Consider the following 72,089-nt stretch of genomic DNA (forward strand, 5'->3'; position numbering starts at 1 on the left):
CTTGTTTGTTGACATCCATTTAATCTTTTTAATGTTTAAACACGTTTTGCAGTGAGTATATCATCATCAGTTTGAAAACATTCACGGTATATCGATAAAATGTCTATTAATTATAAAGGTAAAAAAACAATAACATAATAAAATTACAAAAGCTTTCAGAACCCGGAATAATCAAAATCATTATTTTTAAAGTATAAATAAATTTTTACGATACAATTAACTTTATATTTTTTATAATAATGATCATAATAATTATAAAAATCGCGTGACAAGGTTATTACGTGAAATGTAATAGAAAAGTTATAACTGAATATGCCAGCACACTTATTAGGTTTAGGAAAAAATGCGCCAGCAAGAGACAAACAGTTGTATTTGTGAATTTAATTTGTCGTTATTTTTGTCATATAGTTTACAAATTACATGGTATCCTTAACGGTCAGGCATTTTATCTGTTAATTTTCATATACGTTTTCTTCTGCTAACCGATGACGAAGAAACTTGTTTCGAAACGTTAATGTGCGAGTAAAACTATTTTGAATGTCTACATACAGGTTTCATAAGATAGCAAAACGATTTTTAATTAATTAAAGGAATTTTCGGTTATGCGATGCTTTAAAATGTTATTTTTGTATCTGCGAATGATAAAGTTAAGCGTAAATGTTTAGAATAACTAAACATATTTATACAAAACATAACATAGAAGAATAACTAAACATAGGGCTCGTAGAATAACTATAAAATTTTTTGTAACGTTAAGAAAGGGTTCGAAAGCATAATTTATAAATCATAATTACTGATAAGTGAATAAAATATACAAAAAATTTATACATTCCCAGTCAATTTAAGCAATATGTAAACTAATGTAGCTGTAACATTTAACAAAAGTTCAAAGCAGATTTATCTTCTTTGTTAAAAAAAAAAATTAAATATTAATTTTTAATGTTTTCTGTGCATCGTGAATAAGCTTCAATCGTCGATTAATCTTATCTATGACGGCTTGAGAATAAAACAGATTTAAATTTTGTGTAAAATTTATAAAAATATCGCTACGACTATGAAATTAATATCTTAATTTTTTCAGTAATCACTTATACCGTTTTCTCTGTACGCAGATAAATCAGAATTTAGCTAACTATTTTATATCAGATTTTCTAAAATTTTAGATGTTAAAATTAATTGTTAAACTTACGTAAAACGTTCAACTTCACCTATAACGAACGCAAACATTAACATTCTAATAAGTCTGATTTAATATAATAAGAACATTGTAATATTTTGATGAACTTCATAAGGGAAATAAAAAAAATAATTGCGGGAGTAAGAAAAAATAATGTGCGATTTCAAATACCTAAACTCCATATTATTGCACCCAATCGCGCAAATTTATACTTTACAATTTTAGAAATAATTTTTTAAAATTAATCTAACCGTATCTAAAAATGGTCATTTTATTTGCAAAAATGTACGTTCGATCAGTATAATATTTGCTGGAAATGTTTAAAAAAGTAAATAAGACTACAAATTTTGCAAGATTTAAAACAACTTTTTGTTACTTCTAAGTGTCTAATATATGTACGACTATAATCTATAACTAAAAATAATTAATAAACTAGTTACGTTTGTTAAAGCGTGTATGTAAACGCAACGTAATATTGAAAACAATTTTTGCTACTGCGATCGACAGTTAAACATATGATATAGCATAACTACACAATTAAAGATATAATTCCGTTAGGTAAATTTCGCTTTCTATTCGATATATATCGTTTTGTGCAATATCTTATATCGATAAGTTACTCGTAAAAGTTAAATTAAAAGCGATGCAAAAATACTAAAAGTATATATTACTTACATATGTAATTTCCGTGATATTTAAATCCGTAAGATAAATATATTAATAAATGAAAAATTGAAAACTGTAACTGTGGCGCCTAGTAAGAATTCATTTACAAAACTGAGCGAGGTAAAATATTTCGGATATCGAACGCGGGGGTTGAGAGAGAAAGAGTGAGAGAGATCTATAGAGGGAGAAGGGTTTGTCGGTTCCGTGCGCATTACCGAACCTTCAAAACATTTATAAAAAAAATAATAAATAAAAAAACACACGTCCAAAACAAAAGGCCAAAATTGTAACCCGTCGATGAAGTCCTTGGTTCCACCCTTAAACACAACAAATGCAGACGTATATAATAAAAACCGCCTCAATAGACCTCATCTATACCTCTACGCTACACAGTAAAAAATACAAGATCGACAATAACGTGTTTTATCTGTGTTACCGTAATGTAGCTTTATACCTTCTATTCATGTGCACTTGTGTGCGCGGTCGTGTGCGTAAACGAAGGGTATTTTTTCAAGGACGTAGGACTACAGAAAATTATTATTTTTACCTTTTAAATTAAGACTGTCCCTTCTTACCTACGATAGTTTTTAATTCCTTCTTTAATGAGAAAAGTAAAAATAGTAATTCAATCGTAGACTATTCCGTGGATATTAGCGAAAAAGAAATTAATTCCGGTTTAATAAAACTTCTATTGCCAGAAATTTATTATGTATTAACTTAAACGAGAAAAATCTATCGGATTAAAGATTTAGTGCTTAGAATATACCGGGTCGATAACGAATAAAAGTACGACCTAGTGATATTTGATTTGATCGCTAAACAGCTAACATTATTAGATCGCTAAACGTTATTAGGAGTATAATAAACTTCAGATCCGTGTGCTAAAAAATAGAAAAAATATCATCATAATTTTGGCGTCAAAAGTTTTGCGGAATGATGAAATCTTATTTAACAATAATAAAAGTTTACTAATGACAACGTATAAAAGTCGGTTAACATCCGACCAAAAATTGATAAGCCAAGTCATTTCATAAAATTCCGTACTTGTTCGTCCGTCATTGAAGGATTGATAAAGTAACCTGGCTAAGGAAAGTAAATAATACGTTACTGTTTTACGATATGTACGGATATAGAATGTTCATTCTATAAAATTTTCCAACATTTTTTTAACATCCGCAAGCAACTTTCTAAAAAAATATTTATAAATTATTACATTTTAATAAGCAGATTTATTTTTATGTACGTTAAATTTTGTTGCGTAATTTGGTTCATTGATATCAGTTATATCATATCAATAATTTAAATGTTATCGATAATATTCCAATTTTTCAAAATAAAAAATAAAAAATAAATACGTTTATTTATTTATATTTAAAAAAAAAATGATACATTTAAAACCATTAGATGTCTAAGAAACGAATTATCCGTTTTTAAAAAAAAAAATTTATGTTTTCTTTGGAATATTAATAATCACTTATAATTATTTATAATAAGCTACCAAGAATCCATTTTCATAAAATTATTGAAGCGAAATCGTAGAATAAACGACAAATCGGAATTACTTATACCGATGGTAATGTTTACTAAACTCTCTCTTTTTTTCCTGTTTAGCCTCCAGTAACTACCGTTTTAGATAATACTTCAGAGGATGAATGAGAATGATATGTATGAGTGTAAATGAGGTGTAGTCTTGTACATTCTCAGTTCGCCTATTCCTGAGATGTGTGGTTAATTGAAACCCAACCACCAAAAAACAACGGTATCCATGATCTAGTACTCAAATCCGTGTAAAAATAACTGGCTTTACTAGGACTTGAACGCTGGAACTCTTGGCTTCCATATCAGCTGATTTGGGAAGACGCGTTCACCACTAGACCAACACGGTGGGTCAATGTTTACTAAACTACTCATAAAAAACTTACGAAATAAAATTCACACACATAGAAACATTCGTACATAATTACAAAAATCTAACTTATTCTGAATTACAGTAGACTAGAAGTATAACCGAATTTGTAATATTTATAAATAACTTTATACCTGGATAAAGATTTACAAAATAGTGCACAAAAGTACAATGAATTCAGCACCTTCTGCATTAATTCTTGTTTTAGAAAGGCAGTACTCGTACCGATTAGATAATTCTGATCTCAAAAATGTACATCAATTCTAGAAAAAAGATATTCATGATAAAACTAAAGCACGATCTGCGACTTCAGTTTTTTTATTGAAGTTTACAATGTAACGGCTGTACAGAATAAAGTTAGGATAATGGAATATTACATAAACAGTGGTTTATGTTCGTTCTTTTTTTACTATATTAAAAAAAAATTTGGCGTAGAAATGTAAATAAAAATATTGCAAAATTTTAAGATTACATATTTAAAATCAAATGTATTTTGCGGGTTTCTTTACCGCATTACATGTTATATATATATTTTTTGATTAAAAATAAAATAATACGAAACAAATTTTTTTGCTTTTCCGGGATTTATAGCACAGCATAAGATATTTTATTATAGAGGAAAGTACGGTAAATAGTATTAAAAATTACCTTCTAAATTCATATATATATAGGGAGTACGAAAATACCATTCATTTAAAATGTAATTTCCTTATATATTTTCTTACTCTTCATACTTCACACTGTACGACCGGAAATAATACCATCCTTTCTTCGAAAAGTCGGTTAAAATTAGCAACTAAACAACGTAAAGAGGTAAACAAAATACTGAACGATGTAAGGAGATAAAAATGGAAAATGTAATCTATTTTAATACGAGTAGGATAAGTATACTCTTTCAGCAAAAAAATATATAAAAAGATTAAATGGTTTTGTTAAAACTATTAATATAGTGAAGCTGAAATGCTACCATTTACATTAATGTTCCCATACCGTTTGCTACTAATGTAAAATCAATCTTTATGGTAATGGAACACTGTAATTGTAAAATAAATTAACACAATTATATTTTAACTGAAATAACTTACCGGCAAGACGGTTTTAATAAAAAAAAAACAATTGATCAAGTAAGAAAAAAAATTAAAAAAAAAAAACGAATTGAGGACGTGAACGACCCTGGAGAGTTAAGATAACAAAGGCACAAGTCAGGTAAACGGGAAAAAGAACGAGAAATTCTACCCTTGAGTGTAATTTTTAGAGGAAGGGGTATAAAAAACACATTCTTTTTAAACTGGCCATTGCCCAAGAAAGGGTGTAAGGGGTAAAGAAAGACAGAAAGAAACCTTTCTGATTCTTCACGGTATCTTAATTGTGTTTGCCTTTTTCAGAAACAATGTTTTTATTTTTTTTCATTTTATACAGGCTTGTTACGTGCTTATACACATTTTGTATTTTATAAAATATGTATTCACTTACACATACTGTTTATAATGAGCTGTTATTTTAAATGAAAAATTGTAATTTTGATTTTACATTTTACGCGTAAAATAGATTTCGTATTTCACGTTATTTTAGGATTCTATGAAAAAAAATTCACCATATCAAATTATTAATTATTTCTGTTTATTTTCCTTCCGACTCATACTGCAAAAACTTTCAAATCCGTTTCATAGAGGTCTGAAGTAGAATGAATTTATTTAAAAGATGATTGTGACATATCGCGAACGTGAAATATTTTGAGGAAGCCCTCTCACGTTTACAAAAAGTATTCGTTTTTTATTTTAATATTATTTTCTCAGGATGTACTGTAAACAAAAGTGAGATTTTGTAAAAGTGTTCAAGGGTTAGGGGAAGATGTTTTTACAGCTTTAAAAAAAATGTGAAAATTTGAATGACATATCTAGGAAATAATTATTGAAATTTCAAATGAAAAAAACGAATTTGCTTAGGATGAATTTCAGCAAAAAGAGAGGTGATTAAAGAGAATAATATATTTTTTTCTTTTTCTTGTTAAAGGGCAAAAAACGAGATCGGTTATTGTACTCGAAAGCCATGAGCAAATGTGCCACACTATAAGTGAACTATAAAAAAAAAAGGAAAAATAGTTTTTCAAAAAGACTGCACACAAGTTAAATAAATAAATAAAGGAATAAATAAATAATAAAACACAACAAATTTTTGCAACGGCATTATAGAGTAAAATGAGAAAAAAACACTGAAGGACGTCACTGAAAAAAAAAAATGGAGATGAATTTAAAGAAGAATATTAGTAGCGGACGTTAAGTAATTCAGATAGGACTAAAAATGGTATCAACAACAAACAGCAGCTAAACCAGTATTAAGTCATACATATTTAATGAACTAACATTTCTCAAATTAAGCTACAAAATAAAAAAAATATCGCCTAAAGAGCTTGCCGTTTTAAATCTCCGACGCGGTGCCGGATAAAGTATAAACCAAAAATGTGAATTCACTTATGTGACGATTATTCAAAGAAAATATTAGAGCGTTATCACATGCGTCCCAAGTGGAAACGATAAAAGACAAGTTTTTTTTTTACCATAACTGCCTCGCTTTGACAACTTGTACGGCAATTCGTCTATCTTTAATGCGAATCAGCTTGTTGTTGACCATCACTTATTTTTCTAAACTGACTTGAACCGATGCTTCATTAAGCAAGCAAACGACCTGACATAGCGAGTGGTCTTCGAAAGTCGGCTGAATGCGAGCTTTTCAGCAGTAGATGGATTTTTTTTTTATTTCCTGAAATTCCTACACGAAGAAGGACTCGGAAGAAACGGAGACGTATATTGTATTTACTGAATATAGTAATTATATTAGTATCTTAAATTAACAATTTCGGAAGAAATCTAAAATTTTACAAAGTATTTTATTAAAATATTATTACGGTTGTTTTAGTTATCTTTAGTACCATTAGTTATTGTCCTTTACAGAGAAATTTAAGATAAAACAGTTTTGTACATTTCATCAGCCAGCATTACAACAAGACAATACATATTATATCATATAAATTAATATTTAACTTAATTAACTAACGTATCTAAAAACACGAATTATTTGATTTTTGGTAACATACAAGTATAATCGGTTGCATTTGTATTTCATGTAATTTTTAACCGAGAAAGAGTCATGATGCACGAAGAGACAGACTTATAGGCCACATATTAAGGCATCCTGGAATAGTCGCTTTAATATTAGAAGGACAGGTAGAAGGAAAAAATTGTGTAGGCAGGCCACGTTTGGAATATATAAAACAAATTGTTAGGGATCTAGGATGTCGGGGATATACCGAAATGAAGTGACTAGCACTAGATAGGGAATCTTGGAGAGCTGCATCAAACCAGTCAAATGACTGAAGACAAAAAAAATGTTCACAAAGGTCGAAAAAAGTTAGTTCGTTAAGTATTAATTTATGTATTTACAGAGAAGCTAAATATTTTAAATCGATGTTTTTTCGAAGGAATTTGGGGTTAAAAAAAGTTTATTTACCCGCTGTTTTTAAAAAATTATAATTTCAGGAATATTTATGACTTATTAATAATCGTTTTAATTTTGTAAATAAATGTAACAATAATATTAAATAAAATTACCGATCTATTATTTTAAAAATGAATTATTATTTGAAATTTACTTACTAATATTTAAATTAAGGAATAAATATATAACTGTGTATTCATTATATATTTACGTATCGTATATTTAGATTATAGCTACTAAATAAAGTTCTTATGAAAACAAAGATCGTTTATTAATTTTATATATACAAGTACGATGTAATTCGGTGGCAAGAAAGATATTTATGTTAGGTAAATATATTATTATAGTGTAAATTGTCGGTTAAATTAAACATAAAAGAAATTATAGTTTTAAATATAACATAACATTAGGGAGGAAATGCAAGCCTGCCAAAGCACCAGCCGGCCTCCTGCTACTGCTATACGTATACCACTTCTTCGTAAGAAGATTACTTATGCGGTAATGGCGTCGTTATATGACGTCACGAGTGCGGCATCTCGACGCCTCCCTCCATTCTGCAACTATCTATCTCGACCCTTTCTTCCTTCTTTTCTCTATTTTTCTTTCCTTCTCTTTCCTTTTTACCCATTCCTATTATATATTTTTTTAACTTCATTCTACCCTTAACTTCATCCACCTGCACAGCGTCAATTCCACTTGTTCTAGAAGAAAAAAATCTTGAAACCTTTTTTTCGGTTACCTGAACCGGAAATTCAGTCAATAATGTTGTAATATTTTATAAATTCCCTGACTTTTTTATTTTATACTTAGGATATTTAATATATTTTAAAACATATTGCATTTTCAAAAGTTAAATTTCTATAATTTTATAAATAAAAAAGAAGTGATACGCATATATATCTACATTAATTTTTCAAACATGGTACCGCTGATATGTTAAATAAATAAATTAACAATTAATATAATTCATCTTACTAGCATGTTGATATATTCTCTAGATCTTTCGGCTTACTTGGAAGCCATCATCAGGATTTAAAATTAATGCGTTAAAGTCAAAGTTTAAAAATCATAGTTAAAATTAAAAAAAACGTCACGACTGTCCCGGTTCTACTAGTAGACTTAAAGACCTAAGAAGATAGTAGTAGGACCGGAACAGTCGTGACTGTTTTTTTAAATATTAACTACGATTTTTAAACTTTGACTTTAATGCATTAATTTTAATTGGATTATAAGTAAGTCGAAAGATCTAGAAATCGTATCAACCTGCTGGTAAGATGGATTACATTAATTTATTTCTGTGTGTGTGTATATATATATATATATATAAATATATATATATATATATATATATATATATATATATATATATATATTATATATATATATTTTCAGTGATTTCAGTAATAATTTATGTACTCCTTATCTGAGCTACCAACTAGGTTGCTAATTCTTTATAGTTATTACGTAAAATTATAAAGTGAGATATATAGTGACAGTAGTAATGGTGTAACAGTTTTAATCTTTGTTATTGATACAATATTTTTATTTTTGCTATTATAATGATACGTACTTCATGAAAATGACGGAGACATCTGCGCGGTATTTTTTGCTTTTGTAAACTAGATTATTTTATTTTGTTTTTCTTTCTTTCTCTTTACTTTTATAATAAACAGCTGATGATATTTCTTATGAATTTTATGATATAATTGAGGACGATGTTATATTTAGCTTTAATTCGCAAAATTATTTTAATAAGGTTGGAGCATATGAACATATATAGCTCAGATATAAATTTTGATGAATTTGCCTACGCACTTCAAAATCGCAATATTGGTACGATGTAATAATTTTAACAGAAACTTGGGTAACTGATCATGACCGATTTAATTATAATCTAAACGGATACTTAGTGTACGATGAGCCTGGCATTTATAAATAACGTAATGGTGTTTGTGTGTTTTTCGGTGAAATTAATTTTGAATTACTCGAAGGAAATTCAATAATTTTGAGCAATCAGAATGCACAATATTTCCCCAAAGATAACTCTCATTGCTGTTTATAGATCACCATCTGCGGTTGTTGATGTGTTCCCTAACGGTTTGAATGAGTGTTTACATACGCTTAGGGACAGTCATAACACTGTCTTAATCGGGGGTATGAATATTCATTTAAACGGAAACGTAAACATATAAATATTTAGGTACACTATTATCAAATGGCTTCATGTCGCATATAAATAAACCCACAAGACTACAAGAAAATAACGAATCTTGTATCGACCGTATATTCCTAAGGAATACTAAATTTGCTTCTGAAAGTATTATCGAATCGATTCTTAAAACTAAGATTTCCAATCATTTTGCACTGCCTTCCACCTCGGAATGGAAAATAAGGTAAGTAACAGTGCTAAAGAGGAGTCATTTAATGAAGAAATTATGATATGTTGGTGCAAAATCTTAAAGTAGAAAGTGGGAGAATGTTGTCGGATAATGACAGATGTTGATGATATGCTAAATTATTTTTTGAATAAACTGGCGGATTGCATAAAAAATGTAACGATTTAAAAACAAATAACCCAAAAATATAAACCTTTAAAAACTGAATAACTGTCGTCTTAGTCACGTCTATAAGAAATCGTGAAAAATTATGCAAAAATCTCCTCAAACTACTTTTCAATGCCGATTTAGAACCTAAATATAAAAAAAAATACGGAAATCTTTTAGGCAAACTAATTTAAAAATGTAAACAAGATTATTAAAAAATACAATTTTACAAGCTAAAGGAAAACTGTAAAAAGACGCGGGAATATATAAACTAACTATTAAATATTAACAAACTTCCCCTCCGTCGCAATATTAAAAAAAAATTATAATAACCGTAACTTGATGAAATAATTAAAAATAACGAATAGAACCTACACACAAGCATCAAGTTTAAACTCGCTCAAACTAAATTGTGAGTCACTGAGCGAGTTTAAAATTAAAAATTTATATATATATATATATATATATATATATATACACATAATTCTTCAGAAAATTATTGCGTGTTTTACTAAATTTAATGTCACTGTCTAATCTGGTGGCGATCAGAAAAACTCGTCCTCACGCGAGCAGAATAGCATTTCGTAGATTTTTATATCCTGAACTAAGAAGTTTCATCAGTGTAAGCTACACACATAATATGCGTAGATTTGACTTTCAGTTTAGTAATAATATTTTCATAGCGGCTAGGTCGGCGAAGTCACAGATAGGAAGAACTTTTACTCCTTCTAGAATTAATTATCGTAGATGACATGAATCTTCGCCAGAACGTACTTAAAGACTTGAAGAGCAAAGTTTACGCTCGGATTATCATCCTAAAATTGATTACCGAATTTTAAAGATATTATAATAGATAATATCTAACAATTACGATGCTAAAGATAGTTAAAATATGTAACTATCGGGATACCAAAAATGGAATGATGAAACTTTGCTGCGCCGGGGAAAAGTATTTTTTGAACAATTTCAAAATGCTCCTGATTTCATTAAAAAAGTTGATTTTGTTAAAAATATCTTTTATCTAAACGTTTCTCAATTAATTCTAAATAGTACCCTACTTCATACAACATCGTTTGGAGCAAAAGTCATAAGAAAAGAGAAGTTGTGAATAACGATAACTCCGATAGCAGCAATAGCGAGATTCATAATTACTAAAAACTTATTTCCAATTTTTGAAGTTCTATGAGGATAACGCGGTTGAAGCCGCGACGGAGGATGCTGGTAATAATACATAACACAATATTAGCTGCTGGAAGCAGAAATAACAGAAGTTTTTTACTACCAAACACTGAAGCCCACTCGACAAACCTCTCTCTATTACAACCATAAAACACACACATTTATCATAATAATAATAATAATGGATTACATTATTAATATAAGAATTAATGTATTTTATAACAATATTTTATTAAAAAAAAACGAAACACCCTAATACTCAATACGATTTTAATCGTATTGAAATTTCCATATTATCATTACAGTTTATATTTTAATATTTAATTTATTGTTACTAATTAAAAGGATTTCGAACTGAAATAAGGGTGGAGAAGACAAAGCGGAAAGAAAAACTATTACAGCCCCGGAAAATACTTACGTTTTATCTGTGAGTAAATCATTAAAGTCGGATGAGATCCCGGGATTCAAGTCTGTTGTAATCCTTTTTAGATAGATTTCATAAGTACCTATTGTAACGGGTACCATGATTCAACTTCCGGAAAATTTCAACATATCTTCCCGTTTCACATTCCCCCCAAAACCACCGTCAGTTTAAAAGTTTATATACATATATAAATGTATATTTCACTTTCTTATAGACACGTTAACTGACGTAATTTTGCGCCGATCACTTTCAAATTGCTACGTAAAATATAATAACCTAAAATCTCGGTGAGTTAGTTAATGGGAAAAATTGGACTACGGGGATGGAAATGGGTGGGCTTTTTCGAAAAAATAAAATTTTCATAATAAAATTTACGTATTAAGCAAAATATCGAATTCGTTTAAAGTTCTTAATATTCTTTGGATAAGCGCCTAATGCTTATCTAAGTAAAGTTTTTTGATGTTACCAAACATCGGCCCAGGGGGTAGAAAAATGGGGTTTCGAAGACAAAAAAGTCATTCCTTCCTTAACAGACAGTATCGAATCGGTTTAGTGATCCTTAGTCCTCTAAAAATTACCTAAAACTTTTGTCTGTAACAATTTTTTATATGAACAACCCTTATGGTAAGGGATGACCGAAACATTGCTGAAATTGTATGAAGATGGAGCTTGTCGTATGCTAAACATGTGAAACTCTTTTTAACATGCAACCATTATCGTATTGAGTAAATTTAAAGTTTTTCTTAACTTTAAGGTGGAAATCGTTTTTATCCCCTATTTAGCACCGCTAAAATCTACCTTCGTCTTCCGGCGGGCTGAAAGGGATATTTTCATTTTATATCAAGAGTGTAACACACATACACGATACCGTTAATCTAATGATGTAGTATCTGATGCTGTGGTGCCGGATAAGCGGGAAATATTGAGGTGGAAGTAGTTGCTACGGAGATGTACTTCAAAGGTTACTTTATTGGTTGTTAGAAAACGTTTCTACGGGAACAAAACTCACCACCACCACGATCATATCTATGAAGGTTAATCTAGTAGACGACGATTACTTATATATTAGCACAGTATACAGACTTATTAACACACCTATTATCATTAATACTTATATTTAAAAATACTAAAATTCATTAAATATTTATAATAAAATAATAAATAACAAATTACGGTAATTAGAGATTCTAGAGGCGAGTTTATGCTACATAAATAAAATTATCTATATGTGGGTTGATTCATCACGTCATGTAACCGGCTAAAAGATAAACTAATCACAACGGAATAATTAATAAAACAGTGATACTGAAAAATGAAAAAAAATAATCAGAATTTCAGTTAAAATACTTTTCTTTTTTGTTTTTCAAAATTTTGGAACGGTCTTCGATTTTAGAATAGTGTTATGTAACTACAGAATTTATTTGAATATATATGTGACCGGAATTTATGAAATAATCTCATAGATTTTATTATCAATACCCTGAAAACAAAAAAAAAACAAAAAAAAAAACAAAAAAAAAAAAACGAAAAGAGCGAAGAAATTATAAATCTTTGTGGTTTCTTTACAAAGACAAAAAGAATCTAAAAAATCAGCATGAATCGAAGGAATTTTTTTTTGTACAGCATTCATTATAGATAACATTCATATTTCGTTTATATTTTTGATTCTTTTTTTTCGTTTTACAATATTATATTGTTTCACGGTCTTTGATTTCAAACCAATAATTTACAGCTTAGATATATATTTCATTCGGTACCGAATGTAACAAAAAGTATTATTTTTTTTGTTCTTCTAATTTTTATCTTAAAACATTTTTTATTGTTCTATTGTTAAGATTTCAATCTACTAATATAGTAAGTTTAATAATAAAATTAATCATATAACATTATCTTATTTTAAAATAAAGTAAGAGAAAAAGTATTCAAACAATAATAATAAATAAAAAAATAACAATACCTAGAAAAAAAAATTTGTGGAATATTTGGAAATGTATGAACCGTGTTAGTGGGGTGTATCAGAGTATAACCCACAATATACCATAAGAAAAAATTACCTGTAACCTCAAACTATTACTAAGAGCAAATACATCGCATCCCTGTAGGTTATATAAAGGCCCAAACCTTTAAAAATATATTAAAATGTATTACTCCTACAGGTTATAGAGCTTTCGTTTAATATGTGTAATATAGATATATTAAAAATTATATAAATCGTTTTTTTGCGGTTCATCAGCTTTTATTACGAATCACTCGAAAACTAGAAGATCGATTTCAACCTGCTGGATGTTTTAGTTTAACGATTCTTTTATAAAAAATTACTCGCTTCTTTTTAAATGAAACAGTATCTGAACCTCCGACCTAGATCCGAATTATCTATTAATATTTAAACGGATATTTTCACAAGGATTCAGGGGAAACCTTCTGGAACGGTTCTAAGTTTGTTTCGCAAATTTATTTTAAATATTAAATTTTAAGTATAAACTTTATATTTAAGCCGATCAACGCAGTAGATGAATATTTTATAAAAATTCTTCATTACGAACTTGTAGACAAGGACACTTTATTTGAAGAAAATTTCGAGGATAACTTTATGTGTTGTTCTACGTCACACTACAATTCCTCATTTCTATCATTCATCTTCATCCGCCTACAAGGTCTCCTTTTTTGATAGCTTTTATCGCGATTAAGATTCAGGATATCCGTATCAAAAACTCACTCGGTCTAAGGATTCGGGGATCTGAAGTCGGTTCATATATGCTGTTGTTCAGTAGGTATGTTCTGCTTGCGGTCAGAAATACGTCTTTGTGTGCGACGCGACATCTAGACGATAAACTCTAGGTGAAGATTCTAAAAATATCACTGGCGAACCGAATATAATCTGAATTTTAGCGGGTTTGGCATTTTGATATGCACCCATATATTTGGCTCACACATAAAAAACAAAATAGGAAACCGTTTAATTACTTATACCTTAGTAAGCTTTGCATGGAAAGCTCGTTATTCTTGATACGGCTAGGTAATTTTTAGAATTTTTTTCCGGTTCGTTTCAAGTTACATAAAACGGAGCTTGGCGCCGAACTTTACCTTAGGAAAATAATTAATAATTATACGATAGTAATAATTTAATTATTAAATAATTAATAATTGTAGCCGAGTAGTAACGTACCGAAGACAGCCTGTGTGTTTTAAATGTAAGAGTATATTTTATTTATTCTAAAATAAAGAGAAATAAAATAAATATATTAAATAATCAAAATAATCTACGAAAAACATTCATGGAATGCGACCTACAAAGAAAAAAATTAAATAATTACAATTTTAGCATCAGAATAGAAAATATTAGAAAAAAAAGAAATAAAAATGGAAGTGTTAAATGTCATCATATAAATAAACAAAACATATTAAAGTTTTTTATACTGAAATAAAAAGCTTCTTTAAGAAATAAAAATAAATACGTTATTAAACTGGAAGATAAATAATAATAATAATGAGAAAATTTAATAAATTCTCATAAAATTCTTAACTAATTACATTCCAACACCCGATCGTGCTCATGCGCCTGCGTGTATGTGCGCTAGCAGTCGCGCGCGCTCTCAGAAAGTGTCTATAAAAATCCTAAATAATTTTTTAAAATTAGAATTAATTAATGTTGATGAAATTAATTGATGTTGAGAAAGATAAAAAGAAAAAAAATCAGGATCTTTTGTTGGAGAATATTTATTACTGATTAAAAACGTTTATACGTGTATGCAATTAAGAATATTAATTAGGTTAAGTACGTTAAAATTATATGCAATATGATCCAAAACACTGATTAACTGTAAATTCATCCGTAAAATCGTAACACCATAAATTTTCACATATATAGATATATGTGTGTGTGTGTTCGAGCGCGCGTGTGCTAAATAATGTCTATCTAAAATATGAATTTAAACAAAATATCGTTCACTAATTCTTGTTATGAACAATTTAATTTAATGCAAAACATTATCGCAATTTTTTTTCTGTTTTATTTATTTTTCTTTAATTCAGACTTCCTTGTTCCGGTTTCCCGTTGTAATTACTAAAATGAAAAGTAATTTTCATATTTATTTTTATTTAAATCATTTTCTTTTCAATCCTTTGAAAGTAATAAATAATGTAAATTTAACATTAAATATGTTGGTTCACGTACTTTTTGTTACCGGTATATTTATACAGGCATAAAAGTTATAAAAAAAGAGAAAAATTTCATCTCAAAGTTATTTCTATAAAGAGTAATTTACATTCAAAAAAATCCAATTTTAAGAGATACGTGACACAATTTTTTAGGAGAATCATCAAAAGTTTAATTTTTGAAAAAAAATAAATGTAATACCGCTTATATACATATATAAAAAAGTTTAACGTATATATGAGACACGTTAAATCTACGCTTGTACATGCAAGTATATTTATAGTTAGTAAATGAGGTTATCTACTATAATCGTAGAGTAAAAGATTTAAACGCTTTTATAACATTTATAAACGAACGCCATGAACAAAAGAAAGAATAATGCTCTTGTTGACGATATTCTTCTAAACATTATTTGTAAATAGACACCGAATGCAAAGCTTTAAACTGAATCAATGTTTTCATCTTATGCTTTTTAAAGTAATTTTAGAAATTTACCAAAATCTGCTAAAAAATACATAAGAAAATGTTTTCTTTTTCCACGTAATAAGCCGTAACGAATTAACATCTTTTTCCAAATTATAAGAATTATCTTTAGGGAATTCAGTTTTGAATTTTCCATTACAATTTAAGAAAAATTAAATAATTTAATAAAAATTTATTCATAATGATAAACATAAAGGTTATTACAAAAAAACTTGGAAGAGTTTTTGGGAAATTCAGCTTTGAATTTTTACATAAAACGCAGCAGATGAATGGTTTTTACTGCCTCATGCGTAAACTGTAGCTCTTTGTATTATTACTTATGTAGTTTTAGGTACTGCAGCTTTTCATCAGCTTATTTATTCACATCATAATTCTTATACCTATTTTCTAAAAAAAAACAAAAAATCAATACCTTTTTTTCCGGTCTTGAATTACTTGAACCTATTGGATGTATTCAAAAAAAAAAAGCTTTTAATTCATAGAAGTGGACTAATTGTTTTTAAAAATTGCGGAAACAATAAAAAAAAGTTATCTTTGGTAGCTTAACGTGGAAAAAAAAATTAAACTTTAAAATAACGTATTAACTTATATTACACTGTAAGATAAGTTAAATAAGTTAATTTATAGGGAAAAACATTAATTTTAACATTTCCCTATAAGTATCGCTCTCTATCGATAAAATAAAAAAAAAAGTACTTTTATTGACAAACTAGCCGGTCCACGTCTAGCTAGAACGTGAAAGTTTGGGACTTAGATCGGCCCAGGCGAATCCCGGAGCCATCTCAGGGGCTCCTCGGGGCCAAGGGGCCTACCCCATGGCCGCAGAGCTTGCTTCTGTCGCCATTCCCATCTACTCAGAAGGCTACACAACCTGGACCCCCGCAATGTACGTTATCCTCGTGGTTGTGAGAATAATCCTGATAAATAATAATTATTTTATTCAGGCTTTATAGAAACCTGAAAAAGAAACGAAATTACAAAACCGTAATAACTACGGTAGTTGAAGTACACGTCTTTGATGACGAAAAATTCATACGTTATTGCTTTGTCGTGGTGGCTGAAATATAATAATGAAGTGAAAGGATTAATCTATTTTTTCTTTAATGAATATCTTTAATTCACAATTTCACCCTCCTTGGAGATGAAGTAATAAATATTTTTAACATCATAACCTTCAAGGGAGCTAGGGCCTCGGTCGATAGCTTAAAACCTTTCCTGGGATATCACGAATGTATCCTGAAAATTTGAAAGTAATCGTTCGGTTGGTTCTCACGTGATGCGATATCAAACAGACAAAATTTATATATATATATATGTATACATACACACACAGTTCCGAATAACCGTGATCTGCTTGATTAAGAGTGTATCTGATAACGGAAATGTCAGCCTTCAACCCACTAACAAATACCCGTATGAATTTGAAAATCGGATGATTGCTTGCAAAGATATAAGAGCACCGTATTGCACCTTCAAAACAGCGTCCCAGGGGCATCCCGTTTGTTACCAGTTGATGGTGATGACTGGTCTGCCTCAACAAGGTGCTCCCATATTTCACTATTCTAACCTCACACGCAGTCCCCACGGGAAGCCCATTATTGTTAAACAGACATTTTTTTAAATTTATTTAATATTATTTGAAGTAAATTTAATTGTATTATTTTCGTAATATTATCATCCGATTGATTCGAATCATTGACTTCAAACCCAGTTAACACAGTGATAGAGGCTCACAGTTCACGGTTCATTAATTCAATATATTAAAGTTTGTGTGTTAACCGGCAAATCTCCACTACTACAAAACCTTCTCAGTTATACCAAAAAGCACTGGTAAAAATTTGGTTACGATTGTTCGTGTAGTTTCTTTGTTTATTTTGTACAAATAAAAACCCTCTTCCTCTTTATATAACGGTATAGTGTAGATATAAATTAGAAAAGTATAATTTGGCAATCGTTAGTCAATTTTTATTATTTCATTTAACTGTTTTGAGATGTATTGTTTGAAAACAAAGATAAAAATTAAAACAGCGATATTAACAAATAAATCATGTAGAGTCGTATAGATAATTAATTAACCCTTTGTTAACACGTCCCTTACTTATTCTTTTTGTTTTAGAATACTCACTTCGGCAACAGGTTGCGTTACTATGAATTTCGTTACAGATTTAAGACTTTTTTGTTGATTATCCTAAAAGAGTGGCACTAAGACGATTGTTCATCATCTGTATAACTGTCAATAGCGTTCTAAAGTTAAAGCTACAAGCAAAGTATAGGATGGTTGATTGCTAAGAGAGGTGATTCGAGCATGCGTTCTTATTACTAAAAACGCATGCCCCTCAGGAAAATAAATTTCACTAAATTCTGTATAATATTAAAAATATATATGCGCTAACGCATGACTGTATAAAATGCCATTATAAATACGTATAGTACAACAAAAAGTTATCATGCTTCTATCTTGTGAGCATTATAATAGTGATGTCATTTGTTCGTGAATTCATAAGAACAGCGTGTTTTAATATAGACATTCTCATTTTAAACCTGGTAGCTACTTTATGATAATTAATTTATTTATTCTATATTTTGCAAAACTAGCTTTTTTTTATTAATGAGATGGTTATTTACATCTTAATACATGATAAAGGCCATAAAAATTTCCCAGGGATTAATAAACTGCTTATAAAAAATTACTAATGGTGAATTATACATTTGTTTTAAAATTTATAAAAAAATATCAATTTTTATAACTAACACAGTAAAATCAAATTATACTAATCTTAATAGAAATTACATGTATTTGTATATAGTTTTCGTCAAAAAAAAATGTGTCAATAAAAAATCATTAATAAATTAAAATATAAAATAAATTTTGTTTCTATTTAACAATATATATATATATAAAAATAACAATAATAATACAAAATTTTATCATTTCAAAACTGTACCAGTTTGATCATCATAGCAGTTTATTGTCCTTCATTCAGTAACTAATATATGTATTTTATAATATATTTTATTGTTTAATGAAAAAACAAAGAATTTATAATACATATATCATTATGTAGAAGGCTTCTTGCGATACGAATTGTCATATACTGATTCAATTATCAAATAACCATATCGTATAAAAACCATACGCGGTCTCCTTTAAATAAACTCATTGATTATTTAAAGAGGGTAAATATTTGCTTAAAATATTCAATTAGTTGACGAAAACTATTATAATAAATAATTTTTTGATAATTAACAAAATAAGGAAAAACAAATTAACTCAATATAATAGAATATCTTACATCATCGATTAAAATGTTAAAATGATGAATAATTAAACAGTTTTATTGAAGAGCGGTGGAAATTAAAATGAATTTAATTAACCGTTAATCGAGAAATATGAATATTTAAACCGTAAATCTATTTTAACGTGTAAAATTAAGTGTAAATATCAATGTTATCTAAAATATGCACGTAATTTACATAATTAAAAAACTAAGTTAAAAATTTGAAACGAAAATGATACTTTAATTTTATCTTTTAAAATTTATATTTCTATAATAAATTGATTATACTGAACTGATATGACTATAAGTTGTACTTAATACTGGATATAAATATAATTTAATTTACATTACATTCCAGTTATTCAAATCATATCTAGTGTATATATATGTAATAAATAATTACATAAATTTGAATTGTTATATTTAATATTAAATGTTATTAGTTTAATGTAACGATATATCATGCTATTTAATGAAGGAAAAAGAATTTGTTATGAATTTATTATATTAATGATAGTTATAGCACAATAAGAATAATTCATTAAGTTTACTTTAATTTGTTATGATATATTTATTTATATCATTAACGAGTTAAAGTAGATTTCCTTGGCCTGGATGGGTTTGACAATAGAATGCGTATTCTTTAATTTGAACTTTTTAATATCTTGCTTGAGCAGTACTGTATACATATGCTACTCGTATATTGTGATACAAATGCTTTCACTCCCACATCATTATATTATGAGTTATTTAATTCATTTTATAAAAAATGAAGGATATAAATGCTCTTATATAAAGCTTTATTAATTATTTTACAGTAATAAAGGTTAATACTAAAATAAAATTCTGACGTATCACATAAGTAAAAAAAAAAATTTTTTTTCACTCGATATATTTAATCTATTATATGTTAACCGATTATTTCTGTATTTATGTCAAAACATTATTAATACGTTGTGGAGTGTAAAAATAAATTGAGTAAACCAAAGTAATGAGAATAGGATACAATAATCCGATAAATATCCGCATAAAATAAAGAAGAATTAAATAAATAAAAGTATCGGTACTTAGAAAACAGGTGATTACAAAAGCGAAATTGAAGTAAAAACAAGAAAAACAATTAACAAGGAAATATTCAATAAAAAAAAGATATCTTATAAAATATTACGTTTGGATGGATGTAAATCTTGGATACTAAACAAAAAAGAATGAAAGAATTTGAAATAAGGCATGAAGAATTTAAGTAGACAGAGTGGATAAACAATGAAGGCGGTGAATCACAGCAGGAGACTAATCGAAGCAATTCAAAACAGAAAAGCCAACCGGCGCGGATATAGCATAAGAGAAGAGTGATTGATTAACAGAGCTGGAAGGATCAATAGAAATTGGAAAGGTAGGAAGAAATTATAGATGATCGAAAAGGAAACGGGAGTCGTAAGGAACAGAAATAATTAGGTGGCAACAGAAGAGAATTGATATGTGGTTCAAGTGACCGGTTCCAGGGTAGATGATGTACATCTACCCTGGAACCCATTTAAACATGTTTACAAGAAAACAAAAAACCTTTTCTCAGTTCTGCACAAGACGACCGGATGCGGAGCTGCCGTTCGTCTGTGCTTGCACGGATGGGCGGCAGTAATGAGGCACTGGGACTCTCTCATCCTTCGCGAAAAAGACCGAGACCCGGTGTGAGCGCCCTGCACAGGGTGCTCTCACTAGAGGCATTGGCGTCGAGACCGAATCCCGGCTTCTGGGATGGAGTCCAGGAACGACATAGTCGAGCTTGAATACCCGCCCTAGGGATTAGAGGCAGGCGATGAAAGATCTAACCGGCGGGCTGACCTGTCGGATTAGAGTTACAGTTATGACCGGCGGACGGGGAGGCCCGTTTGGTTAGACAACCCCCTGGGCTGTGCTTTCCTTTGTTGTAGATCCCGCCCGGGGGGTACGGTGGAAAAAAAACTTTCCGTTTCCGACGCCCACACTATTTAGCGCTCAAAAACGCAGTGATTTCCAGAGTACGACGGACTACATACGTTCGATTAACGACTAGACCCTAAACACAAGCGTAAAGATTAATCTCAATCCCACTACAAAATTCTATAAATAGGCATATACATAACCTAGGACTTTCATAACCTATTCTGCTCGTGAAAATAATGGAAAAAAATCATATAAACATGCATTCCAACGTGCTTTGATTGCTAGTTACGGCTAGTGAAAGATTTCGTTCGGATTTCAGCTAACCTGGTTAAATGTGGTCGTGCTGAAATTTTTAGGACGTTAATTAAGGAGCAGAATTAGTATGACTTGAAAAATTGAATAAAATAGGTCCCGTAACCGTATCTGCAGTAGTTTTTGATAAATCTTGGGTATAAACCAATAAATTGGGGTAAAAAACCATTTATTTATGTTTGTCTTATAATAACAAGTTTTTTATTAAACAGGTAAAAACAGAAAAAAATTATACAAACCTTGCAGAGAATTTAATTCTGAACAAAATTATATAAGATAAGTTGACTTAAACAAAGAAACATTCTATTTTGATTAAGAAACAGTACATTAGACCAAAGTGTATTATACGTACAATTTTATAATAAATAAAAAAAAAATGAGACCGCCATTTTCAACACATTTTTGTGCACGCTTCTGAACTGCTTTTGTTGCACTTTGAAGTTTTTCAGGGCTGTCCTAAAGTTGCTCAGTCGCATCCATAATACGGATAATTAGTTCCTCACGAGAATGTTATTTTGTTTTGTATAAAATATTTTTTATCCATCCCCAGACGAAAAAATCGAAAGGTGTTAAGATCAGGCGATCTTGGTTGCCAGGAATGTGGACCTCCACGACCGATCCATTTCTCAAGGAAGTGATGATTTAAGCGAGTGGAAACGCCATAAGAGAAGCGGGGAGGAGCGCCAGCATGCTGGAAATATACTTCACGTTTCGATGCTAGCGGAACATCTTCAAGCAGATGCGGCAATTCTTCTCGAAGAAAGTGACCAGCAGACCTCAGAATTTAAGCGGCCAGGTAATATGAACGGTGCAAACAGTTGATTGTGACGAAGGCCGCACCACACATTGACGCTAATTCGGAGTTGAAAATTGCCTTCCGCCGTTTCATGAGGATTTAATTCTGTCCATGTATAGTCATTGCGTAAATTGTTGACGCCATCTCGAGTTAGATTTACCACGTCGGTAAACAAAACATACCTGTAGAGTTGTCGAAAAAGCAAGCGAAGCGGACCGTCTCCTGAGTGTAGATGTTGAACTTGTTCATGGTAAGGTTAAAACTTCTATATCTATATGTACCTTTTTCATTATTTTTACGAATAGAATAGGTTGTGAAAGTCTCGAGAGAAACGTCGTTGTTCACTCTATATATAAGGATACCCCAATTTAAATGAACTGGATTTTCGTACTCCTCATGGCTCAAAACGCAAAGAGAATTAATTTTCATTCCCTAATCCCACCATGCGACAGAAAATAATACCGAACCTTTCTTCGAGTCTGTAATAGAAAATTAAGTAGGAATTAAAATTAATAAGAATGATGGAGGTAAGAAAAATCCAAAGCAAGTTACCACAATATCAAGATCTATACGTAAAAGATATACTATACAAAATATCAGTAATGTAAAATAAAAAAACTGGCAAAAGTTGCATAACTTTCACAAATATTTATTAATATTTCTTTCCCGGGGCTATGTGAGCTATATTATAGGGGAAAATATGTTAAAATCATGTCAAAAATGGGGCATCGGGTTTTTTGAAAATCTTTGTTTTACTGTCCTACTAATTCAACTAGACCAAAAGAATGTTTATATATATGTACCCGCACGAGCATACGTAATGTATATATGACGCGCTGCTCTTGGCCTCTCATGATTGACCGAAACGATTTTCTTCCAAATTTGGTTCAATTATTTCTACATATGGAGTGTTATTCATATTAATTTTTTAAAATTTTTTACAGATATCGCAAAAATCCAATTTCGGATTACTTTAGAGGCGTTTAGAAAGGTTAGAGAGAAAACTTAATGAAAGAAAATTTGTTTTCTACAATTCATATTATTATCTTTTATCACCGAATAGGATCACTTTAGTCTGTCCATTATCCAAGTCTCTTCGATGGGACTGTTTGGGCCTTGCGGTTCTCCCAGTATTTTTTCATAAATTCCGATCTTTCTGCCCTTTCTAGTGTGGAAATGTTCGTGTTGAGAGTGTGAAACGTGTGTTTTTTATTCTATCGTTTAATTTTATCTTATTTTTTTCTTCTCGTGTAAGGCCAATTTCCTTCATATTTTCTTTTACTTTTATGATCCATCTGGATCCTGTCTGTGTCTACATTTTTTTTTCTTAATTATAGACCCCGGACTTAAAGTGCAGTAAAAAATTTTTCGATGAAAAAGCTGAGCGAAGTATTATATTGACTTGACCGGCGTAGCCGGGAAAGTCATGCAATACTTTACCAGATTTTTCTTTACTTTATCAAATTTTACGTTAAACTGTAAGGTAATTTTATTTACAAATAAAATTATTAATGTATATTCCGTGAAGGTGAGCGATTTTGCACATATGACAAAATGTGCAAAATCGTCAAAATTGACAAAATAAAGGTAATATTGGACCTTCTGTTTTCCTTATACAAAACAGAACGAGTTATATTAATGAAGGATAGTCGGTAAACGAGTGATTTAAGCTAATAGTCTAATTTATATAAACGGTCAAGTTATGTAAACATTTCGCTGGCTAGTAACAGAAATAAACGTAATTTATTTAAAAAATACATAATTAAAAATGTAAACTTTAATTTTTAAAAATAAAAAAAGTTTTTTTCCCCCACCCATTTTTGGAGATTTGAATAGAACCAAATGACATAAAATGTCTTCGGTATCTAAGATAAGAGTATCTTATATCTCCATACTGAACGGACTAATTTTTATATATGACTGTATAAGGGCATCGATGCCGTTTAACTTTGATGGCAATTAATTAAAGAGGCTAAGAAAGGTACGGACTTTATAGGTCCCGTGTTACTCATAAAGTAAGTCAGTTTTTAATATAATTTGTTTTTTATTTTTAGAGTATAAATGCCGAATAGCACAAGCTAAATGAGCCTTCAATAAGAAATATAATTTTTTTACATCAAAAATTAATTTAAATGTCAGGAAAAGATTTTTGAAAGTGTATGTTTGGAGTGTCGCTTTATATGGAAGTGAAACTTGGACGATCGGAGTATCTGAGAAGAAAAGATTAGAAGCTTTTGAAATGTGGTGCTATAGGAGAATGTTAAAAATCAGACGGGTGGATAAAGTGACAAATGAAGAGGTATTGCGGCAAATAGATGAAGAAAGAAGCATTTGGAAAAATATAGTTAAAAGAAGAGACAGACTTATAGGCCACATACTAAGGCATCCTGGAATAGTCGCTTTAATATTGGAAGGACAGGTAGAAGGAAAAAATTGTGTAGGCAGGCCACGTTTAGAATATGTAAAACAAATTGTTAGGGATGTAGGATGTAGAGGGTATACTGAAATGAAACGACTAGAACTAGATAGGGAATCTTGGAGAGCTGCATCAAACCAGTCAAATGACTGAAGACAAAAAAAAAAGTTGTAAGTAAGCTAAAGGTTACAACTTATATTAAATTAATAATTTAAAATATTAGGATCTTTGGGTCTGTCACAAAAAAAAATAAGCTGATAAAGATCGAAGAAGATAATACGTAAACAAGGTATATTAAATTATATTTTTAATGAAAAAACATACGAAAAGAATTCTGTATTTACATTATATATATTAGTTAAGACAGTTTTTCTTTTTGAAAAAAGCGGGTTTTTTCGTTGATATTAAAAAAGACTATATGTAATAATATTAACGTTCATTAGAAATGAAATATACTTCGTTGAAAAAGAAAAGAAAAAGATTATGTTTAATGCTAATTTCAACGAAACGAATAGAATAAAAGATTACGGTGAATAAATAATCATAGTTATTAAAATAAAATGATCTAATAAAAATAATAATAAGCTTGTTTTCTTTAGTAATCACACTTTCGTGTAATGGCGCAATAATAGTTTCATTTTTATTAGACAAATTCTCCTCGTTAAAAGTATGTAATTTAATGTGTAACTACAGTAGTAATGTTATTTAAAATTTACTGTTTCTATCATATTTTTGCTTATTTATTTATTCAAGCGGACTAAATTTTTTATATCCATCTTACAATAAAATATTTACAATTGTTGCAACAAACCTTTAATAAGGATAATTAGATCGAATTAATGTACTGTTTATTTACATTCGTGTGTATTTGAGTTGCTAATTTCCTTTTAAGGAACTACATTTTCTATTTTATATTAACGGGTGTTTTCGTATATACGAGGGAATGTTTCATTATAAATAACAATACACATCGTAATAAAATATCAAAACGATTACAAAACTTTCTATAAACTTTATAAAATTTGATCTAGTACACGTCAGTAGTATTGTAAATTAGCCGATGAAGCGCTGAAGAAGTTAAACGCGGTTTTTGGATAACGAACAAATTCTATACTTCGGGCTGTTCATACAATTTTCGTGATTACTATTACTTGAAATAAGCTGGTACTACTTAATTAAAGCCCATGATATATAAAGCTTGAAGATACTTAAAAGAAATATATATATATATATATATATATATATATATATATATATATGAATTACTAAAGATGGACGAAGCAGGAGCGATATACCAGGTGAATAAATTATTCAATCGGAGTATCTGAGAAGAAAAGATTAGAAGCTTTTGAAATGTGGTGCTATAGGAGAATGTTAAAAATCAGATGGGTGGATAAAGTGACAAATGAAGAGGTATTGCGGCAAATAGATGAAGAAAGAAGCATTTGGAAAAATATAGTTAAAAGAAGAGACAGGCTTATAGGCCCGGAATAGGTGCTTTAATATTGGAAGGACAGGTAGAAGGGAAAAATTGTGTAGGCAGGCCACGTTTGGAATATGTAAAACAAATTGTTAGGGATGTAGGATGTAGAGGGTATACTGAAATGAAACGACTAGCACTAGATAGGGAATCTTGGAGAGCTGCATCAAACCAGTCAAATGACTGAATGAGACAAAAAAAAAAAAAGAAGATATTTCGAGATTTTTTTTGGGAGGTGGGTGAAAAACGCTTTCGCGTTATCATTGCCCGGATGAAACATAATGTAATTAGTAAAAATTTCAAAAACAATAACTTAAACTAGATTAAAATTAAAGTATAAAAAAATAAAAATAAAAACTAAAAATTTAAAACCTAAAAACTTAAAAACTAACATCACTAAAAACTTACAACTAATAATATCACACACAATGGGAAAAAGCTAAAAAAAAAGAAACATAAAGCTAATATTACAGATAAGATATCATTAAAACTTAAAACTAATATCACGTAAACCTTACAACTAATATCACAGTCGGAATCTAACAGTAAAATAAATTTATTTAAAACGAAGAATGAATATAAGAAAGCTTAACAAAATCAGCAAGGGGTGTAAAAAGCCCCTTCACGGATAACAAAGATTAACGATTTAAAAGACTACAACTAATCTACAAACACTAAATAGTCGTAAATAATATATTTTGTTAAACACATTTATTCTCCGTAGGGATAAAAGTACCTGATCTACCACTTGCCTGTCATTGCCCAGGGTACGGCGAATGTTTCCGGATAATTTAAATTTGCGGCGAAGGGCCGCACAACATACGCAATCTAACAGGATGTGGCGCATAGTTAAACGGCAGTCGCATCTTACGCATAGTGGTGCGTGTCCTGCTGACAAGAGGTACTCTGGTATGTCCTAACCGGAATCGACAGAGGACCACTTCCTCAAGATGAGTTTTTCTGCATGAGGAGTCCAAAGGCAACACAGAGTGTTTAATGTGCCGGAGTTTTTTATCAACGGTCGTCGACCAGTCAGTCACCTTGCCACTTTGCTACAAAAGACTGTCTTATACAATTAATAAAGTCAGAAGCAGCAACAAAAGTGGTGAAGGAGGTTGATTGCATGAGCAATCAAAAGATTTCAGATTTCGCTCTTTAGCAGCGAAATCTGCACGTTCATTACTTGCAATTCGCACGTGGCTAGATATTCAACAGAAACTCACTTCTGTGTTGCGATGGCTCAACTCACCGATTGCGTTATAGATTTCAGTGACCAAAGGATGTCTAGAGTAAAAATCTTCTAAAATTTGGGAGTGCACTACACGAGTCGTTACAAATAAGGACATGACGGTATTTTGGGTTAACGATATTCAAAGCCTTATTGGCGTACAGTTCTGCAGTAAATATACTTGTAATACGTATTAGGTTGACCAAATATATAGATTCTGCTCTTAAGAATAAATGCGCATCCAACGGTATACTTTTGTTGCGAATCATCTGTGTATACTATTGCGTCTGGGTTTATTTTGGAGAGAATATGGTGAGAACTTTGCTGAAAGACGGTAGGTGGTGTTGATTGTTTCTTGTATATGGTAAGATCAAAAATAAAATTTATAAGGTTAATTTTCCACGGAGGATATGAACAGAGATACGTTGGAAAAATCGGAGGTATGACTACGTTTAAAGCTGTAGTAACCGCCAGGTTCGTACACCCATAGGTGTGCAGTCTAACATGCATATTCATATTTATATGCATATATGCAAAAGTGATGGTTCACCGCACTCAAGTATGCTAATGACAGGGTTCCATCTAAAAGCACTAGTAGCAAGACGGAGAAAAGCAAGATGAACAGCATTTAACATCTTCAGCGCGGTATTACGCGCTGAAGACACCATAATCTAAGCGGGAACGAACTAAGGAATAATAAAATCGCAACATACATGATCTATGGGCTCTCCAATTGGTGTTGCTAAGAACTGGCAGCACAACTACCAGATTGGAACATTTCAATTTTAATTGTTTTATGCGAATGACCAACTTAAGACGACTGTCAAAAAACAAACCTAAAAACTTAATATCACAAGAGATAGCAATTTGCTCTTCATTCTGAAAGATTTGCGGTATAATAGGATCCCATAAGAGAGAAACGTCTACACATTTTTCTCAGTTGAAAGTGTGAAGCCGGTAACTTGGACCAAGCTTCAAGGCGAGATATTGTGTTCTGTAGTAGTCTGCTGTGGTTGTTGAATGGGACGTAATACGAGGTGTGTGAGAAAAGCAATGAGACTGACTTTTTACTTACCAAAGTTATTATTTTTTTCAAACAACAATATTATTCCCTTCAAAATAGTTCCCTTGTGCAGCTATATATCGGCGGGGTCGTTGTTCCTACTCCTGGTAGCAGAGCTGGAAGGGTTCAACTGGTACGCTTTGACCTGGTCGGTCACAGTCTTTTGAATGTTCTCCAGAGTTCCAAAATGACGTCCTTTTAAGACATGTTTCAATTCCGGGAAAAGGAAAAGTCACAAGGACTGAAATAAGGTGAATAGGGGAGGGAGTTAAGGAACCGTAGGAATGTGTTTTGAGGTCAAAAATTCCCTGATGAAAGTGGCCGTGTGACACGGGCATTGTCATGATGAATCATCCACTTGTCTGCAATGTCTGGTCTCATGCGAATTATTCAGCCTTTCAAGGACACCTTTGTAAAACACTTGGTTGACAGTTTGTCCTGGAGGAACAAGTTCTTTATGCACGATACCCCTACTGTCAAAAAAGCAAATCAGCATGGTTTTGATCTTTGATTTGCTCTTCGACATTTTTTTCGGTCGAGAAGATGACGGAGTGTGCCACTCTTCGCTTTGCCGCCTTGTTTCGGGATCGTACTGAAATATCCAGAATACATCACCTGTGATCACACAATTGAAGAATTCTTGGTCGTTGTCAATCCTCTCAAGAAGATCAACGCACACGTTTCTTCGGTTGTCCTGTTCCGTTGTGAGATTTTTCGGCAACAATTTCGCATGTCCAAATCGTCTGTCAAAATTGGATATCAGGTGAAAGTATTTCAATTTAACCGTTCACATATCATCCTTATTGTTAAATGACGGTCTGATCTCACAAGAACCCTCACACGCTCAACGTTTTCGTCAGATTTTGAAGTTGAAGGTCTCCCTGAGCGTGGTTGATCTTCAACGTGTTCTCGGCCTAGCAAAAATGATTTATGCCAGCGGAAAACTTGTGCTTTTGATAAGCAATGTTCCCCATAGGCCTGTTTCAACTTTTCAAAGGCCACACTCGCGGATTCCCCAAGTTTACCACAAAATTTGATTGCACAACGTCGCTCTAAATTCCGATGCTGCATTTTCGTAACACACAACAAAAACACAACTTCACTGATGGCGCTGTCAAAAATAATGTGTTGGTTGAACGGAGTTGAAACTCGTACTGAGCATGTGGAAGGGATGAACAAACCGGTCTAGGACAGACCGGTAAACACATCGTTGCCAGATCACTCGCAGTGTTACTAATCTCATTACTTTTCCCACACACCTCGTATATATGGCAAAATCATCAAAAAATAACGGCAAAATCATCAACAAATAACGAACATGAAACAGCAGAACATGTCCTCGTACAGCAGAATACAAACACAAAAAAAGAAATAAAAGAATTTGCGTACTCCATACAAGACAAAGCCAGGGAAATGGAGGTGGTCCTCAGGGCTTTGTACGAATGTTCACGCCCTAATATGACAAATGAAAAGGATACTTAAACAAAAAAGTGTCAAAATTAAAGACATACTGACAGAAGTGGTAACTAATGAAGAGCTTGTTCATTTTACCTCCAAGAAATGGCCGGATGATCAAAGAAGTGTCTACTGTGATGAGCGAAGATGACATTTTGACTTTGTCCACATTTTAAACTATACTATAGAAAATCAAAAGGAGAGGAGAAATCATTGACGATAATATTGTCTTCGGTGAGAAAATTATTGAAAGATTCACAGTTTCCTGTTTTTGTTTTACTAAGAAGTAGGATGGGGGTATCTATTGAAAAAAATACTGATGTACCTTTATAGGAATCAAGTGGAGAAAGGTAAAATTGTTGTACCTCCAGACGACGGGGGACCGCAGCAGGAGGGAAGGCCTGGTGTTAAATAATCTACTCCAGCGGTCAGCGATAGAGGTACGGTAGTGGTCAGCGCTCATGGGAGGTCATATGCTGATTTTCCTCGTACGGTGAAAGAGTGAGTTTCACAGGAGGAAGCGGGTGAGATAAGTCTCTTTGGAGGGGACCCAAAGAAGAGTTACATATTCGTGTTAAGGGTACAGCAACAGATTTCGTTCGGTTTTGAAGGCTAAAACTACTGATCTTCAAGTAGGAACCAAAAGCAAGAGAGAGTCGTAGGACTACTGTCCACTTGAAAGATACAACTTTCGATACTGAAGAACAGGAGATTGTCGAGGCTGTGTCTAAAGTTGTAGACGGAAAAGAGTGCAAGGCATCATCGATGCAACCGGCATTGGTAATACTATCAATGCAACAATTATAACCAGTTATAGGGCGGCGAGACAACTCACCGAACAAACAGTTCAAATAGGCTAGGTCCTTTGCCCCCGAATATATACGTGAGCCTGAAAACAGATGTTTCAAGTGTTGGGCGGTGGGCCATGTTTCGGCTAAGTGTGTTGGGGTAGATAGAACGCTGTTATGCGCTGCATGTGGAAAACCAAGGCATCATCGGGATCAATGTCAGGACGTGATAAATTGTGTACTGTTTGATGAGGAGGGCCACCGTATTGGACGTTGTCTGTAACAAAGTGAAGTTTCTACAGATAAAAACCGATAGGAGCAGGCGGTCCCTAGATGTTAGCTGGAAGGTCGCCCTCAATAGGATGGCGGATGTCATCATTTTATCGGAACCGCCGGCGGCCGTTTGGTTGATTGATGATTCCTCTGGGGCAGCCATTGACTTACCAAAACCTGGAATACCGATAAGGTCTAGTGGATCTGGCGTTGGTTACGTGTGGGTTGATATAGAACAGGTCACTGTCTTTTCGTGTTATTTTTCTCCGAATTCGGGGATGGAGGAATATATCGCATTTCTTGATAATCTGTTTTTGGAACTTCAGCGTCGTAGGGGGAGTGATTTGCTGTTGGCAGGAGACTTTAACGCTAAGTCCCCGGATTTTTTCGGTGATGTGAGCAACTTACGAAGCAAACACCTTCGTGATAGAGTGGTGTCATTAGGGATGGTTTCCTTAAAAACACAGTCTGCGACGCTGGTGAGAACTTCAGGTAGTTCGGCGATTGATTTAACGTTTGTGTTGGCAAACAGGGCTGTGGAATGGATTAACTGGAAAGTGCAGGAATGTCTTTCTGATCATTTATTTGTAGAGTTTGAAACACGTTTTACGACTGGTGTTTTGCGGGATGAGAAGAAGATCATATCAAGAAGAGGATGTGCTCGTTTTGCTGAAGAGATCCCATCTAGACGGAGCGACTTTATTTAAAATTTATTTAAAAAAATAAATTATATATGTGAAAAATAATTAAATCTAAAACATAACTCGGGAAACGATTATGTAAAAATAGAAAGTAATTTAAATTATAGAAAATTTAATAAAATACATAAAACATTTAATCTAAAAACAGCAAGTACAACTAATAATAAAATCATAAATTATATTAATAATAGAGATCTAACTAAAACTACAATGAATGGTAATAAATATAATTTGAAAGGACAGGGATTATACAGCCTGAATTGAGAAGATTGAGAATTACGATAAATTGCTATCTCCAATCGATCATTTTTAATTACAACTAAGGAACAAATTAACTGTATAACAAAGAAACATAAAGGCCGTTCAAATTTCGCTAAACTTATATTGGAAAATTCATAATTATGATCCAAATAAATTTATGGAACTAATGGATTACTCCAATAATTACAATAACACTTTAAATCTCGAAAAACGCCATATATACAATAATTATAACAAATTAATAAATGAACAAATTAAGTTCAACGATAATATAATAAATAATAATAATTAAGTTGGCTAAACTAATTCCACAATTTACAGACCTCATAACAATTGAAAGACTATTACAATACAGACATAGTCAGTTAGATATAAAACATCAACTTTTGGCGAACTTAAAAAAAATTACGATCAATTGTTATATAAACATAATTTAATTATATAAGATTATAATTATGCAAGATTATAGTTATATATGTTAGTCATAATTATACTTCCTTTGAAGGTGGCAGAATAGCCGAAAGCGCTAGAGGAAATCAAATTGGAATTTGGTAAGTTGTTTTAAAATGATATATAATAGTTTTTATACCAAACGGTGCTATGTTCGAAAAAGCAAACTTTAAATAATATTCTCTGATTTTTTCGTAAATGTTATTACTTAATTTGCTTAAGTAATTCAACTTGAACAATTTGACTTCCACAACCTCAGGCTGCTGTAATGAGACGTCTTTATTTCTAAATAACCAGTAGCCGTTTAATCAGCAGGTACAGACGGCGCAACGAATTTTAATGCATGGTTCCATGGTGGCGACAGCCGCAATTCAAGTCATTCCACTATCCTTTTAGCATAACATATGCTTTATTACCTAATAGCGAATGGGCCTTTGTAAGTTGTATTGTGGTGTTAGTACTGGATCGCAGAACAAAATTTTTGTCACATCAATATAACTTACAGGTAATATTTTAAACATTATTATATTTTTAAACTAAATTTGATTTAATTACTTATGTATATATATATATATTTCTAAAAAATGAAATCTGAAATTAAAGCAGAAACTAATTTTTTTTATATACTAATAGAAAACAAAACTCTTTTAATTAAAATGGGTGAATGCCATCCGCTTCCCTAGATTTATTAGAAAATCCAAGGGTATTTTCATCAGAATCATTACTGTCACTTTCGCTATCTTGTAAAGAAATAATAAATGATTGGTTTTTTAAGTACGAACTTTCAGCCCGTCATCTGAATCACTACACCACGATATATTTGTATTGTAAGAAGATAATAAATATGACTCGTTGAGGTACACTGTCGGCCTATTTCGGTTCTAAATTTTTACTTTCCCGCCTAGCGCTATAGCAACAGAAGAAAAAATATGGTAATCGGTTCAATTTGGGCATATACGGTTTTCCCCAGATCTTTACGTTTTGACAACTAAGGAACCCAAAAAAGCAATAAACCAGTTGGAAATTTTCCGGATGTTCGTATACGTGTGTGTGTGTGTGTGTGTGTGTATTCGGTGTCGCCCTCTAAATCACCTTATATCTCCAGAACTACTCGATCGATTATGACCAAACTTGGTCAGATTACTTCTATATATGGGATTAATTCTATATAATGGAATTGATGCCATTAAATTTTTAACTTAAAAGGTCACGGGGGTGATTCTGTAGAGCAAAGTCACCCTCAGTATCTTGAGATTTGGCCTAATTAAGTCTTATTTTTCTTAGGCACATTAAACATCATCTTTTTTTTTAACTAAAAAAAAATATTTCCAAAAAGATTTTTGCAAAATCGCATCCCCTCCCCTCAAGAAATACTCTAAACAAACTATTGGCTAAGTGGGTATAGTGTGTCATTAGTACCCACTCTTACCAGAAGGAGCGCTAGTGAAGCACACCCTTTTTCTTTTTTCTGTTTAGACTCTGGTAATTACCGTTCAGATAATATTTCAGAGGATGATATGTATGAGTGTAAATGAAGTGTAGTCTTGTACAGTCTCAGGTCGACCATTCCTAAGAAGTGTTGTTAATTAAAATCCAACCATGAAGGAACACCGGTATCCCCATGATTTAATATCAAATCCGTACAAAAGTGACTGCCTTTACTAAGATTTGAACGTTAGAACTACAACTACTTAGCTGACGTACAGCTGCTGCAGCGTCTTCTATGTTGTTACGTCACAGGTGAGCGGTAGAAGTAAATAAATAAATAATATTTAAAGTGTCCGCTAGGATCGCCAAACCCGCGCGGATGAAATACAGTATGCGCGCGCACTTTAGTCAGAATCATTGAATTAAATAAATAAAAAATATTATATTTAAATAAAATGATAAATATTTTAAATTAGGTTGTGTGTGTAAGTAGTGCATCAGAAAAAAGCTGCGTGGCGAGAAAGTCCTACAACTATGTTGTCAACTTTTTTTAAGGTAGTCATGTACTGAATACGCTTAAACCTTATGTTTAGTTATAACCTCATGTCGCTTAGTGAGAACTTTCCTGTTATTTTCGTTTTTTCTCCATCTAAACCCCAATTTTTTTATGATTTTTCTCAAACTCATCTCTATTTTTGAATAACCAGTGGCATTTTTAAGCGCTAACATTATCTTTTTCACTGTCGACAGTTGTGAATTTCGTGAAATTTGTTTATAGTCCGTCTCACCACACACTTGCCGAAGTCGTGTAGTCCCGTTGCAAGCATTTCATAGGGTTTCTATTTTATTGGAATAGATAAAGAAGTCTCTTTCTAGCAACCGCATTTTCTCTTTTGTCACTCTTTGGACCCCGGATCGCGACACCCCACACGCAGCTGCTGTTCTTTCTTCACATTTTTTAATGTGAATCAAAGCTTCTTTTTCCGACTTCGGAAATCGATCACCTTGTTTCATAAACTCATGCGCACTATTTATTATTTCCCGGGCCTGCCGTTTTAGATTTTTTTTTTTTTTTTACGGTAGACTTAAGTCAACTCATAATTATAAAATACTAAATATGTACAACCGTTTATAAAATGCGATTACTTTTCTCAATCAAAACTCGAATAAAAAGAAACGGAATTTGCAAAACCGTTCTTATAGGATCAACAAATACAGGACAACTAGTTAACCGAGTTATACACAAGGGTTCAGTAACGTAGGCTTACAGGTAATTATTTATTTTTACACTCTTCTGTCTGTATTTGAAAATTATGAGCAAATAGCAAACAATATAGCTATATTGTTTCTTCATATGATTCTAAGAAAGGTTACTACTCGTTTCTTGAGTCATAATACTTGGCTTGTCCGCGTTTATTTTTACGATAAATGAAGTTACGGTAGATTATAAACTACGTTTACATATGTCAGACGAAATAATATTAGTTAATTTATCATTTAGTGTTCCTCTGCGACGTAATTATAATACTTCAGAATAGGCCTACATTTTTATAACATTTAAAAATAGAGCGTGATTTCTTTTTGTGGCACTATACTTAATCATTTATAATACAAAAACAGCAGATTTGAAGGTATTTAAAACTAATCCGTAATACTATCCGGTAGCGTAAAATATTAATTTGTATTCACAAGAAAGCGATCTGCTTCTGCGCGTGAAAACTAACTGAATATTTTCAGTCTCCGTACTAGCCGCCGGCGCCGTAGTCCATGCTTCAATATTCATTGCGACAGCTATAATTACCGTTACTATCCACCAAATAGTGTCTTTTTTGAAATATCTAAACTGAACCACCATCATTTTTTTTTTAAACAGAAATTTTTCTGAAAATAATTTCAAATGAGGGAATGTTTGTTACGATCAAACTTTAATTTACAACGAATTAAATTTTTAAAAAAAGTGGAATTATTTTGTATTTTCATAAAATAATTGTCGTTATTATTCTGAGCGAGAAAATTCAAATAATATCAACGGTTCTTAAATGCTGATGTGGCACACTTTAAAAAAAATTGCGATGACGTTTTAGATAAAAGTTATTAAAATGGTACGCAGATATTTAAAAAAAAATTGTATTTGTAGAGATTTTTATTAAATATCCGCTTAAAAAAGGCTCTAATCGTGAATGGCGTGAGGTATCTAGAAAAAAATTTAGGATAAGACATTTACTGAAATCCATTTCGCAAAGTTGTAAAATAAGTCTAAAGAAAAGCTTTAATACGTATAATAGTTATTCAAATCAAATAAAGAAACGTGAAGAATTTTCTTTTTTCCAGAGATTAATCTGCTATAGGTTTTATTCAGACGTGATCTCTTCTTATTCTTTGTTATATAGCAACATGTATAATAATAATATTTCTTATTCATGTTATGACATAGTATAGTAATTACAAATGGCACGTGTCAACTTAAATTATTTATAAATATCTTCTTTAAGCTAGATTCTACAGTAAACAGGAATTTTTTTTCTACATAGACATAATTTAGACAGTTGTATGTAAATATATTAAAGCAACATTTAACACGGAAATTTATATCTTACTAACGTTTTATGTTATAAAACTAAGGTGCAACGTGACAACGAGTAGAGATAAAATGTACTAAAAGGACAAATCGTGACATTCCACGAATAGAAACATGGTATCAGTTTACACCGTGTAACATGCCGATTCGTTTTATTTATAAATAGAAAATATTCTATAAAACACAGGAAAATTTTATGTAGGCTTTAATAAAGATAAAATATTAATCGCTTGTTAAAATTCTATACTTTTAGGATTGAGATGGCCTGCAAAAAATAGTAGCCGAGGGCTGATTTGTCAATCCCAAATATACATATCAAATTTCACATTTAATCTCAGTGTTACCGGTTAATAAAAATCTTTAAAAAATAAAATCGACGTAATTGAATTCGAAGAAAAGGAGAAATAAAGAGCGTATAATTCATTTTTAGCTTTTTGAATTTGTCGCCAAATTAAAAGTAAATAACTATCATTAATTTACTAACATTTAATTTAGGGAAGAATTAAACGTAAATAAAAAGAAGACACATTTCAAGGAGAACTGAACAGTATTATTTATTATTCTTTAGCGCGTTTTGATATCGTAATACTATTATTATTTTTATTAAGTTAATTTTACTTCACATTTAAAATTTCTATTTAATTTATCTTTTAAAATTAAATTTTTTGTTTTTCTATTTAAAATTTGGGTAAGTAAAAAGCAAAAGTTATCTTTCCCGTTTTATATCATTTAAACGACAATTAACCGATACTAAAAGCGAGCTGGGATTGGTTGGAAATATATATTATGTTTTACCTTAAATTTTTTTACAACTTTTTTGAAGCTGTCTATAAAAATAATTAGAATATCAGTATGTAATTTTATTATCCTATAATAATCAATATAAGGGACAAAATTACATAAATAAAATCATCTTTTTCGACAATCTAATTTTTTTTGTATAAAAAGTATTTTACTTAAGTTATTTGAAAGAGATTTTCTATATAACCAATAGGAGGGGCATGTTTTCGAAATAGAATATCAAAAGCTAATTTAGTGAAAAGGAATGCTTGAAAGTAAGATATATATATATATTTTACTTTATATATACACGGCCTAATTAGGAACCTGCTAGTTTTTCGATTAACATTTTCCATAAAACGTTAAGTTAAGAAATGTTTCAACAAATTATTTTTAAGTTATTACGAAAGAAGGCAATTTAAAAAAAAGTATGAGTACTGTTAGCCGCAAATTCAAATTTCCTTGGAAAAATAAGTCATAGTTTAAAATTTATCAGCTGTTTCTCTCAAAAATCAAATTAATTTTTCAAAATTTTTACATTAAAATTTATGTATTATTATAAAAAAATGATAGTTCTTTTATTTTCATCTGTGTTTTTCAAATATATACAAAGATTAGTTTACTTATTTTAAGAATATTTATATTTATTTTATTTATCCCCGATGTTTCCGTTTTTAAATTTTCAACCGTAAAAAAAAATTGTACAAGGGAAGAAAAGAAAGAAGGATGTAAAAGAGAAAGATAAAAGACGAGGAGGTTGGTATACCGTGCGGTATGCAAATCGCGGAGCAAAAGCCGCGCATCTGAGAGTGCGCGCGCGTGATTCCATTGCGACCGGTTCAAATCGGCCGTGACGCCCTCGAGCCGGCCCGTGTCAAACGATAAACGTGTAGAAGATTAAACCTCTCAAATATCGAAATTAAACTTTCGGAAACGTAAGATTTATTTTAAGCGCATTCAAAATATATAATTTTTGAACGGAATAAATTTCAATCGAACATAAAAAATACAGCGACTGATATCTTTCGCTTAAAATTTACAAACTTTTATAAATTTATTTAATATTTTATTACTTATGAAATTTTACGAATTAATAGTCTTTATCGCTACGTTAGTAATTTTAAGTCGTACATTTTTGTTGCGTTAACATAATTAATCGTTAGATGAAAATGACAGGAGATTATTTTTAATTTTTGAAATAATTGGATAATTTTATATTTATCCGTCTTTTGTACACGTTTTAATAAAAACTTGACAACATTTATAAGGACATTATTTTGTGCAGACTACATGTCTACACAACATAATGACTACACTTTTATTTAAGTTGAGACCTACAATAGAACCCCGGTGTTGGAAACAGTTTAACTAAAAGAAGATACCGTTTCAAAATAAGTATATTTCTTTAGAATATAAAAAAATTATCTGATTCTTGCATTAATTAATTACTAATAATCTAATGAAATGTTTTTTTATATCTGGCTCCTGAACAGTTGACCTAATTCGGTTGCTTTTAATTTATTATTCATTGTTTTTCTAAAGAAAAATTATCTATATCTTATTTTAAAACTATTTTTGGGAATTCTCCTTAGGTGAAAAAATATTTTTTCCATATTTGTGATTTAGTGTCCCGTTCTTTTTTTTAGATAGTATTATTCTGTTATTTCTTATATATTTTTTTTTTAAATTTTTCATAATCTGTACTCATTTCTATTTTTTTTTTTTATCTTTTAACCTCAACATAACATCCCATAACCTAGTTATCTGTTCGATATATCTGATTTTCTTTTTACCTTTGCCTTCTACTATCAAATTAACTGGACCTGGGTGTCTATATATTATTGCATATAAATACGCAGTACTACTGATAAATAATATGCAATTAAACCTTAGAAGCTTCCTTCCTCCCGTTAATTTTTAATTGAGATTTTTTTGAAAACCTAGCTAATAATTCATTGTACAAGTGCGATTACCGATCATCTAAAAATATAATAATTTTTTATACTTAGTTATTTTGTTAGACAGAAAAACGATTCTAAAAATTACTATTTTTAAGAATATAAATTTCTTCAACTTAGTAATAATTAAAGATTTGTTTTAGAGGACTTATTTTAAAAATTGATCATCAGTAAAAAAATCAAAAAAAATTTTGAGAAGGCGAACTAATCAAAATTAACCTAACGTTAATGGAGTTATATCTGCGATTCATTTAGTTGATATTTGAAATCGTTAGTGTACAAAAAAAAGTAATTATCTAAAGTGAACGACAAGAAAATACGATGTAAACAGTGAACGAAAAGATCTTTAGCAATTATTGTAACAGTAAATTTGTATTGCGTTGTTATTTATTTAATTCTATTAATTGCTTTTCTTTTTGAATATTTTCCAATATTGAAATGATTTTTGTTTCGGTTTATAACTAAGTATCATATGAAATTTTTCTTACAAGTTTCGAAATTTATTTTTTATAAAAAATAAAATTTTTTAAATTCTTCTTCATGTAAAGCCGCATAACAAAGTTTTTATACGTCAAACAGAAAAAAATTTTTTTTGCTTCGTTAGTTAATTTTTTGTATTTATGATATTTAAAAAAAAAAAAAAAACAAAAAAAAACGTACGAGTGTTAAAATTCTGGAATATGTTTTTAAAAGTTTTCTGATCAAAAACATGACGAAACCGTCAAATTTATCACTTAATTTATGATCCAAGAATTTCAGTAAGGTCTCATTTTCCGGAGCACAAATAAGGGCGAAATTTTTCGTAAGCTATATTTCGAAAACTTTTTTTTGTCTTCAGTCATTTGACTGGTTTGACAGCTCTCCAAGATTCCCTGTCTAGTGCTAGTCGTTTCATTTCAGTATACCCTCTACATCCTACATCCCTAAAAATTTGTTTTACATATTCCAAACGTGGCCTGCCTATACAATTTTTTCCTTCTACCTGTCCTTCCAATATTAAAGCGATTATTCCAGGATGCCTTAGTATGTGGCCTATAAGTCTGTCTCTTCTTTTAACTATATTTTTCCAAATGCTTCTTTCTTCATCTATTTGCCGCAATACCTCTTCATTTGTCACTTTATCCACCCATCTGATTTTTAACATTCTCCTATAGCACCGCATTTCAAAAGCTTCTAATCTTTTCTTCTCAGATACTCCGATCGTCCAAGCTTCACTTCCATATAAAGCGACACTCCAAACATATACTTTCAAAAATTTTTTCCTGACATTTAAATTAATTTTTGATGATATATTCGGTATATATTAAATATAAAATAACCAAATTAAGAATTTGTCCGTAATTGTTTTTACAAATAAAACGTTATTTGTAATGCGTCGCCGTCTTCGAAACGGTAAGGTTTGAAATGTAACGCAAGATGTAATGGAGGCGAGTAAAGGAGTTGTTTAAAGTAGATGTTTTATAATTTTGATTTCCTAACTTCTAAATTAATAGATATTTAAATTATAATTAAATTAATTATCAGTCATAACTATAAAACGCTAGATACTTTGCAGATCGACTTTGAAAGTAATAAAAATATTTTTGAAATTATTGCACAATGAAAGCGAATAATAACGGTGATAGTCAGCATTTGAGAGTACAAGCGTATTATGGAAGCCGATGTAGGTATAAAAATTACGATAAATTCTAGCCTGAAAAAAAATTCATTGAAATAAATAAATAAATGTGTAATAATTTCACAGAATTATCATTGTGAAACAATGAAAAAAACTACGTGCTGTAATGATTAAGAAAAAAGATAAACAAAACAACTGATCTGAAATAAATCAAGCAGGTTAGCACGCGTAACAACACATAATTTAAATTTAATATTCTTTGAATACAGATAGGTGTACATATCTATGCTTTATAAACTATAATTAAGTATTAATTAAAAACTATATCTAACAGTTTTACCTGCAACTGCAAAATTTATTACACCTCTGATAGTGATCGGTAACATTTCTTGCTACGTATTTTATTATCGTGCAAAGCGAAGAACATGCAAGTTTAATATTAGCATAAAATTATTATTTTCTATTAGTAATACTATTATTATTTAAAAACAATTTTCTACATTATTTAGATAATAATTTACCACCACCCTCTCCCACTATACACTAGTCTATTGTTGTAATTAGTAAAGTTTGCGTTAATGGAATCTTTTTTTGTTTTTAAGAAAAATTAATCAAAATCCAACAAAAAGAAGTTCTAATTATTTAAAACAGCTTAAACTACATAAATTTATTTTATTACATTAATAAAAGCTATTACAAAGCCTATAATTATAATTACCTCTGAACTATATTCATTATTCATCCGAACTATAATTAATAAATTTACACCTAAATGAAACTTAACTCTACTACTGTATTGATGTAGTTAATATATGTAAATATGAAAAAAAAAAAAACTTATAATATGACGAATTAAGAGGGCTGTCGTATTTTACAAAGGAAGTTTCAGTATCATGTTTGCATTACAAGGTATGAGATTTTTTTGTTGATATTTTTTTTCAATAAAATCCAAGTTCGATTAGAAATTAAAAATTTACAGGAGTTTTTATCTGATAAGTTCATTGAGATAACACTTTTAGGGTATTGGAAATAAGTACCATATGATATATATGACAACTCTATAGAGGTCATTAATAATTTAAAGTAGAATTCTTGTAAAAATTCAAAACACCGTTACACATGTACTATGCGCACCATTTTGTCCGGGCTGACGGTTGATTGCAAAAATAGCCTGAGCGTGGTGTATGGGTTTTAAGGTTTCACATTGATATGATGTAGTCTTTAAACTTATGTAATTTAATCGATCAATTAAAAAAATAAATAAAAGATAAAACATTTATAATACAAACCGCTTTATTCTGACTACGAACCAACATCTAATGAAATAGAATGATTTAAGTTAAAACAAAAAACTTGGCTACAGTAATTACCGGTATTACAGATTTACAATCTTATCTACGACATAGCAAAAGAGTAATCGGAAACTGACCTCTGTCTTTTTCTCACACATTCTTATATTATATCAAAACAATTTATGTTCGTTCAATAACTGTTCGTTCAATAAGTAAAATTTTGTGTACAGATCGAGTAAATAAAAGTGAAATTAGTGCGGAAAAAATTATATATATATATATATATATATATATATATATATAGAGCCGATCTCCGTGGCCTAGTGGTAGCCCCTCGGCCTTTCATCAAATCATTAGTTAACTACAGATTGAGTAGAAGAAGAAAAGAGACTGCGTTCATTCTCTGTTACGCAAGTTACGCGTTACTGTCATGGAAATCGTGCTACGTGCAGAAATTCTGCGTTGATATCCTGCGTTTATGAATGAAATCGAAAGAAAGAAACCGAGTTTCTCCCGGTCAAGTAAAAAAAAAAAAGAGTGCATTTTGGTAGAAACACGCGAAATATCCTGAAATAGAAGAAAAACTTGCAGCCCTTATAAGAAATATACGTCGGTTTGAACATGCGATTTCTCAGAAATGTGTTAGATCAAAGTCCTGGAAATCGCCATTTTTAAGTTTAACTTGAAATGAATTTAAAGCTAGTCTTAACTTGGACACCGGTTTCTTTGTCGACACGGCTTTCATAGCTGTTACCAGAAACATACAAAGATAAATTCATAGAAATTTACGAAAAAAGAAAAACTATTCGCTGGTTCAAATGGGGAATGATTTTTGAAATACCGTCGATAATAGCAATAGAAAGTGTGTAGGTACAAAGAGTGTTCGTATTCAAATTTCTGGTCATGAAAAACACCTCTTCGTGATACTGACGATCCCGTAATGTCATCTTTAAAAGAAAATATCTAACGAAAGGAGAAAAACGACCTTCCAATATTACTGGACGTTAATAAAAGAGATGGATGAATAAATTAGTACTGGAGGACTGGATTAAATGAGTTTAGCAGCGTTGACCGGGCGCTTTATAACGTAAACTACCATACTTCTGATGGACAATTTTAGGGGTCAAACGACGGACAGTATAAAGCGAAGACTGCTGGAAACTGATGATGAGCTTATTATTTATGATCAAATGACATCTATTTTTCGACTTTAAATATCTGCGTAAACCGATCATTAATTACCAAGCTCCGTAAAACTACAGCCATACACGAGACTACATCATGCGGTAAAATTAAGAAACCGTCTTTGTTACAGGTTTCTAAGAGGATTATTGCGGCTCGATTACAATACGAGATGATTTGATTAAAAAATCATTCAGTGAATGTATTTAGAATGCTCTCGATGGAAGTGAGGACGATTATTTGTGGTTAAGTTACAACGAAGATGATTGCAATTCTACGGATGATGGAAATTCCAGAATCGATGACAGTAATTAAGATAAATACATTCTGTAATTACTGTTTTTAATTAAGTATTTACGGTGTAGTCTAATTTACTGACATTATGCAAATTACAAATACCTGTTATACGTTCAGTGTTCTATAGTGATTTTATTAACGAAATGCTTAAAGAAAAAAACAATTTTTTTTTACTTTTCTGTTTTTCAAACCACGGGTACATGTATACATGCATTACAAGAGTGTGTACGGTAATACATGCCGAACAGTTTAACATTACAAAGCATATACGTAATATTACAGGTGCGTATATAACGTGTTAATTTTATTTTTGCGTTCTGTAATTTTAAAACTTCTGAAATTTTAAGGACATCCATGGAGGCCGTAATTATATGATAAATTTGTGGACGGAATGTAATATATTCTTAGAAACGTTATTTTAATTAAAATTTGTATATGGGGTCTATACTTTTTTTAGAATATTAAGACTTTATAAGAAAGGTCCTTTCATTACAGTTTTACTAAACGCTATGGGTTGGATTAAATAAGAGACAATATGTTATCCCTTTTCCAGTAGGAAAGGGTATGTTAAAATATTTTTAAAACGTTAAGTTTAGCTGAAAATTACGCATTTAGCAGTAATATATATAGTACACCAAAAATATTACTATTTATATTTAGATAATCCGAAATCCTGAAAAAATAATCAGTAAAAAAACTGATATCAAACAGTTAAAAAATATGTATTCATTTGTAAGTTTATTAATCCTAGATTTATTTAACTACATTTGAAAAATCTAACAGAAACATTGCGTTACAAATATTTATGTTAGTGAAGTATCTGTATCGTTGAACTTACTGTAATTTATGTATTACGAAGTACTAAAAATAATAGTGAATGAGAAACGGTAAGAAACAAGAACTCGAAAAACACGCAAATTTCAATAGCCGACCTGGAATCAACAAAAAGCATAATATTCCTATTTAATTTACAATTCAAACGTAGATATAATGTTTTATTCCAAACAAGTAAAGTCCTGTGTAACCAGTCCATTAGACTACAATTTTTGTTTGTTTATTTGTCTATCTACTTATATGTTTCTTACATTTTCTATTCATCTTACGGTTAGAAAGTACTTTAAACAACGAAGTATGTCTGTTAAAACACAATGGAACAACGATTTTAATGCTCTTTTAACACCTTTAGTTTACAATATTAATATTAATGTGATTTTGTTATATTTTCAACGTATTTTTAACCTTTCCTCTATACGTTTCACATATACTTCTTCCGTAAATTCATTCACATTCAGACGTATTCAAATGAATTACAAGCTCTTTGACTTAAATATTTTATTAAAATTATAATTAATTACAATAAATTTATATAGACTATAGTATATTTATTTAATATTTAATTAGTAAGGAAACAGATAGAAAGATCAACAAACCCGTTTGAAAATTCTTTATATTGGTTATAATATTTCTAAAAAAAACAAAAAAACATATGAGGTGATCACTGTTCTAAAGATTTAAAAAAATTGAAATAATTTTAAATAATCTGATCCATTCTTAAATGAAGAGGTTTTTAAAATGAATAAAATAAAGCTAATTTTATAGCACAATCTTGAAAAGTGAACTACAGAAGCTAAAGTGTACTTTGAAGTAATTTAATGTTAGTTAATTTAATAACTGAAAGAAGATGCTGGTCAATTGCTAGCAGAAACACAGGCGTTCAACAGGTAGAGGATCTAAAACAGGTGGCCGAGAGAGCAGGCCTATATATATCCTTTAAAAATCAAAAATAATATCCAGTATCAAAAAGTACTCCAGAAAGAAAATTAGCACAGCGTACGGAAATCTTAAAGCGGTGTCTAGTTTCAAATATTAAGGGAAAACAATAGAAGAAAACAGTTCGGATAGAACGGTAATAAAAGAGAGAAGAAACAAATCGGATAAATTACGTTTCCTAACCGTGGATATCTACAATTAAAAGAACCTCTCAAAATCTCCAAACTCTGATATTACGTCGTAATAGTGATATCGGAGTTTGAAGTATACATTGATATCAATGTCATTATAAGGAAGTAAAAGGTTACACCTTTCCGACCTGGAACCGTTAAAGAAAATAGAGAGAACACTGAGAACAATTCTAGGCCACAAGAAAGCAACAGTAGGATACAGAATGAAATTCAACCGAGAACTGTACGAAGGAAAAGACGATATCCAAAAGCAACAGGAAGAAGGAGACAGATTCCTGGGTGACAAATATCCATTACACTCTGTCAACAAAAGAGCAACCAAAAAATGCAAAAAATTGCAGAAAAGAGTAACCAAAAATGTTCCTACAAAAAATGAAGAAAAAATTACAGAACATAGGCATTCAAGAACAGGAAATCAAAAATAGAAGCTAAATAAAAAAAAAAAAAAAACACGAAGTTGAGTTTAAAACGGTGAGGAAGGAAAACAATCATGTCAAAGTGAAACGGTCGGAAGAGAGAAAGAAAAGTAAAAGAAACCAGAAGAACTGATATTTACATGGTCCATTAAAAAAAAAAAATAGAAGAAAAAAGGCAATTATAGAATAAAGGCTGCACGGGGAGACAAATATTAAAACAACGCATAAACCAAGTAATAAAGATTAGAGAATGCAGTATAAAATTTGAAATCGTAAGATTTAAATTCAAACAGAAAATAACGTTGGTCTATCTGTGTGGAATCAATCAATAAACAGATTATACGTACTATTAACATCAATATATTTTTTCCACTATCCATCAATCAATATATTTTTTTAAGTCGGGGATTAAAGTTATTACGCTTTACCGAACCAAATATAATAAATACAACGTATTTAATAACTTATTTTAAAACATTTTCAATTCATTTTTTTTCATCCTCTTCAATACTGATTGTGTTATTGTACTACTGGATTGATTTGATGATATTTCTAGAACTATATTTATTTAGTCGGAGATATATTCAGCATTATGTCGAAATTTGTATTTGATATATGAATTGTATTTTTCCATTTATCAAATCGTTGTTTTGTTTGTACATTTCGTTATGTTTGAAGGTGTATGGTTTGTTTTTGTGTACGAATAGAATATCAAGGTCTGTGATTTTGTATTTATGTGTACAAGATTGTTGGAAAATTTTGATATTATATTACCAAAGAAGGATTTTAAGAGTTCAAAGTAGTTTTTTTTTGAAAATATATTCCGTTTGGCCTATATATAATGTTCAGAAGAAATAGTTCAGTTTATATATATATATATATATATATATATAAGAAAAAATATAAATAATTTATTGTTCCATAGTGTTGTATATATAATACGTAATTGCTTTTATTGGTTGTTCTAAACAATATTTTCAGCTTTTTTAAATTTATATCTAGGTTTTCCATGTTCTTTGTATTATGTTAGTGCGACATGACATATTATTTTATGTTTTTTAAAAATCTTTTTACCTTTTTTTTTAATTTTACGTACGAACGAATGTACTGTTATATCTATTTGGGTGTGTTAGGTTTCTACAACTAAGTGGAAACAGGGTTCACTGCTCTTCACAGAAATAGGTACATTAATTTGGTTACATTAATTGTCTATTATAATCTTTTTTTTTATGGGCGGTGCATGTAAACTATTCGAAGTACCCCTTGACGCCGATCAGAATTACTTTCTCTGTAATTATATTCACTATGCAGCCAGTTCAAGTGGAGTAAAAGAATTAGAGTGTTGCTTGTAACGCTGCATACCGTCGAGTTTAATATGATATGCAGCATTATACTCAGCTGAAAGATGTGATTACGAGAAATCACTTCCTCCTCACTACGTATAAAATCTGGCATTTTATTCTAGAGAATGGCTCAGCCATATTTTTAAGTAAGTTTGTCTAGAGTGTACTTCATCCTTGACAATATGGATATCCAATATAAAAATGCGGGCTATGTATTTTACGGGGCTGAATTCTTTCGGGCGGTCATTATGTGATATATATGCAGTCTTCTGCAGATTATGATTTTACAGCAGAAAGTTTTCCCCCTTCATTTTTTTCTCGCCCCCAGAGCCGTATAAAACAGCTCCGGGGGGTGCCATCGCCTCAAACCACCCGGGCAGGAACCCGGCTATGATGTCCCCAAGGTCCCACCCAGGCAGCCGGGACTTGGTCTTTAGTGCCACGCCTCTAATAAGGGTATCCCAGAAGGGATCCCCTCACCGGGACTACGGTCTGACGGTCTTGAGTGCTATGCCTCAAGAGAGGAGACCCCCCAAAAGGGATCTCTCCACTGGGACTCCGGTCGGCCACTGCATTCCCTCAAATAAGGGACCCCAAAAGGATCCCCTATCGTGACAATGATCTTTCCTCCACCATACGGTGCTCCAAGGAGTCCCCGTTCAATCATCAAAGGCAGGAACACTGAGCATCCCATCCCTCATGAACGGAGCTGTACCAACCCGGAGCCACGCAGGCGCGCGGCTCTCATGTCTTGTGCGTGGTGCTGCAGCCACGGAGCCCCACCGAGTGTCTCTGCACATTACAGGAAGGACATTTGGCTTCTGCCTGACAGTCCTTCCGCTGGTGATAAGCGCCTTCGCAGTTGAAATACTGCCCCCCTACTGTCGGGACCGCTGCAGGACCCAGCCCGGTGCTCCACTCCCATTCCTCAGCACCGAAAAAGACCTCTCTTCGGTGAACCTCCTCAGCAACCTAGAGGCCACACACCCAATATGAACTTATAACAACTCACCCGCCAAGATGCATGGCACCGCCACCGTTGCCCCAAACGGCGACCACAGGGAGAGGACCTCCTTGGTCCTCTCCCTGCGAAAGAACTCCTCTCTCAGCAGAGATTTTAAGGTAATATAAATAAATAACGATGTCTGTTATTGTTAGTTTTCTAAAAAAAAAAAAAAAAAAAAAATACTGCTTGCAATAGCATCAGCTGGTGCCAGGGTGAGGATCATCCTAGCATCACCACTAACTTGACTGAAAGTGGACACATGAGTGGCCGTAAGGTATTGAAATAAATTATTATAAACGTTGAATTTATAAAATTTCGCTAGGTTTATATTTTTAAAATTTCATAGTTATGAATTAATTAGTACGATAGCTGAATATAAACTCTTACTTTTAAAAGTAAGTAATGAAAAAGAACCTTTAAGAATCTGTAACCATAATAAACAATTAAACAATAATTAAACGATCGAAATTAAATCCTATAATAATTGTTTTATATTTTTTGTATCTAAGTATTAAAAGTAAAACTTCTCTTCTCAATTTAGCATAATATGCTTTTAGATGGAAGTAAGATAACTCACACGGATAATTTCTAGTTCTTATCTATTTATAACAAATGCAATCAAAAGCAGCTGTTTTAATAGGGTTGTATTTTCTTATATATATATATATATATATATATATATATATACACACACACACACACTAGGCTACACTATAAGACTTACAAAGCGCAAACAAGAGGGCCTGTCTGCCTCAGGAGTTAAGTTTTACTTCTTGTCTACAACGCGATACATTAAATATCAATATAACCTACATGCAATGTATTAACGCCATCCTGATTGCTATTTACCGCCTATTTGAGCAGACTTGTTTATCTTCAGATTATATATTTAAAGGTAAAGACATGCGTTTAATTTAACGCTTTAGTTTTGTTTATAACAGCGGTTATTACTTGAAATAATAAGTTAGTATTGAAATATAGTTCTAATATTAAATTATTATTAGCTGTTGTACCGCTCTTTCAGGTGGTAACAAATACGGTGCTACTACTAAAATGTTATGTTACTTCATAATCCGTGATCTGTCTTCAAAAGAAAAAAAAAACTTACTGTATATATACATATATAAAACGCATACTTAAACGTAAGTACATTAATAAAATCAAAGAGAAAGTTATCGAATATTAAATCGGCAGTTTTATTTTAAAACAAAATTACGGATTTAATTTTCATCGATGATTTCGTGGAAAAAATGTAGTTATGTAAACAATACGTATAATAGGTTTATTGATTGATTTGATATAGATCTACGTTATTTTCTTTTGGAATTTAAATCTTATATATTCAAATTTATACTCCATCCTCTAATTTTTATTACTTGGTTTACGCATTATTTTATTATTTGTCTACCCGTGCATCCTTTATTCTATAATTGCTATTTTCCTTCTATTTTTTTTTCATGGATGACGCAAATATCATTTCTTCTAGCTTCTTTTACTTTTCTTTCTCTTTTCCGACCGTTTTACTTTGACGTGATTCTTTTCCTTCCTCACCGTTTCAAACTCAACTTCATGTATTTTTTAGTTGAATACCTATCTATCTTTGATCCGTAGTAGGTTTATTTAAAATGTTAAAAATTATTTTATATTTTAAGAAAAATGTAAAAAAAAACTATTATTAAAAAGCTGACAAGACAGTTGTAGGATTTTCCCGTCACGCGGCTTTTTTTTCTGATGCACGGATTACACAAGTAATTAATTTAAAAGGTTTATTATTTTATATAAATATAATATTTTTTGTTTATTTAATTCGATGATTCTAACTAAAGCGCGCGCCCATACCGTATTTTCTTCGCGCGGGTGTGGCGGTACTAGCGGAAACTTTAAATAATTTTTCACGCTTTAAATATTATTCATTCATTTAATTTTACCGCTCACCTGTGACGTTACAACATAACAGACGACTACAACTGCATTTATAATATAGAAGATGGATTTGAATACTAGATCGTGGATACCGGTGTTCTTTCGTGGTTGGGTTTCAATTAATCACAAATCTCAGAAATTGTCGACTTGAGGTAGTACAAGACTGCACTTCATTTACATATTCATACATATAATCCTCTGAAGTAATACCATACGGTGGTTCCGGTGGCTAAACAGAAAAAAAGAAAGAAAAGAACACAGAAACTGTATATCAGTGCTACACTAATACACTGTACATCTGTACATTTGTACATCGAATGTATATTGTACATCAGTGCTACACTCCTTGTGATGATGAGGGTGCTACTGACGCAGTATACCCAGTTAGCCACTAGTTTATTTAGATCATTTTTTTTTGGGGGGGGTGCGATTTTGAGATACTGAGGGTGACCTTCCTCTACAGCCTCACCCCGTTGACCTTTCGAATTGAACATTTAATGGCATCAATGCCCTGTATATAGAAGTAATCTGACCAAGTTTGGTCAAAATCTGTCTAATAGTTCTGGAGATATCAGGTGATTCAGAGGGTGAGACCGAACACAAACATACACGAACGAACATCCGGAAAATTTCCAATCGGTTTTTGGGTGCCTTAGCTGTCAAAACGTAAAGATGCGATGAAAACCGCATATTTCCAAATCGGATCGATAACAATACTCTCCCTTCTAAAGCTATAGCGCTTTCTAGACGGGGTAAAATATTAAAAAAGTAAAGGGAAATTAAACGGCCGAAGAAGTCGTCAAAGCTCTTGAGCCTATATTGAAAAACAATAAGATGGAAAACTTTCAAACTGACGACGGTAAGGAGTGGTTTAACTACATAGTTAAATCATTAATGGATAAATTCAATATTAATAATTTCTCAACGTTCAGTCATAGAAAATCGTCTATAGTGGAACCCTTTAATAGAACGTTGAAAAACAAGATGTGGCGTAAATTTACTGAAATGGGTAATTAAGGTGGGTAACTATTTTAGACGAATTGATAAAGGAATCTAACAACACACGTCACAGAACAATGGGGTTTAAACCTAAGGATGTAACAAAGGAGACCGAAGGAGAGGTAATGTATAACATAAGACTTTCTTCACTGAATTCGGGTAAGTGTGCGAAGAAGACGAAGAAACAGTTTAAATTTGGCGATAAAGTGCAGATTATTAAGTATAAAACAGTGTTTGCTAAAGGATATTTACGGAACTGGACAAATTAAGTGTTTTCAATTCATACCGTGAAAGGTACCGTTCCGGTTGTACATGTTTAACCGATGGGAAAGGGGAAATAATTAAGGTTCGATTTACGCTGATGAATTGAGCAAAACAAAATTCGGCGATGTTTTTTTGATAGAAAAGGTCTTAAAGCGTAAGGGAAACAAACTTTTTGTTCGATGGAAGGGGTATAATAAGAGTCACAATTCGTGAGTAAATAAAGGGAACGTCTTATAAAAACATGAGATGCGATAGAAATTTTTTAAATTTTTAAAATGAAGTTTAAAGAGCAACAAAGCAAACTGTCTGTTTGTAATTTTGATTATTTTATTGCCGATGGTGTTCAACTCGAAATGAAACGAAGACACGGCAACCTACTTCCGTGTAATATCAGGTGTTTGTAGGCCCATACAATTGCGGGAAGACGAACGCCGTTCTCAACCTGTTGTTAAAACCTAACGGTTTGCGTTTCAGTAACGTTTATGTATTTTCAAAATCGTTGTTTCAACCTAAATATAAATTTTTAAAAGTTATTTTATCAGATATAGAAGGCATTAATTATTTTCCATATGAAAATAATCAAGAAATCGTACCTCCTAAACAGACAGAGCCGAATTCGGTTATGATATTTGTCGATGTCGTTTGTGAAAAGCAAAATAACATTACAAATTATTTTGCAATGGGGCGACATAATAACATCGACATGTTCTATTTGTGTAAAATGTACAGTTAAATTCCCCAACAATTAGTACGGGACAACGCAAATTTACTATTGTTATTTCATCAAGAAAAAAGGAATCTAAGACATATTTACCGCGATCATGTTGCACCAGATATGACATTTGATGAATTTAATTATTTATGCGATTGTGCGTGGAACCGTAACAAAAACGGGTTTTAGTCGTCGATTAAGAAAGCGCAAAGACAAAGGGCCGCTACCGATTTAATTTCGACGTCTTTATTAGAGAATTCGGTAAGGAGTAAAGCGTATCCACCGACGGTCGCGTTAACGGATGCGCTAGCGGGTGCGCCGACGACAACGACAGGTTAGTTAACGCAATCGCAAATAGGCCCGCCACTTATCAGACGCGGTTTGATAAGTGGTCTAGCCAAAAGAATTGTTGGTGAATTCGCAGCAAAAGCAGTCGGTACTGTAATAAAGAAAGCTATTGATTTATTACCTGTCGAATTACACATACCGGGTTACCAGTATTACGGACCGGGAACTGGACTTGATGAACGATTGAAAAGAGGCAACCCGGGAATAAATCCGTCAGACTCAACTGAAAACAACACGAGAACGCGTATTCTGCTTACAAAGACTCTGCAAACAAGGCCGAAGCGGACAGAATTCTAGCAGAAAGAGCTTGGGAAGGGGTAAAATCATCCGACTCCAGTGTTGCTGAAAAAGGCGCCGCTTGGGCGGTAACAAATATCATGAAAGCCAAGAGTAAATTCGGTTGTAGAATTCGTAAACGCGGTAAAGGTCTCTGCTTAAAACCGCATCCCACATGCCGAACAGATTGTGGTTTACAAAAGAAAAAACACCGGAAAACAACGGCGAGTGGGAAGAAAAAGAAGGCGTCGTCAACAAAAATGTCGCTGCTGAAAGAGCTATCGCGAAAACAACTAACGGATGGTGATTTATGAAAATTTATCTTAAAATCTGGAATCAAAGATTTTAGAGGTGTCTATGAGAGAAGTATTACCGCAAAAAATTAATTCAGTAAAAACGGATATAGTTAATTTGGATAGTTATATAAATGCTGGAAACCATTGGGTGTGCTACCGCAAAAGCAAAAATAAAATCGAATATTTTGACAGTATCGGGAATTTAAGACCGCCGATGGAATTGGTAAGAGATTTTAAAACTTCGAAAGAAACACCTTTAAACATCCTCTATATTACGAACGTAAACAGAGACTTGATTCATTTAATTGTGGTCACTTTTGCTTAGAGTTTCTTCTTAAACAATAATGTTTTGTTTATCGGGAAAAACCTCGTCGTTAGTACCGATTTTTTCCCTCCCATCGAACTAGAAGAAGAAGGAGAATGGGAAATAGGTCTGATTGATTTTATAACTTGTAATAATATACCTAACGTAGAAAAAAACAAAAACATTATGTTCTATTACGATCACGTAAAGAGTATTATTGAATTACTGGAAGGTATGTATGAAATCAAAGTCATAGAAATGAGTCTGAAACATGAATTGCTCAAAAGGATTTGCGATGATGACAGTGATGATGACACAAATGAGGTTTTTATCCCGGAATTAATAAAAAAAGAAATTAAATAAATTGAAGGCATCCAAGAAATCAAATAAATCGTCGGCATCTGTATTTAAGGAGGATCCCGAGAACTTGTGTACAGAACCGCCCATATTACATATCTTGTATGATAAGAAAACAATGAGATGTGTGCTTTATTGTACATTCGAAGTCGATTTTACACAACCGAACATAATTCGTTCGATATTAGGCTTTGATTCGATCGTTTTAGAACCGCATAAATGGCACACCTCCGCCGAACCGATTTCTATTAGCACGGTGAACGCCATACGCATAACCTGTAACATTGTCAGAGGTTCGTTTACGAACGGCGAAGAAGGACACTTGTTGTATGAACTTTTTCCTAACGTCGAACGCAGTTATAAAATAGTAGAAACACCGCATAACGTGATTTACCTTCCCGTCAATACGAGACGGATACATAACATTGCTATACAAGTTGTGAATCAAAACGGAAATATAATCAATTTTATAGGGGAGATGATTACTATACCTCTTCATCTGAGAAGACGAAGGTAAACAAAAAATGGGATTACTTTTTTTGGAAGAAAAGGGAGGAGGAGAGGTGGACATTATAAGAAGGAAGTTAACGCCACACCGACCAGCAGTCAAAAAGATACTTCAAGGCGGTTAACAACTGAAAATCGACGTTTTCTACAGTCTTTGGGATTTACTGTTGTTTTTTTTTTTAAGATGAGTTACATACATAACGTTGACACAAGCAATGCCATATTAGATGATTCTATTACCAGTTATGAATACCACACTCATGCACCGTAGGCTTCTTCAACGCTAAACAATAACGATGAAATAAGAATACCCACACATCAACAAGACGTCTACAAACACCCAGCGGAAAGTTACTTGGTAGTGGTAGGCACTTTATTGGGTAACGATAACGCGGTAGCCGTCGGCTTGGAAGTGATCAGTAATTGTTTTTTATTCGATGAAATATCGGGCTTAGGGTGGATCGCGTAAGAAATCCGGCTATAACTACCACAATGAAAAACCTGCTTACTCTAAGAGAAAGCGAAAAAGATTATATCCAATCCATGGGATGGTTATCGGATTGAGCTGTGTTTGATAGTAATAACGCCAGTTAGTTCTATCAAACACAGCTCAGTGTATGGACAATTTACAGTTAATATTCCGTTGAAGATGGTAATGGCGTTTGCAGAAGGCTACAAGAGAATACTTTTAAACGTAAAACAAGAATTAATTCTTCAAAGGTCTTCTTCCGACAACAATTTTGTTATTTAGTAATCGGTAAAACCGACTATAATTTAACACTGTTTTAAGTCGTGTGGATGATTCCCTACGTTCAAGTAGCGGATGACCAACGATTACCACTCTTACGAATGGTAGAAAACGATACCCCTATAACGATGGCTTTCCGAAGGTGGAATTTATTCGAGTATCCGTCCTTCCCTAGAACACAACAAAACATTTGGACAGTGAAATCTGCTTCTCAAACGGAAAAGCCGCGATATGTTGTTGTCGGATTCCAAACGGACAGAAAAAACCAAACGAACAAGATCAATTCGAATTTTGACAAATGATATTTGATATAGATACGATCTAAAAAAGTGGGTTTAATCTATTGTAACTTTTTCTTATCAGTAATTAATTTTAGATCGATTCGTTTTCTAATATTCTCTAAACATTTGCCATAAATGGCATTAATTAACAATTTATAAAAATCTTTTTCGAATTCATTTGCCGCTAACTGAGGCTTTTTAGTATTTAAATCAATGTACTTTTTAAGCCAATCCGATTGCGTAAAAGTTAATATACGATGTATTTTTCGCAATTTTAAACCGCGATTAAGGGCTTATTTTAATGTTAAGTAATGATATACATAATTTTTCTTTTCTTTAAGTATTGTTAATAAATTAGTATATTTCGAACGTGGTAGTATTTGTTGATTTGGAAGATTTCTTCAGGTAACGTCTTAAAACGCGTAGATAATGTCTTCAGTTTTTTTTCTGAATGTCTTGAAACACACCTGAAGACATTTGTCCCACATCTCTCATTTTATAACTAACGACTAATATATTAACAATAAAATTATAATAAATCTCTAAAAGAAATGTTTGTCTTCCGTAAATAAATATAAACTATTTTATATATTTTCTCCGTTAATATACAAACCGTAATAACAGAGTGTTAAGTTTAAATATTAATTGAAAACATTTTATTACGAATATTCCAAAAACTAAAGGGAAGATTGTCAATCATAAATCTTCTAAATAAATTTAAAGTTAAAAGTTTTGATCCTAACGTTAAAAAAGATATATATAGTACATAAACATTATTTATTTCATATATAATATTACATTATGAAAATTTGGATAAGTATTGATATAAAGATAAATAAATTTTATAAGATTCGTAGATGGTAAGATGTTTTTGGAACACTGCGTAAAATATTCAGCTGATGATTTCAAAAGTAAAAGGTATAACATAATACGGTAAGAAAATGAATCTCAGGAATACAAAAGTAACGAAAATAAAATTCGTTATCTACCAAAAAAAATAAAGACTTGAAAGAAATAATAGGCGCAAGATACGATGTTAGCAAAGGATTTCCAAAATGAAAATGCAATAAAAATTAGAAGAGATTAAGTAAGCATGTTAAATAAATAAATAAAAAACCATTATTATGTAGTAAGATAGAGTTAAAATTGAAGAAGCACAGTGTGCGGTGTTACATTTGAGTACTTCTGTACGAATATGAAGTATGGATAAGAAGAAGTTTAAAAGAAGAGCAGCATTTTTTAGTCTACAGCTGTACACTAACAACTACAGCTGTTATGAACTACAGCTGTATTGTAATGTCTGAATTACGCGGCTGAAACCTTCATAATAATGAGGGTTATTGAGAAACATTTTCAGTACGATACAGGTGTTCAACCGATCAAAAACCAACTCTTTTCAACCACTGACCGATCAGAAGCGGGTATTGTTTAACGTATCAGCTGTTTACTTTGATTTTAATCCGATAAAAATAGCAGGAAAAGGAAAATTTAAAGTACAACAGTTAACTAAGTTATTAGACTGTTTATCCTTTTGTTAATTATGTCGAATTCTGAAAAAGAAATGTCTTTAACACCGATCAGTATTACAGAAATTGCAGAACTTATGACTAATAAGCAGTTGTCACTGAAATTAAAGAAATGTTATGAATAATAATACGGAATGGAAATTAGCGAACAGTGTAAACTCATTCTCGGAAAATGTATCGCTTCTTTGTTTGAAGAACTGTCTAAAATAAATGAAATCAACATCTGTTTGGTCACATTATTCGATAATAAAATCTACTCTAAATTTGAAACATATAATGAGCATAAAAAAGTACTCTTATCTGATTGCTTTTTTAAAAAGAATATAAGAAGGCTAAACTATGCAAAATTGGATTCTATCAACGGATTAATTCAACAATCTCAATATTTTCTGAGCCGTAGAAAAAATATGGTATACGATACTCTGTAATATCCATTAATGCACTCTTGCGAAGTTTACGACACTTGCCAAGGCTCGTGTCGTAACTTACTTCGCACATTTGCATCGAAGGCTATCATTAAAGGCTCGTCGCATAATGTTAATTTTAACGGCCAGGCAGAATAAAAAATTAAGAAAAAAATGAGGAGAATAAACGAGAATAAAGCTTTACCGCAGTAATTCAGAAGAGGAAAACAAAAAGGTAATCGGCTGAAACATATCATAATAGGTGAAATCTTGATTCAATCGGCGTTAAAAGATCAGTAGATAAAAAAAAAGAGTGGTCGGAAAAGAGTAAAGATTATCGATAAAGAAATGCCAGCTACCAAGAATACAAAGATTGACGTTAAGAATAAAAAATGAGGTAAAAGGAAGCTGCTTCACGATGGACATTGATGATTTGATGATTATAATGTATGTTTTTATTGTACAATTTAACAAAATTTGTCCTAACGTAATTTATTTTTAATCCGTTATTTTTTTTCTATTTAGCTACGTAAATTGTTATTGTTTACAGTTATGAAGTCAGGAAACATAAATTTTTCAAGAGGAATAACGTACTTTACTTACATTTAACAAAAATTCCTGAGCCGGTCACAGACGGAATTATAGCTACATCCTTATTTTACAAACATCCACAAAACATCATGTGAAGAAGGAAAAACGGTAAAGAAAAGAGGTGCATAGTAAGAAAATGCACCCAAAGAGGAAGCAAGATAATTGGAATTTATTTGTCTTAATAAATAACGAGGATTTATTTACTTTGGATGGATTATCCAAAACAGTAGTTCATGGCTGACTTTAAGTAGAAGCTGATCATTATCACCATCCGACAGAAGATCGAAATAAGTATAATCTGATGGGAACAATACACTATTAAAGCAAATATTTTAGGCGACCATCTCGAATAATTCTATGTAAAGAAAAAGCTTTTTTTTTTGTTGATAGTTTGAGGCTTCATTCTCATTCATTTTCCACCTCAACAGAACTTCAGTTTGGAATTTTTAATTCCAAGTTTGGAATTTAAAAAAAAAAAAAAAAAAACATTAAGGAAGAACCTTTTTAAGGACCCTTTTCAGTTCGCAAATGAGTTCGACTTCAAATCTATAACAACTTATTATGTAATTTTTCGTAGGGAGTTGCAAGTAGGATCCAATAAATTATAATGTATAACATAATTTTGAGACGATTCCTTCAAAGTTTAAATAAGTTCAAAAGTTCCCGTTCAAGGTTTATTTCTTTATGATAGTAAAGGTAACGGGTCAATCTACTAAGAAGTCTGGTTCCGAATCGAGAGAATATTTCTTTCATCTTCAACTCTGTTTTTTGTTCCACTGAGACGCTGATTATCCGGCAGTTGGAAAGATGATCGTTGAATGTATTTTCAATGTAACATTTTATTTTAGATGAAGAGTAACAGAAAGGTTCCGGGTTATTTAACAGACACAATCGCGTATTCAGATGTACTTTTATAGTCAATCGTTATTTTGTATATGTAATATGTTTTACTATTCGTTTGTATTTTGTACTGAATCGCCGTATCTCCTCTCGAACGACTGGCAATCCCAGATAATTGTGTGTTTCAGTGTTTTTCGCAAACCACGGCGCTTCTGTTACATGTCTCAATAGTTTGTTCTGGAATCGCTGTACGTCTTCAATGTTACTCTCGTTTGTCAGGTCTCATAGTTGAATTCCGTAGATCCAATTGGTTTCAGGACCGCCGGGTACTGCAATTATTTGTTAGGTAATGTTAGTTGCGACCAGTAAATCTAACAACCAGTAAATCTTCCTGAAATTAATGTTAAGCTGCATCCTTTTCTTCCTGACAGGAAACCTCCACTTGAAACGGCGATCCAGATGCAGTACTAGTTATCGCAAGCTGCTAGCATGCGGGATAAAAACGTCATTTAGTTGAACTCGCGGGCAGTCACCCCTTCTCAACGCAAACGTGCGTGTACTTATGCGGATTAGCTTTTATCTTCCATTTAGCCTAGCCATTTCTTAATTAGATCCGGTACAGTTTGCAATTTAGCAGAAGTTACGATAGGATCAGCATTCACAGCCAGGATCGCCGCGTCATACGCAAACGATGCAACTGTGATGACCACTGGAGTTGGGAGTTCCTCAGTGAAGACCGTATAGAACCGGCCCCAGAACTGAGTCGTGAGGAACACCCGTCCCAATATCAAAGAATTCACCCACCGGGTTGGTCTAGTGGTGAACGCGTCTTCCCAAATCAGCTGATTTGGAATTCGAGAGTTCCAGCGTTCAAGTCCTAGTAAGGCCAGTTATTTTTACACCGATTTGAATACTAGATCATGGATACCGGTGTTCTTTGGTGGTTGGGTTTCAATTAACCACACATCTCAGGAATGGTCGAACTGAGAATGTACAAGACTACACTTCATTTACACTCATACATATCATCCTCATTCATCCTCTGGAGAATTATCTAAACGGTAGTTACCAGAGGCTAAACAGGAAAAAGAAAGAAAAGAAAGAAGTATCATAGAATTCACCCACCGGGTTGGTCTAGTGGTGAACGCGTCTTCCCAAATCAGCTGATTTGGAAGTCGAGAGTTCCAGCGTTCAAGTCCTAGTAAAGCCAGCTATTTTTACACGGACTTGAATACTAGATCGTGGATACCGGTGTTCTTTGGTGGTTGGGTTTCAATCAACCACAAATCTCAGGTATGGTAGAACTGAGAATTTACAAGACTACACTTCATTCACACTCATACATACCATCCTCATTCATCCTCTGAAGTATTATCTAAACGGTAGTTACCGGAGGTTAAACAGGAAAAAAGAAAAAGTATCAAAGAATTCAGATAAGTCTTGATTGTACTTCGTCTGGGAAAAACGATCTTCCAGGTAGGATCAAATAATACGTTTGAGGAAGACTCCTTTTCAATTTATAGAGTAGGCCTTTGCATATATTTAAAAACAAAATAACATCTTTGAGTACGCATTTTAAGATATTCTTAATTAAAAAAATATTTTTTATTTTATGAATCTGTTTGATATTAAAATGTTATTTAAAAATATATATATATGATTTTTATAAATCATAGTAATAAATAAGTATTTTCATACAAATTATCATATAAAATAACTGCCATTTTTTGTTTTACAAATAAATCGTAAAGCGCTTCATTTTTAAATCGATAACTATTTTTTGGGAATAAATTAAGAGGGAATAAATTTTTGGGAATAATAGCTCTCCATGACAGAAAGTCTATGATTTCAGCTAAAAAAACAAAAAAAAAAAACGATAAAAAATAAACGTGAAGTTCTACCACTCATATAAAAAGACACGTATGAACACCTATGTTGTTACTAAAATAATAAGGCACGACTATTCGTGACAAAAACATTGTCGTAGAAATCTCAGTACGCAAGTTCATTTAATAAGCTTACATATTTACGTACAGTTCTTTTTAAACATATTGATATCCATTATAATTTATTCGCAAGAATAATAAATTTTGTTACATTGATGATTATGTAATTAATTTGTAGATATATATAATAAATTTTCTATACCGAATAGGATATGATAATATTTTTAGCTTATTACAATGCAAGATATTATAAATCATTTTATAATTATATAATTAACACAAAATAATTACGCGTCACAGTATTGTTTTTTTATTTTTGAATTATGGGATGTATAAATTATTATGACTGTATTTTATTTCACGTGTTTAGTTAACTTTAACTTTACATAACAAAATATATTCTCTTCGTTGGATTTATACGACCGGGCTAGAATCGAACGCCCACAGCATAGCACTCCTTCCGTCGCCGTCCTCGACTACTCTTACGAGTTTTGGTTTCTCCCTTCCCTCTTTATCTATAGTTATACTTCATACGTACATTTGTACTAGTGGACTCATAAATATCAATTATTGTGTGATTATATAAGTTTCACCTCATATAATCTCTCATAACCTATCCGCATTAGTAAGGGACTATCAATAATGATGCGGTTGAATATTTCATAACACTAAAGAATGTGATAATGGTATTATTTTTTTTGTATCGTTTTACTAAGATAAAAAAACAGTAAAAATAGTGTTTTACTCGTTAGCCGTTACAATAAATATTATATTGTATAGGGTTGAAGGAAAAAATTTTCTTAATAAGTGAACAAATAGAGATTGGCAGAAAATTACATTTTTTAACATCATACACATACGTGTACGTTTGTTGGATGGTAAATTTGAAACAGCTGTTCAATATAATTGTCTTAGAAAAAAAGCACGGTAAGAGTTTTCTTGACTTTTTCAAGGATATAAATTCGTAGCTAAAGAAAATCCCCCTAACGTTTCATCTACCATATTTGAAACTGTTGAATCACGTTCTGCTCTTTAACTAGCCTGAAAATACATAGTAAATTGGAATAGTACGAAATAAATGGTCTCCTTTAATTAGAAAATTCTACTCGGTGATTATCGGTTTGTCCTCGAAATTCCTTTGTTATCAATATGTCAAATTTTTATTTGATGCTCGTAAATATATTTGATATATATTTCTTTAGTAGATTGTTTATTTATTAGTAAATTAAAACTTTTTGCTTTAAGATTCGTTTATATTTACAAGTATTTAAAAATCAGATTATTAGCTTATACGTTATTATATACATTTATTCGTAAAAAAAAATATTTTTCACTATCATACCATGAAACATAGGCTATTTATTACCCTATTGCACAGCATAAACCCTTCGGCTTTCGAATAAGAGTTTTGTTGCGGTTAGTCATCTTTTTAAATACCTAAACATCGACAAATTTCTTACAGATTTATTTAAAATTAAGTCGAAGGATTTCCTTAAAAAGGAACAATATAAATCTCTTAATGAAGTTTTGTATAAATAATACCTACTAATCAGATAAATTTGATTTTGTTTAAAAACCTACTGATTTAAGCATACTTAAAATACGTATCGACTTACTTCAAAAAACTTTCTTTAAATTTATTTTTATTCTATTTATTTACTCTATTTTATTTTCAATCGGTTCCGAGTAAGGAAGCACAAGTAAATCGTATCATAAAAGATATAATGAAGTACATACATACATAAATCAACATATAACATTCATATATACAAACAAACTCGCGCTGAATAAGACCGGACAGGTACAAGAGTTCACAAAGATCTATTAAAAAAAAATACAAAATTTATAACTTAATTAAACAACAAAAGAAGAAAATCAAATAGTAATATAACAGCTCACGGAGATAAATGGAAAGATGCTAGGCTCCTCATCAAAGCAAAGAAAGATGCTCATCACATATGTGATATTGAATCGGCTTAAGAGTACCTCAGGTTCCCCCAAGTCCAGCATATGTAGGCGTTTCAGTCGCCGGACATCCTCGCTGTACTCTAGAAGATTAACTGCTAGAATTTTCACATGATTATGTAACCGCTCTCTATATATTGAACAAAATTGTTTGACCTCTTCGCGAACATAAGGTAATTATAGGTAGTCGTGAATCTCTTCGTCCCGTGTCTCTACAATGGATCTCGCCAACTTATTCTGGAAACGTTACACAACCTCAAAGTTATTCTTGCTCGTCGTACCCCATACCTCTGTAATATGCGTCCAAATCGGTCTTAGAACTTTTATATTAAAACCTTCTTGGGCAGCGATAAGTGTGAATTACTGCCTAACGACCAATAAATATACCGTTATCTCGTGTTTAACCGTTTCTTTTTTTTTCTCTCGTGGTACTTCAACGTCCAACGACGATCCAGTTGGAACAGAAGGCACAAATACGTGGTCAGAGTGTGGGACGAAAATGTCGTCTGGGTGGACCCGGGGACAGTCACATCTTCTCATCGTAAACGTAATACGACTCGACATATTCTGATTCACCTTTATTCTCCATTTTGTTTGTCGTTTGACAATCAAGTCTAATACCGAATGGAGCTTCGCTGAGGCTAATTGTATGTCTTTGTCAACAGACAGGAATGCTGTATCGTCAGAAAACGAGGTGGCGGTGACACAGTCCGCATCCAGAAGGCTTGCGGTGAAAATTGATTACAGGGCTGGTTCTAAGACGGAATTTTTGCGGTAGTTCCGCAAAACTAGATAGAAGGGTTGAGAAAGGCTGGATTTCAGCTTATAGGGCAGACCTTGTCAAAGGCCTGCTGAACATCCAAGAACACCGGCGAACAGAACCCTTTCTCTTCTAGACACGTTGTGATGACAATCACAGCCCTGTTCGTTTGTTCGACAGTAGAATGATGATTTGAAATAAATTTTTCCCGCTCCAATGTCGGCCACAACCTTTGAAGAAATAGTTTCTCAAACGATTTCGACAGAAGCGGTAAAATACTGGTCTGTAGGAAGACACGTCTTGTGCTGGTGTACCTGGTTTTGGAATCATCACTATTTGGGACACCTTTCACTCTGATAAGAAGTTCGATGTCCAAAGGATGCCGTTCAAAAGTTGCGTTATGGATTTGATGGCCTTGAACGGGAACCTAACTAGCATTTTACGAGTCACCAAGTCAAAACCTGGAGCTTTCATTGACCGTCTCTCTTTTTTGACTACCTCTATCGTTAAAATTGGCCTGATCGGAATGCTTAAAGGCATCAGGCTGTCTACGTAGTCGATTATTTTTCTATAATTAGGACTACCTCCATCGTGTGGGAGAAATGTTTTGTTAAGATGTACGATCTTTATATAATTACATCATTGCTAATTCAAAAAATATTACTGCTTTTGCGTCTAGCGCTATAATAGAACTATAACTGTAGAAGGGAAAGTATTGTAATCGGTGCAATTTAGGCATATGCGATTTTCACCGGATTTGGACTATTAAACACCTAACGAACCCAAAAAACCGGATAGAAATTTTCCGGATGTTCGTATGTACGTGTGTGTGTGTGTGTGTGTGTTTGGTGTCGCACTCTAAATCACCTTATATCTTCAGAACTACTCGACCGATTTTGACCAAACTTGGTCAGATTACTTCTATATATGGGGAATTGATGCCATTAAATTTTCAACTTAAAAGTCAGAGGAGTGATTAAAGAGGCTAAGGGAGTTATCCTTAGTAACTCGAGTTTTCACGTAATTAAGGTCTTATTTTTCTTAGGCGCATTTTTTAACGATTAAAAAATAATATTTGAAAAAATATGTTTTTGCATATACGCACCCCACCCAAAAAAAATGCTCTAAATTAGTGACCAAGTGGGTATACTCCGTCAATATAGCCCCTGTTAACACAATGAGCGCTAGTGTAGTACAGATCCGCTAAATTAAGTTTGTGTGTATGCCGCGTGACGGGAAAGTCCTACAACTGTACTGTCAGCTTTTTTTAAAAATAAATTTATAATAAAATTACTTTTCATTTTTATATATAATTTAATACTTTCTGTTACTATTTTGATCAAAACGTCTTGACGGAATACTAACGTATCTGTTTTATTTTTACAATAGCTAATTTACTATTTACCTAAACGTAGTTAATATAACGTCTTAATAATGAGAAAAAAATACCCGATCGGGTTAGAATCTGGAATCCTCCGCATCGTAATAGATGACTCTATCATTCCACCGCAGAGATAGATGTGAAGTGGAGATTTGTTTAGTTTATCGATTAAAAAATTCATAAAAGTTAGGTTTTATTATTATAGAGATATTTAAATAAACGTATTACGTGAATTTTGCTTATTTTATAAAAACAAAATAAAATATTTCAGCAAAAATCAATCAGAATTTACAAGGTAAAAAAAAGTTAACGCAAATAATATACGTTTTAAAAATTTATACTCGCGGTGAAACCGATATTTTAACCGATAGTAGTTTTTGGGGGAAATAAATAATTTTATTTTCCTCGAAACTTAGCGGTATTAAAATTATATTTTTAAATCCTGAAAAATAATAAATTTCAGTATAATTACGACATTGATATTATACCGTAAGATATGAGCATATAGCCGATGCGATAAACATTAGCCAGATATAATAAATAATGCGATTCTATACTACCACTAGAAGTAAGAATTACGATAGGCATCCGATCAGTATATAATAAAATGTTCGAGATCGATACTTTAGAATAGAAACTACTCCGCATTAGAAATATGAGATGTTATGAAAATGAGATGAAAACATGATTGAAGAACATTCTTTAAAGCAGTTCTGCGCTAGTAAAGCGCTGAGAGCAATCGTGTAAATACTGGAGATAAACGGCCGACTGCCACTTCGTAACGCTCCCATACAGCTACGATATTTTATTTTACAGAAGGGAGTAATCACTCGTTATCAAAATATCCTCCCCGTAGGGTTCAAAGCGACTGTAGTAGTGAAAGAGAAGGATATATCGGAATGAGAGTTTGTGTAACAAAGATAGATTAAGAAAGAGAGAGATATTTGAATTTGTGATAAATTTTTGCTTCGAGATAGACTGTAACCTACCGGAATATATTGCCTGTATAATAAAAGCATAACTTTTTCCGTTCTTTGTATCTTATTTTCTCTATTTCCCGCTAGAATGCAGAATGTAAATTAGTAGCTAATAAATTCGGTTAAACAAGTCTCTATTCTATAATAATAGAAAATTTATACGTAAATCACTTAAACAAGCGATTCAGTGAAGCGTATATTCAGTTAATGAGAATTAATACGATATAAATAATTTTTGTTTCTCAACGCTGCGATTTAACTTTATTAAAATAGGTAATACATCCAGAACAAAAACGAACACGAGTAGAATGCAAAAGCTATTATACTTTACGTTTAATTCCACATTAATACAAAGAAAACAATAAGACAGAAAAGTTGAAAATGATTAATGGAAGGAAAGAATTAGATGACGTTCAGAAAAAAAAAAAAAAAAAAAAATGGGTGCTACTACTTTACGTGAGGTAATGATCTTCGGATTGAGTGTATATAAATTATATTTTTAATTACAGCGTAAATATTATTAAGTGTAAGCCGTTTTCTAAATATTGATCTGACGAAACAAAAAAAAATTACCAAGATCGGTCAAATACTATGGTTTCAATAGGGTGTACGTACGAGTACATTAAAAAAATAGAGTCCCACCAAGACAAACTCACAAATACACTCTCATATCATATACGGATTCTAAATGGAGTATACAGGAAAGGTTTTAAATCATTCGAAATTTTTTATTTTAGTTAAAATTTAAAAGTTTCTTGCTTTTAGTGATCTTAAGACTATGAGTAGGAGACTCCTTTCCTAACAATTGCTATAATGCCTTATTATTATATTTTATTTAAATTACTCGTACTTATCGTTCGATTTGTACGAGTGTGTTTCATCGTAGAGTGAACGAGATATGTGAAATAAATAATGTATATAACTAGCTTACCGTTTTCCAAGTTGATAGTCAATTAATCTTTTTAGTGACGTCTTCCGAGTGGCACTGAATCTTCCCAGTTTTCTTCCCAAATTTGATTTAGACTTTTTTTCTGGTGTATTAAATAATTTATTCAGTCTCAGTTCTTGTTACAGTCTTTTAAAAGTTCTTTTTATTAATAAAATAAAAGTTTAAGTGAAATTCAGAAATATCAAAGTTGTTTCAGATGTATTCCTAAACGCGAATAATGTATAAATAATATAAAAACAACCTGAAATTTCTCTAAAAATGGCGTATTAAATTTTATCTTTTACCTATGTTTTCATAAACCACGTCTCCTATGCTTCATTATCGCTGTTATCTCTATAAGAAATTTGTGGGATTATTATTCTTGTTGAAGTAACATGTAGGACCGCGCTCCATTGTTTCCGTAATTACAAAAAATCGATCGAAACATTAACAATTATTTACATAAAATTAAAAGTTTTATTACTGAATTTAATCGCGTTTCTAAATGCTTCTGAAATAAAGTAATAACGGGTAACAATCTGAGATTTGTTAAATCTTTTTGGAAAATCAAGAAACATAATGTAATATAACCTACTCAAATATTTTTGAAAACTGAACGCTAGATTTTACCGGATGGGAACTTGGGAACAACGTTGCCAAATCGTTACTTGCTGCAGCGTGTAAGAGCTAGTGTGAGAAATACGTATCCTGTTATTGTGTAAGTTTAAGTGAGCGAGAAATATCTCTCTTTCACTCGTTAACGTTATGGCGATGACTTTTCAGACAAGCACAATCCTTCGCAGATTTAGAAAAGATGAAAGAAAGTCGAAAATTTTAAAACTAGAGCCGACTAACCAGAAATGGATTTGCTTTAGAAATAATCCACTGCAGCTTTTTTTTTTCTTGAACGACTCGTTTATTTAATTACCGCAGAAGAAGGCTGTTGGGAATTGAATTTCAGAACATTAAAAAAAAAGAAAATAAAGAAATTTACAAATTAAAATCAAAAAGTCGTACTACTGCATTTATAATAAAGTATGGCAACAGAAGTGCGGATATTGTAAACTGATTTATCCTGGGAAGGGTCGTAAGGTTAGAACTAAAGGGACTTGGGAATGGTGCAACGGTAAGGCATTTTTTTTTTAAATAATACTATTTGTAGTCTGATGTCGTGGATAACAATGGGGGGACACAACTGTTTAGTTTCTTTCCCGAACGAACGAACCAACAAACAAACGAACGAAAGAACATAACACACGAACAGACAAAGAAAACAAACGAAGAAAAACATGGACTTGCAAATCTAAACAAACAACTTCCAACCAATGGCGATGCTTATACTATCGTTTATCTTAGAATATATTATAATCTTATGTTTCTTCTAACAAATACTCTTCCGGTGGGTATTTTATTTTATTTTAAAATTTTAAATAATACGGTAAACGTTTGAAATCATGTTAAAAAAATAAATTATTTAACCGATATAAATATTTAAAATGCATATCTAAGTTTTTCCAAAAAAAAAAAAAAAAAAAAAAAAAAAAAAAAAAAAAAAAAAATCAATTTAAATACAATTACAAACGGTGGAAAAATGAACAATTATTTAATTATTCATGAAGATATATAAAAAATATCTTCATATAGATAGATCTACGCAAGTATACTAAAGATTTGTCGATGAAAAAATTTGAAAGTTGGATTAAAATATTTAAAGTTTAACAAACAAAAAAATTGAGTTAAATATAAAAAACGATATTTTTTGGCAATCATTGTATGAAATACGATGCTACAACTAAAATGTAATTTAGTAATGGAAGGCTGGATTAGAAAACTGTAGTGTAAAAAGTAGTCAAATAAAAATATTAATTCTCTCAATTACTGTTTACTCTTTCCATAACAGCGCTTAACTAATAGAAGTTTTAATTTGAAGAAACATTTACAAAGAAAAAGTAAAGATGTTAACGTCCTTTAGTATGTATTCCAATATAATTACATTATTAAGTATTAAATAATAAGAATAATTATTATTATAATGAAAATTAACAAATTAATCTAAAGGTTTTTTAATCAAGAACTGAATTAAGTAAATCCTTACTAGAGAAAAATAAACTTAAAAATAGACAAGAATAGAACAAACGTAACGAAATATATTTAAAAGTATGATGAGGAAAATAAATTTTTTCTTCGTTCTTATCAAAGTAAACACGGAAATAATCCAGTGATAGTTATGTATTTTTAATGTTAAAAATTAAATTAAATTTTGTTTAAGTTCAATTTTATATAATAAAATTGTTTGAAAATTCAACAACTGTTTACAAAGTTACGAAATATAAATCGTTTTAGAATATAAACCTCTAGCCTTGGTATTTTGTATTTTAAAAGAGAAAGGAAAATTCAAATTTACCCGATAGGCATTTCTGCCATAAGGGCCATAGAACGGTCGGACTGGAATCGTATGTTCGAACCGTTCTACTTCAGCAGAACACACCGAGGACGTGTAAACTCTAAAAGTTTGAAATCCTCAGCACGATAGTAGAACGGTTCGCTTTATATAATCAAAAACAATGAGATTTCAAAGATAAGGTAAAAAGTTGAACGATGAGAAAAAACGATCTTCCCGCAATGAACGAAACCATTCAAATACTGGCTAAATGCTACTCCCAGGCTATCATCTCACTCAAAATCTTCGGGAGATTTCGAAAATGGGAAGAACTATATTGCACTGACAGACTCAAATATATATGATAAAAATAATTAAATCTTCTCTATAAACTAAAAAAAAAAACAATCTCTAGTAGTAAGAACAGATATACAGTTCTTAAGTGGAACAAACTTGCTCGTTCGAGTTGAATTGATTTTTAGCCAAATCCCACTAGATTATATTATTTTTGGCATTACAAACCTATTGGTCTTACGAAAGGAATGAATACATCCATGATATTATAAAAAAGAAAAATACGACAAAATAATATAGCTGAATGTTATTTAAAATAACTCATTACATACTGAGATATTATAATTAACTAAAATCAAACCATTCAAATCATTTAAATGTCAGAAAGATTTTAAGATAGTTAAAAAAAATCGCTTGTCGTGCGTTCAATTCAACCGGTTAATATGTTCTGTTGCTGAACTATGGTATCGTTAGTTACAATTTTAAATTTGGGTAGTTTTCCAACCGACTTGGAACATTGTATTCGATGAAATATTTCTGAAAAAAGGTATACATTAAATTGTTGCTTTACATTATCTCTCCCGGATTTCGTTACGAGTGTGATGGTTTTAAATCGGCCGATGTAAAAAGGGACTAGTTATTTTCTTTGGTAGTAATGTGCATTATGTCAAAATGCAAAGAGATAATTTGTGAGGGCTCAAAAATCACAAAAACTTTTATGTTTTTGAATATATTAAGCTCGGTGAAGTAGGAAACCGGTTCGTTCCTTATTTTAGGTGATACACAGCAATGTGTTGCTTGTTATTACTGAAAATTACTAACTGATTTTCGGGAGCGACTGGTAATCACTATCTCCAGCATATCAATTCAAGCACTCTTCACACAGGACCATTAATCGATCCTAAATCAGTAAAGAACATAAGGAAATATACGGTTTAAATAAACGTTTTTTTAAATTAGATTTGAATCTCGATAAAATTACAGTAAATGTCATAGTTGTGAACTAATCGTTAAATAAATCATCTCTTAGTCGATGCAAATGAAACGAAATTACGTCGTTAGGACAACTGGGATAAATAAAGGTAATTCTTTGCCGGTTACAGTATAATAAGTTATTTTATAAATACCATTCTTATAATTTCACATTTTTCTATAAAGATAAAGGTTACACACATAATTAAACTATAATTACGTATAGATTATTGAACTTAGCATTAAAATTACCTGTAATATTAAAATCAGGAATTTAAATTAACGCTTACCAATTTATGTTAAGAACTTTATAGTCGGGAACTTAGCCAGGAAACTCAAAACGTAATTAAAGTAAGATTGGACAAAATGATTAGTCTTTTTGTAAAATAAAAAGGTTATTAACCTTTAAGAAACGCATTACACGTGCATATTTTAATTACTTACTTATTTTATGCTTTTTTCTCTACTTATAAAAAAAGTGAAAAACCACTTATATTAATTAGTTGATAAAATATTCATGCTTAAAAGAGAAAAAAAAATGTTCCATTACTCGGTATTAAACGGTTAAAGTCTACGATAGAGAAAAAGATTTGGTAGCGTTAAGAGCAATGGAAGATACACAAAGTCGAGGAAGATGCGGATAAAATGAGAGGAAAATAACGATAAGAAAGAAAGAAAACGATAGAGAAGAGTGAATAAAGGGGTGGGAGAATAGATGTGGAAAAGAGTAGACTGCACCGCCCGTCCGTCCAGCCATGTTGGAATCGATAGCTACGCGCCCCGGGCGAGCGCAATTCATCACGGCAGTCCCGGGCCGCGAGACATTTATCACTCATCACGGTCAGGTCCCTAAAGATTCCTCTTACCTGGGAATCTCTTACAAGTAACAACAGAACCGAACCGTTTATTATCATAACGATGTAAATAATTTTATACGTTTGAGTGCACCTACAGGCTAAACATCGAGTAAAACGCCTCCCTCTCATAATACACATATACGGCAAAGTGCATGCGGCTAAATGAAAATCAAAAAATAATTTTCCTCGTGGTTTTACAAATTAAATCCTTCCTAAAAAAAAAAGAAGAGAAAATTTTATTTACGGTTATTTCTTAATCACAAAATTGGAGTCTACGTGTAATATTTAAAACGGAAGACCTGCACAAAAAATAGCGCATTATTATTATTTTTTTTTATTAACCATATATAAATTATGACAACTTAATGAGAAAAACGCCGTTCTTTGAACTATAATAAAACTTGTAATTATTATATTAGGGCAATAATTATCCGAAAATCTATTATGGAGGAAATTAATAAAATCAAATTTTATTTTAAACAACATCTAAATAAGTAATTTTAATGTTACGTAATATTTACTGTAAAACCTTTTTTATCTTATTTTTTATTTAATGAAATAAAAAAATAAAATATTTTCTACGTTTATATTTTCAATCGATCTTCCTAGTTATGTTTTATGAAATTTCCTAATAATGAAAATTAGATTTAGTAAATCGGATGAGATCAGGGGAAAAAATGAATTAAAAAAATGTTTAAGTAATTTGGATTTATTACTATAAAACTAATATTCCATAAAAAATAATTATGGATAAAATCGAATTAGTAATATACTGCAAAATTAGGGGATAATAATAATAATAATAATAATAATAATAATAATAATAATAATAATAATAATAATAATAATAATAATAAAAATAATAATAATAATTACAGGTAATGAAATCGCAGACGAAGCTGCCAGAAAGGCAACAGTCTGCGATGTTTTGGATGCATTTC

The sequence above is a fragment of the Lycorma delicatula genome, chromosome 9 (genome assembly GCF_047948215.1).
Source record: "Lycorma delicatula isolate Av1 chromosome 9, ASM4794821v1, whole genome shotgun sequence".
Classification (NCBI taxonomy): domain Eukaryota; kingdom Metazoa; phylum Arthropoda; class Insecta; order Hemiptera; family Fulgoridae; genus Lycorma; species Lycorma delicatula.